Genomic DNA, 72089 nt, shown 5'->3' on the forward strand with positions numbered 1-72089 from the left:
ACTGCATCTCCTTCTCCATTGTCCCCAACTCAGGAAGCTGCTACCGATAAGGCAAACACACCATCTGTGTCTCCTGTACATGAAACTGTATCTCCTGTAGACCCAGGCACAAGTGCTGAAATTGATATTCACAACAACAACTCATGCAGAGTTACATAAAATTCAGGAAGAATTGCTCAAGCAAGAAACGGTTAAGAAAATTGAAAAGAAAACTTTCTTCCAACCTACCTTTGACAGAGTTGCTTACATTGAGAAGATCCAAGAGAAGTAACAGTCTCAGATTGATGATATTTTGAAAAATCAAGCTTCTCAGCAATCCCAACTCGATGAAATCCAAGCCTTAGTGGAATTGCTTGTCTCTCTTCTCTTACCCGCTGATGCCAAAAAGGGGGAGAAAGTAATTAAGTCCAAATGCAAAAATGATCAGACACTGAAGGGGAAGGATGATGAAAAAGATGACCAGGGAAACTCTGGAATGGGTGGAGGTCATGGTCAAGGTAGAAGTTTCTCATCAAGAAGAGCTGAAATTACAAGTCACAGGACAAGTTCTGATGCTGGAAAAAGAATTACTTCTGCTACTGGTAAAAGGATAAGTTCTGATGAACTTTTGGATCTTGATGAATAAATATCAAGACAGCTATTTCTGAAAGAAAATCCAGGACTGGACTTTGAGAGTCTGATGGAAGAAGAAGCTAGACTTAAGTCAGAAAAAGTCAAATCTAAATCTGAAGCTTCTGTTGGTAAAAAGAAACTTCCAAAGACCAAATACATTGTGATAAAAGAAAGAACAAATCCTGAAGCAACCAAGGCTAAATCACAATTGAAGATAGATCCAAGGTCCAAGGGCAAAGAGAAAGTTGGTGAACCTATCAAGGTTTATGTGCCTCTTGTGGATGAAGAAATTACTGTTGAAGATGCTGATCTTGCTCTGACTTTTAGAAAAATTTCTAAGACAACCTCTGACATGGCTCAAGTTGTTCAGAGTAAAGATATAGTTAGTTCTGATATCTCAAAGAAGCAAGTAACCTCTGACATAGCTCAAGTTAACTTGATATCAGAAGATAAATCAAAGGAAACCTCTGACATTGCTCATGTTAAACCTTCAAAGTTACTCCTACCAGGATTCACCAAAGCCAAACAGACTCAACCTTTGAAGATTGCTGTAAGTGGTTTTGAAGCAAGAGTGGTTACTGGAAAGGAAGCAAGAGATAAATCTGGATTGGGTAGTGCTGATGAAAGAAGAATACAGAACACAACCAATGATCCAACTTCCTTAAGTGAACCAGGTATTGGAGCAACTCCTGAAAGATTTAATCAACTAGAATCTGTACAGATGGTTTACCATACCTACTTGAGAGAACACATCTTGTTGTACTTCATGATAGATGGTAGGGTTTATCATATAAGGGAAAATGCCATTCCACTGAAGTATTTTGAAGAATTGGAACATGTATTATTCTTACTTCAAGTGAATGACAAAATAACAGAAAGTGCTGCAAACTATTTGAAGAGTCAAATTTAGAAACAGAAAAGGCTTTATTCTGTTAAGTCTGATAACATATATCTTCCAAAGTACAGAGATCACAAGGGTGATATTGTTGAGATGAAGCCTAACTCTGCTAAGATTATAACTACCTTTCTAGGTTACAAGGCTGTGGAATTCAATCTTGAGTCTGGCAAGGCATATTTGATCAGACTGGATCAGGACATAAGGAAAGCTAAAATTAATGATCTCGGGGCTGCAATCTTTCAAATTGGTGAAGATTCTGCAGAACTTAAAGATGCTAAAAGGAGGATGATTGATGAACTCAGATATGCTGAGAGATGTTTGTTAAAGAATTATCTCTAAACAACTCCTGACATCAGAGAGATCAGAAAGTGAAGCCAAGTCAAGATCTACAACTGCTCAAATTCTGATATGTATACAGACTGAAGTTGTTATCAGAAGTTAAAGTTGGTAAAGCTTTAAGGACTGTAAGTTGTAGTTATCTAGTCAAATTCTCATACATTTGTACTTAATGTTTTTGACATCATCAAATATCTGTTAAACTTGTATATTATGCTAATTTACAAGTTGGGGGAGATTGTTAGATATATTTGATAATATCATGTCTAATATGATTTATGTTTAGTTTTCAGATCTTACTTAAACATGATAAATCAGTACTTAACTGAAATCAGCAGTTATACTGAAGTCAGAACTTAAGTCATCAGTACTTAAGGTTCAGGAGATATTTATCAGAAGATAATATCAGGACTTAAAGGAAATATTCAGATAAGGAAGGTAGCTGATTAAAGGAAAAGAAGATCAAGACAAATGTAAGAAGAGATATGCATGAAGAAGGAATTCTATGAAGAATAGAATACTTGGAAGAAAAGATATCTGATTGATATATTTTAGGAAGCAGAATTATATTCCATATCAATTAGCGATTATCTTGTAACTGTGTAGTATATAAACACAGACATAGGGTTTACACTAAAAGTGTTATCATTATTGAGAAGATTATTCATTGTAACCCTAGCAGCTCTCGTGATATTTGTTCATCACTGAGAGAGGACAGTTTCATACTGTAATAGAGTTTATTGTTTTGAATAAAGTTTGTTTTCTGTTACTTGAGTTATTAGAGTTCGATTTGATTGTGTTATACACTGTATTCACCCCCCTCTACAGTGTGTGTGGTTTAACACTTTTTTAATAACATTTGCAGAACACACATATGCTTGCAATCTTGCCATTAGCTATTTGGAATCAATTTGTGATTTCCATGACATCTACTGTTCAAGAGACTTCCAGCAAATCTTTTAAAAAACCGGAGAATCATTTTGCAAATTATAGAGCATTGATATGGATCTGTGCTGATAAAAAAAAAATTTTAATTGTATAATGTTTAAACAACGAGGCGTCGCAATAATATTAAAATACTTTTGAATAAAAATTTTCCTTTAGCAGAATAATGACTTTTGTTTTAATGCACTAATTTATATGTTTTGTATATGTATTCAGGTAAAATATTATGGTTTTCTATTCAACAGTTTTAAAATAACTTATATTAGTATTTATATCTTTTAATTTTCAAAATTTTAAACTGCGAGGTGTCGCCGTAAGGCGACGCCGAGTAATATTGCACTATTTTTTTTTATTTAAGTTATATATATAGTAATACAGTTAAAAAGTAATTGTCAAAAATTGATTTCAAATTCACATGTGTAAGCAATATATGTAGAAATGTAACAGTGTAGTTTTCAATTCAACTGTTTTAAAATAACTTATATTGAGTACTTTCATTTTTTAATTTTCTAAATTTTAAACTACGAGGTGTCGTCGTAAGGCGATGCCGAGTAATATAGAACTAATTTTTTTATATTTAAGTTATATATATAGAAATACAGTTAGAGAGTAATTGACACAAATTAATTTCAAATTCATACGTTTAAGCAATATATATAGAAATGTAACATTACAGTTTTCAATTCAACGGTTTTAAAATAACTCATATTAAATATTTACATTTTTTTAATTTTCCAAATTTTAAACTACGAGGGGTCGCCGTAAGGCGACGCCGAGTAATATTGAACTAATCTTTTATATTTGAAATTTATATACAGAAATACAGTTAGAGGAGTAATTGACAAAAATTGATTTCGAGTTCACATGTTTAAGCAATATATGTAGAAAAACATATATGTGAAAATTAACTTTAATAGATTTTTTTAATCTCAATATACAAATATAATCCACTGTCAACTTTCATTATTGAAGTAGACACCATTGTATAATGCTATACAAAATTGAAATATCTGATTAGTAATGTTTAGACAGTAATAAAAATCAACCAAGTTTTTCTATATGCCAAATCTATTCACATACTGTGTACCAATCTAATGCAAAGTTTAAGCAGGAATAAGATTGATAAAAATATTCTCATACTTTAAAGAATCCTCATGATGTACTATTTATGTTATATAATATTTACTGGATTTTTTTAAAAAATATTTAATTAAAAAAAATATTTACTCAGTTTTGTTGTACAAATTATTAAAATATTGACTACTAAAAACGTAAAAGAGAAATGTTAAAATATGAGTTAAAAGACTTTTAATTGGTTAAAATGTGAGAGAAAGAAAACTAAATTAAAATACTGAGATTTAACGTTAAACTATAATATTAATTTTATATTTCAAAATAAACGGAACCTAAATAACTGTACTAAATAAATTAAATAAAACTAGAAGATAACCGTTTATGTTATAAAAATTACAAATTTCGTGAAAAAAAATTCAAAATTGAGGAAATTTGGAGCGCGCGTAGCGCGGACAAAAAATCCCTAGTTTATTACAAATAGAAGGAACATTTTGGGATTAGTATCTCAACCCCTAAATTTGATTTTGTTAAAATAATTAAGATTTATATATTTAAAATAGATAATTTTTATTGTGCACTCTTTATTTTTGACAATCTTTACATCCACGGTTGAATTACTTTATTAATATTTAAAAAAAATTAATTATAACCATAATCCATAACCGAATCTTTAAATCCCTAACCCTTGAATTCTATATCTTACCATATTAACTACTCATTTGTACCCTAATGTTATGGGTAAAAAACTAAGGTTATTATTTGTTGTATTTATTATTAAGGTTCAGGAGCTCAAGGCCTATAATGGCTGCTCTCGTATTTCGTAGTTTAATTCTACCTTTACGAGATGCCTACGTATCTCTGAGAATTTGAAAATCAAACCAAAAAACGTAGTTCTGATCTGTGGGGTGATGCCCCTTATATAGATGTGGGAGTCCTTGAATTGAACTTGGTATAAGAGACTTGGTGGCCAAGTCTCTGAATTAGGATGGACTTAGGAGTCCTATGAAGTAGGAATCTGATTCCTTATCCTATGAGGTTCCTTTTATCTTAATAGCTGTTTTTCTCCCTTATTAATTAATTACGAAATTAATTAATAATCAGGGTTTTGGGTCTTCTTTGTTCCATCAGGCCTGATCTGGTCTATCAGGTCTGATCAATGAGTTAACCTTTTGGTCTGAATATCATACATCTTCTTATTGGGCCTAACAGCCTAGATCTTGTATAATCAATGTAATATTTAATTACACAATCAGGATTTATCTATCCCTATCACCTAAGAACAACGTTATTATTAGCCTATTAATTTTTTTCCAAAAACATTATAAATAACTAAGTATGTGGCGTGGAGTTTTTGTAATTTTTCATAATTTTTCAAATTAATTAAACAAATATTTAAATTTAAGAAATTATAAAATACAAAAATAATTAAAATTTTCTCATTACATATATATTTTTTTTCGATACCAAAAATATTTGTTCATGTGAGATTCATACTTATATATTAATATATAATTTTTTATTATACACAATACTATTCGAATTTTTTTTTTTTTTTTTGTATTTTCAATTTTTTTCTCATTTCAGCAAATTTAAAGAAGAAGAGTGGGAAAATATCATACCAATTTTTGGGAAGGATAAATTCTACTGATCTCGGTTGAATTTAGGAGTGCGCTCGCAAGAATTGACTCAGTCGGTTAAAAATGGGATAAATATCCTCTTGGTTACAGGTTCGAATGCTACGAGAGGAGAATTTATGAATATGTCTCCTGAGCCAGAGCATCTCGCTTAAATGCGATTTACCTTGGTTCACGTGTTTTGCAGGCTACTGCGTGAATCCTTTAGATTTCCCGATACACACCTGAAGGATAGCGGTTGCGGGATCCTTCCGATAAAAAAAAAATTAGGAGTGCGAAATAAATTCTTTGATCGTAAAATTCCCTCCAATTTTTTGGTAAGGTTAAATTCAGCCATACAAATATACCGGTCGAGTTTAGTAATTTAGCACTACTAAATTCGACCGTACAAAAAAATAATCAAATTTATTACTAAATTTAACCACATTATTTTTCACTGGATATAAATTCGACCACTGACAGTTATATTTAGCGGTATTTAACCTGATTAAATTTATTCGATATTATATTAGACTTATTTTTTCGTAAAGTACATGTATAATGTATTCCTGTAGCATTTGTTTTCCTGAAATAAGAAAAAACTATGTGCGCAAATATCAAATGATGATCCATTTGTAATTAATACTTATACACGCATCTGTAACTACAAGAATAAAAGCACTCACTACTCACCAGCTACAATTTGACCAATTTTTCAGGACTAAAAATACGTGTATATATACATATATATATATTTAATTTCAGAAAATTTAAATAATTTATATTCAAATATTTATTTAATTATTTATTTTAATAATTGGTTTAGTATTTTTTGGATTTAGTTTAAGCATATAATCGAAATCGGTGTTCGGTGTTCAGTTACGGTTATTAATTTTTCGATTTCAGTTTTAATTTTAATTCGGATTTAGACGGATCGATTTTCATCAATTTTTCACGATTTCAATTCCGGTCTCATATTTTTTTCAATTTTTTGCTCGGCTCTAATAATATTATCGAAATTCCGATAACAAAAAAGGAAAAAAAAACAGAACACAACGAAAAACTACTAAAACCCTAAAAAAAAATATAACTCTCCAAACAGGGTCCTGTACTTCTTGAAAATCTAGTGTCTAAAGGCAGCCGTTGACCCTTTATGGATATCACACCCAACCATTCTTCCCCATGGGAATTTTCTTGGTATGTATCTATATCTGTGTCTATAGTTTTGATTTTATAATATTAATTGACCCTTTTTGCTTCTTATGAACTTGTGTTTATAGTTTAACTATTTGTGCATTATTCATACTGCCGTATTGCATCCTGTGTTATATAGAAAGGTTTTATTAGTTAATTAGTTCACTAAATTAAGCATTGAATTTAGAATTAGTAGCTTTTGATTAAGATCACAGAACTTAGTTACTGTCACAGAAGTTACATTTGTCGATTTTATCGAGTTTGTGGTTAAGACAGTAAAGTGGTAGTTTTGTTCCATTTGTGTAGTGCTAGTAGTGATACCCTTTTTCGTATATTGTGTATTTGTCATATTTCTTGATTTTATCTTGTTATTTAAAACTTCCCCAGTCCCCACAAACAAGCTTGCAAGTTTATTGGAGCTATTAATTGTAGTTGTAACCACTCGTGATGATCAGATGAGAGGATTTCTGATTTTGGATTTTCGAGTCTAAAGAGGTTGCGGCTGTGGCTTTCTGAAATTTAAATTTTTTATCATTCTAGAGGTAGTTAGTTCTCTATGATTTCTATGGCCAGCGTTGGGCCTGGGCCTAGACACTCGTTAAGAAGATTTTATATTTGGGATGCCTTTCACAATGTAATGCAACTTGAAAACTTTCTGATTACTGTTTGAAAATTGTTTCAGTCACTAATGAATTTTATCAACAGCGACTTGGAGGTAGATTATGGATCTGAGGAAAAAGCTAAAATAGTTTATACATCTTTGGCTGTTGATATGGAGGTAAACTTTGTGGTTCTTTCATTTTTCGTAGGAAACATAAATTGATGAGACTTTAATAGAAATATAAATCAACTGCAGTTGCAGCCAGATAAAGTCAAAAGGCACATGTCAATCAGCAATGGGAAGCTTGCAGTGTGAGCCCAATATCTCAGCAAGATTATTTTACCATTTTATTATTGTAATCTGCAATTGTGATAGATGCCCTATATGATCAGAGGAATTTTTTCCCTTAACTTTCTCACTTTATCTTAGTATTATAGAGTTCTGGATTCGTGAATACTTCTCTAAAAATATTGATATACCAAGAAATTTGCCACTCTGATAACAGGGAATACAAATTGTTAATTTATTGCTGAAGTTGATTCTTGGTTATCAAGTTCCACAAGTTGCTGAATCATTCTAGAATTTATGAACAAAAATTAGTGTTCTATGGTTTTTTATCTCGCAAAAATGTGAATTCTGAAACAGTTAGCTGAGTATTTATATGGTTTACAATTACATTTTGTAGTCTTATTATGACATTTGTTTACTTACAAATCAACTTCTCAATGATCTACACTCGTATGTTAAATCTTACTGCAATTACCATAATTTACCATTTCTCAGTTTCCATAATCTGCTCATTGTTGGCAGACATTTTGAAGCGGTTGAGGCAAGATTCCTCCGAGCATCATATAGTGCATTTGTTGACGTGCTTACGCTTGTCACTAAAACAATCGAAGAGTTTGGTGAAGGATTAGAGTTGTAAAACAAGCTATATTCAATCATGAGTTTGGTTAAGGGTTGTTGTATCGAATCTAGCTATAAATTATCTCTATTTATGGTTCTTGGTTTTCTAGGTGATAGCTGTATGTCCAACTGGTAGTACAATGGCTTCATGAAATTTACAGTTAGTTGGAGGTTTATGTATCATTGCTCTTCTGTTTAGATGTTCAAATGTTTTATATCATGTTGATTCGTGTACCGTTAAGCTTTTCAAAACATAAGATGGAAAATCATGTGCTTCATGACTACTACTATATTATGTGCAAGATTTTTTCAGTTTAATGGCACATGCAGCAGTTATTAATTGGTTCCAACCATAATCTACTAGCTAGACTCTGTCGTTGGAAACATAACAATCAAAAGGATATTTATTTACCACTTCTGTGTGAAGGAGAAGTCTATAGCATATCAAATGTTAAAATCGTCCCTGGGCCTGCACTGTATAGAAGTGTTAACAGAGATCTTGCAATTAATTTCTACTACAAAACCAAGATCCAGAAGATGACACAGCCTCACACAGTTCCTCGGTACAAATTTGAGCTAAAAGAATTTGGAGAAATACCGAATTTTGTGGCTGATGTGAGATGCTTCATAGGTAATAAACCAATATATTATTTTTAACAAAAAATCATGCTACTGTATTTACCCTAAATGCTGTTATATTTACCCAAAATCCAACTTTTCTTGCATGTAGACATTGCTGGGATGGTGCTAAACTACGGTCAGCTAGAGACTCGAACTAACGGAGCACACAAGCTGGATGTTATCCTCACTAATGCCCAGTTACATTCAATTAACATCATAAATTTCTATTTCTAAAAACATTTCTGTTTATTCCAAACACAGGATAAACCGCCATAATTATAAAAAAATCTATCTGCTTTCGTAACAACAGGAGTGAAAAAATGGCTGTGGCGCTATGGGAGGACAAGGCGACTCATTTTCTTGAGTTGTTGGCCAAAGAAAGCAATGTCGCAGGTTTCGTTGTAATTACTGGCCTACTTGCCAAAAAATATTCAGGTGTAAAAATCTACTTCTTCTTACATCCACGTCTTAAATACTCGTCCATTATATCAATATGCTAAACATACACATATCTTCTCCAACTTCAGACAGAGTCTTGCTATCAACAAGTGATGCTACTAAGACGTTCTACAACATAGATCTCGCACCACTGAACAACCTCCGGGCAGCTATTGCAGAGGCTAATGGGAACACTTCAGATGATCTTCCAAAACCAATTGCCACACGCTTCGCCACTGTAGACGAGAGCAGCCTCCACAGCTCAACCATCAAGGAAATTCTGGAAACCTCTCTGCCGACTGAAACATCTGTAAGAACACTCTTCTCTGCACCACTGTGCTCTATTATACTTGCATCATTTCATAGTTCTGAATGGTGTGAATAGGTGCTCTAAAATTAAAATCTTCGTACTAACCATAGACTTCACTATGTACTTTGTATTAAACTTAAGTGGATGATGTGTTGACATGTATTACAAACTGGGTTTCCTCTAACTTATGAAAAACAAGCCTGGTGCATTTCCTGACACTTATTTCGGCTAAATAACCCAAATGCCTCTGACCAGGGGGACCATATGATATGCCTATTATTATTATTATTATTATTATTATTATGCTACAACCATCCATATTTAAATTAATACCATATGCTTACATCCATTCAACCAATATAATGTGACCTCCCTAACCAAATTATAAGTATACAAAACAAGCAAATCTCATGACTGAATGTATATTTTTAGAGGCATGAAAACCATCACACCAGGCCATTATTTATGTGGCATCTTTTCCTCTACTCTACCTTGCCCTGTGACTTTAAATTTGTTAGAAATCCTAATAAAAGTATTGCCTTTTTGATTTTCTTTTCCTTTCTTGCTAAATACCCACTTAAAATGCTTAGCGCATTAATTACAAGGATTACTGTCCTAAACTTTTATACGCCGAACTTGTGAGGCAACTATAACTGCTATCTTGGATGGAGAGGGATGGTACTACAACTGCTGCCCAAGATGCGCACGCAAGGTCCACCCTGTGAATGGAGACTACTATTGCCAAAACTGTACAAAGGAAGCCACCGACTTCAAACCACTGTACCCTAACCTAAGAAGCAAGGATACAGGTGCGGGGATGCGGGTGCGTAGTGCGGGGATACATGGATTCGGTAAATAAAATAATATGGGGATTCGGGTGCGGGGGGATACGGCACATATATTTATAATAAATATATATTTGATGTTATGAATGATGAAATCTATTAACAAAACTTATAGTTTTATGCAAATTGTATCAAATACATGATATAAGCATCTATAACACAAAAATTTATACTAAAATTACTTATATATTAAGTATAAATATGTATTTTAGTTGAATTTTTTTGAGAATTTTGAACATCGGAGGTCACCAAGAATCCGAGTATCCGATACGGGGGTGCGTGAAGATACGGGGATTCGTTGGGTGGCCGAAGAATCCCTGCTTCCTAGACCCTAACAAATTTACTAACTAACTACCAAACGCCGGTATCCCTCCCACTAATAACCAGGGGCAAAAAAGGTTAACAATCCATAATGCTTTCAGTTTCAGGCTTATTGTCCGTGTGAAAGGACACAGGATCCACAAGTTTTACTCTATTTAACAAAGAAGCTGAAGATCTCATTGGTGCGCCTGTGGACAAAATAATTGCTGAACTTTCACAGGTAATCCGACCATTAACTTCCATCACAATACCTAATGAAAATTACATCATGTTAACCATACTTACTTTTTTTTTACCTGTAGGCCTCATCTCTCACTGATGCACCGCCAATTATCAAAAACATTGTGGGAAAGAGATGTGCTTTTGATGTCAAAATCAACGCATACAATACCCAGCGCGGCTACGAGGAATACACTGTCTACCGTCTATCTAAATGCACTGCATCTGCCCATGGATCTGCCCAGAATGAAATGGATGCCAAAGCCCCAAAGAAACAGAAAACAGCCTGATTTAGTATTTCAGTTATTCCACCTCATCCACAAAGCTATGAACTATCTCAAGTTTTTTACCTTTTTTACAAGTATTTGAACAGGGTTTTGTTTCACCCTAAACTGGATAACTATCTATTTATGCATGCTTAAAACTTTAAAAAGTTTACACTTTGCTTGGAAACTTAATGCTTTTGCACGCACCTATTACTGCACATGGTGTTTTCCTAAATATTTGGCTGTTTCCTGATGTCCCACGAAATTGTTCAGTGTACTGGAACACTTATATTTCCCTTATACCAACAAATATTCCAAAACCTTTACAATCTGCAATTCAATTTTTTTAAGCCAGCATCCTGGAGTGATTTCACATGGTCCTAACATGCCACATTCCTGCTTCTTGCAGAATTCACACAAAAAATAAATTCAACTGATCGGATATAAATTGATCTCTATATACAGTAGCACTTCATGTAGAGGTCTGTTTGGAAAGACTAATGTTGGGATTATATTTATGATACGCTATTATAAGGCGCAATCACCCCATTAGTACAACTGGAGATAGAAATGGAACCTGAGTGCTCTTTGCAAATTGCAACCTCTAACTCAAGTGTGCTTCATCTTTTAGGCTTTGAATTCCGTTGTTGTACACTCAAAACATATGCATACAAGTTATTATGTGCATAATCAGAGAATTCAAAGTCATTGTCGAATGTTACAGTTTTGACAGAAAAGAAGCATCCTGAACAAACTGTGTAATACATTGGCCGCAATATGGAAGATTTTCCCCTGCTCCTACATGTGTTCCTTGACAGTTCCAATGCCGTAACAAATACTTGGTATGTAACTGTTCCAATCTGCTGCTTTGGAATGTCAGTAATGATTGATGCAAGTAAAATAGCAGATTTCAAGATGGCATGATTCACACACAAGGATCAAAATAATACCAGATTTTTAACATTGGACAAGTACCAAGCACAAGATTATGTGTGATATTTTACAAGATTAATTGCAACTGACCGGAAAGAATCATCTCCAACAAATGGTCTACTACATCTGGCGGCAATATGAAAGACTGCCCATATATTCATGGACGAGTCCAATGCCATAACTGAATATTTGGTGAATAAGTATTCCAATCTGCTGCTGGACTAATCCAATCCGGAAACTCCGAAGGTTAAATATCAATAAGCTGCCCAAATCCAAAAAACATCCTTCGAAATGTACTTGTGAGCTGGTCACTTCAAACTTCTAAAATGTAAAAGAAGTAGTTTGGAGCACTATTTACAAATGTAAGAGCATATACAAGCTTCTAAAAATTTATGTGCAGGTTGACCGTGTCCACTATTTGCATCTGATTTGTTCAATAAGCCATGTACTCACAAAACTAATAAATGTCCTTCAAAATTGTCTTTAAAAATACACTTCGAAAGTAGTTGTTGCAAAGGGTTTAATTTGAAAAAAATAATAAAATGCTCACAAGGCTTTTTACTGGATAAAGGAACCAATTCTACCTGGGTGTTTTCTGAGGGCCAAGGCAATAGGCCTAATGCCCATGATTGATCAGGTAAGTGATTCTTGTAAGAAAAAACATGTTTCCTTTTCTCATTGGACATATTAAATTTGTTCAAAATGCAAAAATTGTGTCAATTAGTAAATAAACAGAATGCATTACGAAGGTGTGACATTTCAAAACTTTTAAGTCCTGGTGAGTTAATATATACCATCAATGGGATGATCCCGATTTCTGATTCAGAGTTATTTAATGTTGGTTTCAAAATTGACAACTAGCACTTGCTTATTAGTTATACACATGGAACATTTACAATCTATAGTACTAAAAGCATTTTTAAGCTGCATGCATGCCTCAGCAAGATGCTAATACACCATATTCGTGCAGACATGAGATCTTCTCAAGAATGCACAACACTTCAACATGATGCTAATACACAAGATTTTAAGTGAACAACATTCGGGTTCTGCTGATAAATATAAATTACGATATAGATCTAGGCCCTTGCCTCGCACGGGTTTCTGCGCTATTTGTAAGAGATTAACTCAACAATGGCACGAGGTTAAGAGAATAACGGCTCAACAGAGAGACGTGACTTTGTTAGAAGAGATCAACAGCTCATTGAAGACATGTATACGAGTGATGCATCAACTGGTATCATGCATAATTTTTTTTAAATGGCTGAAGAAATATTACATTTTCAAGATTTGTTCATCTATTTCACAAATCACACGATTATCAACATTCTTGTAAGATATGCTATGAATCCAAGAAACGAATTTGTTGCGAGAACTTTCCATTATCAACTAATTTCGATAATTTGCTAATAATAAACATATGTTGCTAACATGTCACCACCAACTTTATATGAATAACATGGAGATACAAAGTGAGTGACACAAACTAAAATTGGTAACTGCTAATGATCCTTCCAGCTGAACTGAAACAATAATGAAAATATGTATGCATTAAAACGTTTTGAAAGCAAGCAGCAAGTATGGCAACTTCTGTTTCCACGTCCTACTCTTATTGCCTTTGTTATTATAATACCACAGCTAGTATTCGTCTAAGTAAGTGTATAATGTATCATCTTTCTTTGACTCGCGTCTACTAAGCAACGCCTTCAGGAGACGTTTACCCTTGGTGGAAATTTGATTGTTCTCTTTTGGGCTTCTTCTGTCTGAAGGGAGACGCATTGAAACTGATTTTAGAGTCTCAGAAGGATACTGGTGCACAGGAAAACGAAATTAGATTAAACTAAGAAAAATAATAGAAAGAAAGATCAAGGTTGCGTGCGGAATAAGAAAATAAGCGAGAAAAGATATAGAAGATCTGGTGTATACCCCTCGTCTGGAATTTGGTGTTGTAGATCTACTCAAATTTGGTGTGGTGGATCTACTCAAATTTGGCGAGGTTGATCTACTAAGATCTTGTGTGGTTGATCTTGAAAATGAAGTTGGAGTTGGAGTTGTGGCTCTTGAATTTGAAGTAGTTGGCCTGCTAGAGAGGGATCCAGTACGTAAAAGTGGAAATCGATGTGGTGAAACTGTTCGCTTCTCTGGCAGCACTGAGATTTTCATTGAAGAAAAGGATCAGGAAACATAAAATATTTGAGAAGATTATCAAGTCTAAAAATGCACACGAACCAAGATCATTTTTGGACATATTTTCGTTAGACGAAAAGTTCCCAGGTTGCCGTGGTTTCTGAGAAGGTGATTGAGATCTCCCTTTTCTGTGTCAAAAAATATGGTGAAATTCTAGTAAGTTTAATTGGCTTTTGAGCTGAAATATATAATGCAAGCGCTTATGGTAAAAAAATATTCTTGTACTGTTATTCACCTGATCACAGAAGGTTGTTTTTCTAAAGTTGTTCCTCGTCCATTGGATATAAAGTTCCCGGGTCGCTGAGATACTCGCTGAGAAGGTGACTGAGATCGCACTTTTCTGTGCATGAAAATGGTGAAATCCCTATTAATTTAGTATACCTAAGTTATGAACTGAGATAAAAATACAAGAGCTTGCAGTATATAAATGTTTGTGTACTGTTGTAGTTACCTGACAAAAGATGGTTGGCTTTCTACTATTGTTGCTCGAACGGCTGTAGAAAATGAGAAATCAGTTCGGCACAAATGTTAATTGTGATTGCCTCGAGTACAGCTTAAAGACTTCATTATAAGGAGAAAAATATTAGAGAAAATTGAACTGATAAGGAGGTACAATGAGATGCATTCTACCATTCTTAATTCCATGCCAGTTCTCTTGACTATCTAGAATACTCTCTTCGTATTTGGTTTTAGACTGGTCCGCACCATGCATGATCTCTCTATCTGAACAAAGTATAGTTTGCTACATATATTAGAATCTCTATGTAGGAACGAACACCGAGAAATGTTAAGAGTAATCAAGAATATTGGATTCTCTATATTTAGCACAAAGCAGGGAATAATCTTGTGATTGCACTCACACTCACAGAAACAAAATATGTAGAAGACGGAAACTAAAATGAGAAGAAAAATACACAAGAAGATTTGCCTGGTAATATATAACGCTTGTGGAATTTCGGGGTATTTATCACCAATGACTGCTGGGAGAGCCCCTCGTGATCAATATGCGTCTGGCAAGTCCTTACTCTCTATATAAAAAACAACAGGACATAAAGGTTCAGCTATTCATATAACAAAATTTTAGACCTTGCACCTTCAAAAGCACGATCACGAGCTACATGAATTCACTATACACTGGATGTAATAAGTAATAACAATACAGTAAGAAGTAGGAATAATTCACCATGCAAGTTTGACATGGAAGACTTAAAGCTCAATGAGGCCTTCACAACATTTTGTTTCCTGGCTCAGGTCTTTTATCAATAAGTTCTCACACTATTATAAAAATATTTCTCTTATGAAATTGGTTTTAAATGTCACAAGCAAGAACTATAAACATGCCTGGGTAGAATGCTACATTGCATAGCATAGGATCCCATTCAGCCTGTGTTCCACATCCTCCAGGAACCCCTCTGGAACAGAAGCGTAGACCAGTACTATATTTAGATTACAGTAGTGACGCTGTTGAGATCAAACTCGTGTGACCAACAAACATGAATGGACCTTTACAGTAATTATCAGATGAAATCAGCTCTCCTTGAATGCTGTTTTATTGTCATATTTGGTGTTTTTAATTATGTACTCTATTAGAAGTATATGTTAAGTGATGAACCAAAGAAAACCGCAACTGGCTTCTAAGATGTGGCTTAGGTATTTTCCGAACAAATTTTCATCCACATACAGCATAGCATGGAGTTATCTAAATACAGTATAACGAATAAGTGTACCATAGTCACATACGACACCCTAAATTACAACTTATCAAAAGTTAAGATATTGTTATTTATTTAATTTTGCCTAGTGAAAAATCGAATTATTAGCAACAAAAGATTTTTTATGCAAAATTTACTACACAAATTTCACATAATAAAAAAAAAGACAACAACAAAAAAAATCGACGAGAAATTCGATATATGAGCAGCGACCCCATTCCAACTCCAAATGGTAAACAATATAAAGATCAATTCAGCCTGCATCCAGTTTGGATCAAAAGTCTAAATTTCGAAATCATTGAAACTTGTGAGAAGATCTGTGACTAACCATGACTATTTATGAAAGTGTTTGGGCCAAAAGTCTAAATTTTGAAATCATTGAAACTTGTGAGAAGAACTGTAACTAATAATGACTATTCATGAAAGATAAAAATCATCTAGCACCATCTAAATTTAAGCTACAATATCCCTCATATTGCCACGCATAAAGTACCTGTTCTATGGAAGATACGCATATCTCTGTTCCAGAAACTTCGCTAACTTTCTCATCCAGAAAGTCATTAACTTTGTAGCTTGCAGAGCCTAGGTGGTCCACAGTATTGACAAGGGCTTTAATGGCGTAATTTTTTAAAGTACTAACCACTCTGCATGGAAAAGATGCATAAGAAAAAACCAAAGCAGATCGAGAAAACCTTGTTGATTTGCAAAGACCAACTTCTGTAATTGTTACTTACATCTGCCTCGAGTCATCATTGGCGTAAGATAACTCAAAATATTCAGCAGCTGAGTACAGCTGCTTCCTCAAATTCTTCAAGTCCTGAAGATCAACAATGTATTATTCGGTTAGTATTAAGCTCATTTGAGGAATTTTGTATAAGAAACTTGACTGCTAAAAAGCACTTAATTCTTTTTCGTGATGGAAAATATGTTGGCCTTATTAAATGTGCACAGACAGGGTAATCTGATGTGACATACAAGTATGGAAAAACCTACCTTGAGACTATAGGAAAAGAGCAACTCCTGGTGCATAGGAAAGTCGTCAAAAGTATCAGGTTCACGAGAGTGGAGGGGAGCAGTAGATGAAGTCATTGTTTCCATTCTTGGGATACTTGTACTTATTATCTTATCTTGAAACCACCATTTTCAACAATATAAGTACTAACGAGTAATACGCCCAATAATTATAAAGGTAGACTTGTAATACTAGTTCTAATTTTATGCAAGACCTGGTAATTTACTTAGTCTTTATATCAATATCACAACTCCTATTCAGCAATTACAGTTATGAACTCGGTCTCCTATAGGAAACAAGTAGTAGAATGGAAATTCTTCTGGTACAGGTTAGAATTACATGGAAAATCATTTCTTCTTGTCATCATCAAGCAGATACTTAATGAACACAACACTATTTACCATTCCATTAGTTCTCCGAAACATAATCTATACACAAAAACGCACAATATTTAATCACAAGAATCATTACTACTAAAAAAATCTACAAAACTAATACAATCAGAAACTTAATAATACCACCATCATCACTTCATCACAATCTCTTAAATACCATGTCCTAAACCTTTCCTACTACACCCTCATTGTTCCAAATCCTAAATTCTTGAAACCATCCTAAATTCTTGAAACCATCATAAAGTTACAAACTTTCATCAAGAAAACTCTAACCACCATCTAGGTAATCCAAGATTTCACAAAAAAAACAAACTTCACAGCAAAAAAATCAAATTTCATCAAGATTCAAAATTACAACAATACCCTTCACTCAAACATCTTGAACTAAACAAAAACAACCCATAAAACAAAAACAACCCAAAATGCAAAATAAATTTAAACTGACCTTAAGAGCTGAAAATAACAAAACCCCAACTAACCCTTCGTCAAAAATTGACAATTCAAGAAACACAAGTGGGGTAAAACAGTGATTAGGTGAAATGGGGTTTGTTCAAATGTTTGTATATGTAAGTATATATTTGACTTAACAAAGGAGGGTCAGTATGTAGTGTGAATCAGGAGCAGACTCAATTAAAGTTTACAACTTTAGGAAGGAGAGAGTTGAAAAAAGTGTTGTTTTTGTCGTGAGTTTTGTCCATTTGGGGCTATTACAAATGAGTACTTATGTTTCTCTCTCTTTCACTCTCAGTTTCTCATCATTGCGAGAGTGTGGGGCCTGCTATATCTCTTGTAATTGGTCAATGTCACATTTAAAAATGGACCATACATTCTTGTGACTTGTAGAATAATGAGGTTTATTGTTCAACCAGATTTCATTAGGTGTGGAAATACGAATCTTGGTACCGGTTCGAAAAATTTCCGATTTATCAATAAATCTCTCATTAATTCATTAATTAATTCTTGTAGGGCATGTGATCGATCTAATTTTTAAATTCTGATTAAGTTCTGTATAGTTTTTTCATTTGTTGTATTGCAAATAAATTATTATATGTGATAAAATTATAAATAAATATTTATAATATTTAAGCTCAGTTGATTAAAGAGGAGATAATTATCTTCTTGGTCAAAGGTTCGAATCTCACGGGAGTATAATTTATGATTATGCCTCCTGAGTCAGAGTCTGTCGCTTAAATGCGGTTTACCTTGGTTCACCTGGTTTGCAGGTTATTGTGTGAGCTTGTAGGGTTTACCCAGTGCGCACCTGAAGAGTAACGGTTGTGGATTATCTACGATTAAAAAAACTATAAATTATATAATACGATAATACATATTAACTTATAAATTACTAATAAAATAAGGATATTAAAATTAAAACTAATTGAAATATTAAAATGTATCAAATTTTTCGTCAGATTAATCCTTCCGATTAATTTATGATTCTCTTATTAATTCTAAATTTGTACCTCAACCGATCTTTTCCGATTATCGATTTTTATAACTATACAATCAATTTTACTTAATCAGTTTTAAAAAATTAATATAATTTAAAATGAAGGAATCAAGTCACAAGTGAACACAGTTCTAGATACATCAATTTTCATAACTCCCAAATATCATTTAAAATGTTTCTCCATTCTTTTAGTCATTGAATATAGTTAAACTACAATTAGTAGAGGTAAATAAGTAAATAAAATTGAACCGTTTTTAAAATTTTAAATCAATTTTTGATTTTTTTTTCAATTTAAAGTAAAAAATTACTTGGGTAAAAAATTAAAATATCTATAAAAAATGGGTAACTTGCACAAAATGATGATTGACGAGACTATCCACCTAAAAAGCCCACCGAATATGTATATCTAAAATGCATATTTTATTTTTTAAAATTTGTAAAGATTACGCATCCTGAAAATGCGTATTCGTTACCTACAATTGACTAAATGTGCATCTCGATCATGCATATTCGTGTTACCGTAAATAGTGAATACGCATGTTAAAGATATGTATTTTTTAATAAAATTTAAAAAATAGAATACGCATGCTCCACATGCGTAATTAATGGGTATTTTAGACTGATCGTTTTATATTTGGACACTTGAAACTGAAAAATAATATATTCAGGACATTCTTTCAAATTACTTTAAGCTTTTAAATGGATGAAACTTGATTACAATTTTAATATATGTCTACTTTAAAAATATAGATATTAAGAAAAAAGTATGTTGATAAATTAATTGTATTAGATCTTAAAAACAATAGATAAGAGATTTGTAAAGTAAAATTAATTTTAAAAATATAAATTTACATTGAAATCTGAAGCAAGTTAAAAATAGACAGCTACATTCATAATATAACTGCATTCATAATATAAAATTTTCCATTTATATAATCTAGCGTTGGCCGGACGGTGCTCGGAAAAAGAGAAATAAAACAGAAGTTGAGCTTCGAGATGGAAATTGGCATAACAGAGTATTTGTCTATTTCTTCCTGTCTCATTCTCATATAGCCAAGTTTTTCTTGAGATTGTTATGCCAATATATAAATGTTCCAATCTTCAAAAGTGAGCATTTTAATTTATTCCAATATAGAAGACCTACTTTAATAATCAATGGACTAATATCCTTGTCCTTCAGAGATTCAAAGAACACTGCTGTAGAACCTTCAAAATCCAAAATATGTGACTTCTGTACCCAATTTCCTTGCATATAGCGAGGGAATGGAATGAATTCGATGAATATTTTGTTATGCAAATCAAATCTTAATATCTCGAATCTGGCATTTAAAATCAGGACTCCATCTGCAACCAGACCAGATACTAATCTAGTATAGGATTAAAGGGGAGCCATATAATGAATACAATTGCACCTTCTTCAAATAATCCTTGAAGCCTTAGGCTTTGTTTGGATTGGGGGTTGAGGAGGGAGGGGTTGGGTTGTGCTATGTTGGGCTGGGCTAGGTTAGGTTGAGTTAGGATATGTTGAACCCTTATCTCATTTTGATGCAGGTGCAGAGTGAGTAGGGGTTGAACCCTTGACATGTTTGGTTTGGGGTAGTAAGGTTGGTTTTTATCATGTATAAATTATATATTGAAAAACTAGTGAATGATTTTAAATTTATTTACAAATTTTAAATAAATTTTAAAATATTTTTAAAAAATGAAAAAAAAACGAAAAAAGAAAAAAATGAAAAAACTTTAATAGAGAGAGAGGATGAATAAAAAAAGCAAGTTGCCTAACACCCCAAATTGGGGTGTTGGAAAAGTTTAATTTGTGTATTGCAAATTAACCCCTTTCAACCCTTGATGAACCCTCACAAAAACTCAACCCCTACTTTGACAAACTTTCCCAAACATGATTCTCGTAAGCCCGTTCCAGCCCAACCCAACCCACTCCCTCTCAACCCCCCATTCAAATACAAACTTAAGGTCAGTGCAAAGCGATCAAATACAAACGCTAAATCAACGTTTAAGTCATCACGAATGATAATAAGTAGGTAGTCTTTTAGACATTCCAGTTAACGGATTCGAGGGATGTATATATCATTACTGCTAGCATTCGGCACACAAACAATACCATTAAGTGAGCATATGAATTTCATGACAAAGTAAAATTAAAAGTATAAATCAGTTAGTAAACATCCAAAAAGAAATTAAGTTTTACTGATAGCAATCCTCAACCCACTTAACAAAAAATTAACTGAAATTGAAGTACTACTTCACACCTTAGCAGCTGCAATCAATTCACTTCAACATGCTCAAATCCTTTGATTGATAGGAAGCTTTCAGTGTGGCTGAGTAATCCGTCTATACATTGAGATTCCGGAAGTTCAAAATATTTAGCCTCGTTCTTCTTATAATCGTAAGAAAATATCTCATCTTCTGAGGGTGTAGTTCCAATAAATCGTTTGGTACCCGAATGAAAAAACACATAATCAATCATCAAAGTAGCATCAAAAGTAAGTGTTTTTTTCCAGAATACAGTACCCGAAACTAACTCCATTGTCCATAGATTAAATTTCGTATCAACTGATTCACCAAACTGATCAAGGATCATCACTGCTAAAGAACCTTCAAAATTCAAAAGTTGTAACTTGTGCATTCCTTGCAATTGCATAGATTTAGGGTTTGGAATCGATCCAAATATTTCACTATGTAAATCAAAAGTTACTATCTTTTTCGGCCTCCAAAATACACCACACCATCTATCACGAGACCGGATGTTAATGTATAATACACAGTTTTTGGCAAGGTAATATTAACCTTATCAAATTTCCTCCACGAGTTTGCATTCGAAGAATAAAGATACACTTTATGTAAATGCATATAGGATAGACGATAATTTCCTTTGTACGTAATCTTTAAAACCTTGAAATCACCCGAAACACAACCAAATCCAAATAATACTCTTCGGTTATAATCAAATCCTGATGGAAACCGTGAATACGAAGGCTTTTCATTGATATTAATAATAGGTGGTTTTTTAGACATCCTAGTTAGTGGATTCCATAAATATATAACATCACGATTTATCCCATAATGTACACAAACAATACCATTACACGAGTTTACGTAATTCATTCGATAAAAAGATGAAGGCAGCTGAACATCAACGGAATCCTTAAAAAAATTGGAGTAGACGATAAAGGCAGCAGCGTAGCGAGGCCATTCATAAGTAATAATCAAAATCGAGGGATTTTTAAGAGAATTAGTGTGATGAGATTCGATAAATTTGTTGTCAAAAATTATGGAATGCCATAGCTTGCAAACCGATTTGAATCTTAAAAGTGATTTTCTCTTTTTCCATGAAAGTATTGTAAATATAAGTTTTTCCGGCAAATAATGGCTGAAGTTTGACTTTTTTCTTGATTTCGCCATTGCATAACTTATGCAGGAACCAGAACCCTAGTTACGAAATAATTGTACAGGCCGGCGGGGTACGTCGTGTATATATACAGCACGGAGAAATCTTTAATTATAAAACAAATTATTTTTAAACATATAGAGTTGTTTCTTTTTTTGAAACAAAAAAATTATTTTAGTCATGTATTCTTTTAAGGGGGCCGGTTTACAACAAATGTTTGTTGTAGACCGGTTTACAACAAATTGTTTTTCCACCGTTGGATGGTGGATCTAACGGCTGATAATTGAAATAACATTAAGGGGACCGCGGAAATTTACAACTGTCTGGGGAAATTACGAAAATACCCCTAGCCCACAGACCGCAAATAATTTTCGCGGTTGGTGTCATTTTTTGTTTGCCTAATACCTAGCAAACACAAACCCTAAACAACCACAAACACACGCAACAGCCGCATATAAACACAGCAGAAGCAAAAAACACAACAACCCAGATCACTAAAACCTTGAATCATTCTCCTTTTTCGTAATTAAGTTATATAATCGATTCCTTTTTGTTATTTATTTACAGTTTTATTGATATAAATTTATGTTTTTTCTTGGTGTAGATCTGATTTTGTGTATGTAATTCAAATTTTTAGGGTTAATTAATGTATAAATCCTTGTAATGAATTAACATATGAATTGTAGTATGATTAAATTCGATTTTTTAGAATTTGTAGGGTTCATAATTTGAAATTGATTTAATTCAAAAAATATTAGTGTTGTAGTATGAAGATTTAATTCATTTTTTAGGATTAATTTAATTAAATTTTTAGGATAAATTAGTGTTAATTTCGAATTTTTTTATTGTTAAAATAGAATTTAATGATAATATTAGTGTTAAATTCAAATTAAATTAGTGTTATTGTTAATTTTGAATTAATCTAGTGTAAAATCTAATTTAATGATAATATTAGTGTTAAATTTAAATTAAATTAGTGTTAATTTCGAATTAATTTAGGGAAAATTGAATTTAATGATAATATTAGTGTTAAATTCGAATTAAATTAGTGTTAATTTTGAATTAATTTAGTGTATAAATCGAATTTAATGAAAAAATTAGTGTAAAATTCGAATTAAATTAAGAATTTATAATTATGAATTTAGGGGTTAAATTTCGGTGCTTAATTTTTGGGATGCAATTAACATATGATTTTGGGATGAATTTTACAATAATTCGAACAAATGGGTGTATAATTACGAATTGCGAATATATGGGTTAATGTATTGTGTACTTGGTGATTATATATGTGGTAATTGTTTTTATTGTGTACGTGGTGGTGTTTTTATTGTGCCGATTGATTAATTATGTTGACAATATTTCCAGGTATGGATAATTTTGGTGATTTCGAGAATATGTTGCCGGGTCCGAACGCGCATAATGTTATTTGGGATAATCGGTATCACGTTAGTGAGGATGTTTGGGATGGTGTAGGGAGAGAGGAGTTGCAGAGCTATTCTGGAAACAAGTCATTACATGATTGGAAGTTAAGGAGACCATGGCGGGAATTGTTACACATGCTTGGGTTTGGGATTTTTGCAGACCCTGCTGCTGTCTTGGCTACTGACACTCGGTTGATATCTGCTTTGGTAGAGCGTTGGAGACCAGAGACCAACACTTTCTTCACGAGGCAGAGGGAGATGACTATTACACTGGAGCATGTAGGGTTTATTCTAGGGTTGCAGTTCAGGGGGATGCACTGACTTGTGGGGTGATAAAGAACAAGGCTGCGTATTTTGTTAATAACTGGTTTGAGCCTTTGAACGAGGAGGATGTGAAGATACTTGGGAAAGGACTTGTGAAGAAAATCAGAAAAACATCGAGGATCGGTGGAGATACATTGCAGAGGGTATGAAATAAAGCATTACGTAGTTTTACTGGTTTTGTCACTACTATTGTTGGTCCTTCTGTTCTCGAGGCGGACTACATATTCATCTCTTGTTGTGTCAGAGATGTGCAATGGGTTTTGTTCATATTCGGTACTAGATGATTTGAAGGCCTTATCATAGATTCAATGAATGACGAGCCGGATTATCGTGAGGATATACAAGTGGTGGTATGTTCCTTTACTTGACTACTATTACTATCTTCTATATAGTCCTTACCAATTGTATATTATATGCATTCTCGGATCATAATTTCATTGCAGTCATGGTTGTTGCCGAGACAATTGCATATGATACAGCCGGTCAAGGGGCGTGACCCTACTTCAGCCGAGGTCCTAGCTCTACCGTCCAAACCAAAGCAACGAAACTCCAATGATTGCGGTATTTATGTGATGAAATACATGGACTACTCTACACAAGGATATGACTTTGCCGAGGTACCGAATTGGTAGCAAGAGGAGGTGGATACCTTTAGGTATCAGATAGCCAGGGAGCTTCATCTACGGAAGGCAAGGGGGATTCCCGGGATTCGTATGCGTAGACGTCACGAAGCTTCGTAGTACTTATGTGGTTGGATTTCATTTCGTATGTAGTTGGATTTCATTTGATTTTAGGTTGTCGATTACGTACTTGGATTTTATTTGATTTTAGGTTGTCAGATTACGTACTTGGATTTCATTTGATTTTAGGTTGTCGGATTACGTACTTGGATTTCATTTGATTTTAGGTTGTCGGATTACGCACTTGGATTTCATTTGATTTTAGGTTTTCGGATTACGTAGTTGGATTTTATTTTATTTTATATTGTCCAGTTTTATTTGGTTTGTTTAATTTTGGTGGATTTTGGTGGATTTTATGGATTTTGGATTGTTTTCAATTTTGGAGGGTTGTTGTGAATAAATTTTGGTGAATTATGCTTGATTTTGGAGGATTGTAGGTGGGTGGGATTTTGTTGGCAATTTGTGCAGGTTGGTTGTCAGTATACAGATTGCAGAAAAAAAAACTTCCCCGCCCAACCGCGGAAATTTTCCGCGGTCCCTCTTCATCCCAACCGCGGAAAATTTCCGCGGTCCGTCCCCTATGTTTTTTCAACAAAAACAGAGCATCCTTGCAAAGCTTTTGTTGAAATTTCTTAATTTTTGGAAGTTGGTCCTAAACTAATTTTCAAAAATCCAAACCACTCTCACAAGTCTTAAAATAGGGTAATGAGTGATTTTCAAAAAACAAATTTAATTTTTTTTAATTTTTACATTAAAGTGAAAATTCCTTAAAAAGTCAACAAAAGTCAACACTTTGTCCAAATGTTAAAAAAAACTTTTCAATACATTTCATAACAATTTTTAATGTATAGTTGGACTTATAAATTTTAATTTTCAATCTTAAATTTATAGGTAGACTTTCAATCTTAAATTTCATACTTGAATTCATAGAAAATACATAATTGCCACTCAAATTTAATGAAAATTATAAATACCTAGGTTCGAATGAAAATTATACGATCAATACAATCCACTAAATTTTATGAAATATATTGATCCTAACCAAAAATACCTAGTATATTAAAAAGACCACTGGATAACCGGTGTTGAGCAACTCCTTGCGTAGTATCCACGAAGCATGCAATATGGTAGAGAACAAGTACACAACCATCACGGATATGCCCTTCCATAAGTTTCCACGAGTAAGGGCTGGAGTCGTTCTAAATGGTAACGTGAATGGTACTCGAGCCATCGTAGAGACGAAATCTTGCAAAATATGTATCGCGTTCCCTCTCCGTCCCTCCCGTTAGGTGTGACACCCAACCCTTCACATATTCAATGCGCATTTGGTCCATATTACAGCCCTCACGAGGCCTCAAGTTTACAATATCGGCAATCCGATCACATTTAACAAGCTTACCGCCATTCCATCCGGATTTTTTCTATTTTCCATCGGGCGTGTTGTTGCCCAAATTCAAGATCGGAAGGAAGTACGGATCCGGATGAGAGTTCACCAATCTCCACGGTCCACTATCCCCATCCAATTGCATGCCTCGATCCAATTTTCGGCCCTATAAGCCTCCTCATCGGGTGGGTACAAGTCCGTTTCCTCTTCCTCCATATGGGGCGGCTCGTCATTGTCCACAATGGGCATCAACTCGACACATGCATCTTCCATCTCACTAAAGGTTGGTGAGACCATATCTTCCTCGTCATTATCCTCATATCACGAGTCGCTTGGTAGGGAGTCCGAGAATGTGTTGCTAACGTGAGAAACCGAATCACAACTATGATCAGAGTTGTTGTCACAACTATACTCGCTAGTCATGTTACCTATCACAATAAAACATAATTATATGACAATAATTGGCAATTAAATGAAAATAAAACATAACAAAAAAAAGCAATGTTAAATACTAAAAATTTAAATTCATTAAAAGATTACAAAATCCTACATTACCAATTTATATTGCAATTCTTGAGCATTTCTAAGATCTTCTAGTCTACTAGCACACTTTCTTTTATCATGGCCTTCCATTTGTCAATAGGTGCACTTTCTTGGTGGCTTCTCCTTTTTACCAATCGATTCTATGGGACTTTTAAAACGAACGTCCTTTTTCCTCCCTTTAGTTTGGGACATAATAGGGTCAAGAATTGGTTCTTCATGAGCACTTGCATTTGGAGTATGAGAATTGCTTTCGTAAAATTTAATTCCATCAACGCTCATTCTTTCGAGAATTGGTATTTCTCGATTCATCACTCCAACAACATAATCATACCGTTCCTTGGATGCAATGCTACTTTGACAAAAACTCATGGTTAACATTGTCATGCTATTAAATCGATCGGTTGAGGTCATCTCATGACTTTGTCCAAGATCTAAATCGTAAGGCAACACACCATCAACTCTATTGGCATGCATTATTCACCTCGAGTTTATGAAATACGGGGAAATTTCCGAAACCCGTTTCTTAGTGAAGACCGCCAATAGGTGTCTACAAGGTAGCCCCGAATGTTCAAACATTCTACATGTACACATTCCCAAAAAGCTTGATTTCTCGAATGCCATAAAATAAACATTTCTTCTCGTAGGCTCAGACATAGGCCTATAAGAACTATAGTACGTATAGACATCCCCCATTCTCTCCCCTTCTTCACTAGCTCGTCGGTCTTTTTCAACAAAGTATTTTGAAGACTCAACCAATTCATCTTGAAATCTTCTAAACATTTCCTCAGTGTAAATACAAGAAGCATGATACTCCAATATGGTATGTATTTTCATGGGACGTTTTAGATTAATGGTGACATAATTTTCTTCCTTCTCCCTCATGAATTTCCTTGCCAATGCTTTTTGGGCATTTTCAATGAATTCCTTCAAACCTGTTGCCGAACTCGCATACTTATCAAAGAAAGAATTCATCCCCTCATTCCTCGATGTACTATTTTGAAACGCCAAAAATGTGTTTCTAGTATATGCAAGAATCCACTTGCGCTTCAACTCATATAACCCATTTAACCAGTTATGCTCTTGCAAGTGATACTTTTCCACAAACGATGCCCATCTAGCCTCAAAAAAACATTCGGTGAGAGATTTATAAATACAATGGTTGAAGTCCGTCTTGAATTCCGGAAAGGACGAATAATAAGGAGCTAATTTCTCGGGGAATTTTTGACTAATGTGCCAAGAACATAATAAATGGGTAGTATTCGGGAGTACAACTGCAATACGCTTGCCATGGCTTGACCTTGATCCGTGATTATAGTCAATGGAGGCTTATTCCCCACACCTTCAAGCCAAGTATGAAGAATCCACTCAAAAGTCGACGCGTGTTCATCTCGCATCAATGCAAACCCGAAAATAACCGATTGATAATGATGATTGAATCTGGTAAATGGGACAAATGGCATTGCATATCTATTTTTCCAATAAGTGGTATCAAAAGCCACAACATCGCCAAAATTTTGGTAGGCCATTATACATCTCTGATCATTCCATACTAGACACTTCAAACGATTCTCTTCATCAACTTCGGTCCTAATAAAATATTTAGAACCACTTTCTTCATTCAACCTATGTGATAAGTGGCATTTTATACCACTTAGAACGTCTTAAAATGGCTTAAATTGGTGTCTTGAAATCAAGTATTTTGTGTATTTGATGCGTTTTTCTAGTGTTTATGCATTTCAGGGTATTAGTTACATTTCGGAGGAGGAATCATCAAGAATAAGCCTTGGCATGTGTTCACCATTGCGAGAGGAAAAGAACGGGCAGATTACGGCGAAGAAACGGAGCAAACCTGGATTTTTTCCAGTAGGGTCCTGCGCGCCCGCGCAGCAATGCTGAGCGGCCGCGCAGCAGCCTTGCGCGCCCGCGCAGAAATGCTGAGCGGCCGCACAGGGTCGGGGAAAAAGCTGAATTATTTTAGACTTCTACTTCTGTTTGGCTTCCAACTTCTATGTAATCTGAGTTTTATGGGACTATTATATAAGTAGATTTGAGACGTTTTCATAGAAAAAATAAGAAGGAGATTATGTTTTAGATTGTGTTTTGCGCAAGAAGCGAAGGAGATAAGGAAGAAGACCGATTTAGCACACCGCAACGAAGAGGAAACATATATTCTTGTAATTCTTGTTTCGTTGTAACGTTGGATGCTAGTTTTCTTGCTTTGACTTATTTACTCTTGTGACGTACTCTGTTTTAATATAATTATTTTAGTTATTATTTTCTTGTGTTGTTTATCATGATTTCATATGAACCCATGATGGCGATAAGTTTTATTATGGGCTAATCGTGATCATGGGGTTGCAACGGATTTATTATGGAATTCTTTAGTTAATTGTTTAATACTTTAGTGTGTGATGATTGCATGATATCTAGTATTGGTTGTGCGTATTCGTCTTATGTGCGTCGCGAACATATAAGATAGGGTGTTAATCTCTTGTGAAGCGACAGTGGATCTTGAGATTTAGAACTTGCCATGCTAGCATAGGTTCATGTACGTTGTGCATGATTAGTGGGTAACTCTAACAGTTTTATTTGCCCTATGTAATCAAAAGGAATAACTTGTGCTTAAATCGTTGTGTTGTCAATTTCTGTAGACATATAGGAACTCAACATAATTGATGACTATTCAACTTCTATCTTAATTGTGGATGCTTGGTAGAATGGTATTAGTACAATGAAAGTTGGCTTTTATCAGTTTCGTGTTATTCGATTAATGTCATCACTGTCACATACTAAAGGTAATAACAATGGCTATAGAAGGAATTAATAATGAGGTTGTGATCTCATGAGTGTTTTATTATTGATAAATTGAAGTGTTAGTTAAGTGGTTAATTAAGTAGTTAATTATAATTAATATTTAATCAACAATTTTAAGTGTTACCTTAACATTGAGAAGTAATCATACATTGGTGAGTGAGTTTAATTAGACAATAACTTAGTCTGAGTCTCTGAGGGAACGAACTAGAAAGTATTCTATATTACTTGCGAACGCGTATACTTGCGTGAATATTAGTGCATATTTTCGCCCTAACAAGTTTTTTGGCGCCGCTGCCGGGGACTCGGCGTATTTGTTTAGTTTATGTACTTACCATCATTGGTCATTAGGACTCAGTGATTAGGACGTAGTAGTTAATTACTCTTTTCGGTTGTGTTTCAGGTACTTTAGCAAGCGTTTATGCAAACTCGTTCTCGTGTTCGCAAGAGGACCTTAGATACAGCTGAGGAGAAAGACGAAGTTCTTGATACTCCAGAGAAGTTAGATTTTGAGGATTCGGATTCAGGAACTGAGCAAAAAGAACCAGTAAACATGGGAGATCGTATTGTTCAAGCTGATCCAGCTCTTATGGATTTTTCTCGGCCTAAAATTGATGACATTCAGTCAAGCATCCTTCATCCGGCTATTCAAGCTAACACCTTTGAAATCAAGCTGGGCACTATTCAGATGGTGCAGAATTCTGTTTCTTTTGGAGGAGCGGCAACTGAAGACCCCAACATGCACATAAGGAATTTTGTCGAGATCTGCAGCACTTTTAAGTATAATGGCGTGACTGATGAGGCTATCAAGTTGAGGCTTTTCCCATTCTCACTGAGGGATAAAGCTAAAGACTAGTTACATTCTGAACCAGCTGGGTCAATCACTACGTGGCAAGATCTTGCGCAAAAGTTTCTGGTGAAGTTTTATCCAATGGCAAAGACTGCTGCTATGAGGAGTGCTCTTACTCAGTTTGCGCAGCAACCTAAAGAATCTATGTGCGAGGCTTGGGAACGCTACAAGGAAATGTTGAGAAAATGTCCACATCATGGAATGCCGGATTGGATGGTAATCACTGGTTTTTATAATGGTTTGGGGGCCCAATCTCGGCCCATGCTCGATGCAGCAGCTGGAGGCGCCTTATGGGCTAAAAGCTATACTGAGGCGTATAATCTTATCGAGACGATGGCTGCAAATGAGCATCAAAACCCAACTCAGAGGATGACGTCAGGCAAGGTAGCAGGTATTCTGGAAGTTGATACAGCCACCGCTATTGCAGCCCAGCTCCAAGCGCTATCAATGAAGGTTGATTCTTTGGCTACGTATGGAGTTAATCAAATAGCTATGGTTTGTGAGCTTTGTGCAGGTTCTCATGCTACGGATCAGTGTTCTCTTGTCAACGAATCTGTTCAGTATGTGAATAATTATCAGCGACAACAGCAGCCTGTGCCAGCGACCTATCATCCTAACAACAGAAATTATCCAAATTTCAGCTGGGGGAATAATCAGAATGCTATTCAGCCAACATATCAGCAAGGAGTAAGTAAACAGTTTAACCCACCTGGATTCCAGCAACCACAGCAGTATGCTACAAGGCAATCATATCCTCAACAGGGAAGTGCAGCTGCACCTACTAGTGCTGATTTTGAGGAACTTAAGCTGTTGTGCAAGAGTCAGGCGGTTTTTATCAAGACCTTGGAAAATCAAATCGGTCAATTAGCCAATGCAGTGCTCAATCATCAACCTGGCACTCTTCCCAGTGACACGGAAGTACCAGGCAGGAAGGAAGCTAAAGAGCAAGTCAAGGCTATTACCTTAAGGTCTGTAAAAGTAGCTGATGCTGAAAAGGCAAAAGAAGTCGAAGCTGAAGTTAGAGATGAAGAATCTAAGCAAAAGGAGAAAGTGGAGGAACCAAAGAAGACTACTGTTGAACACACTCTGCCTGAGGCTAATACAGGGGAGAAACAGCTCTATCCTCCACCACCTTTTCCTAAGAGATTGCAGCAACAAAAGCTGGATAGACAGTTCGGGAAGTTTCTGGAGGTGTTCAAGAAACTTCACATCAATATACCTTTCGCTGAGGCGCTGGAACAAATGCCTAGTTATGCGAAGTTTATGAAGACTATTCTTTCAAGGAAGGTGAAACTGGATGACCTTGAAACCGTTGCTCTCACGGAAGAATGCAGCGCTGTTCTGCAGCAAAAGTTACCACCAAAACTGAAAGATCCAGGAAGCTTTACCATTCCTTGCACCATTGGCAATCTAACTTTTGACAAGTGCCTTTGTGATTTGGGAGCAAGCATTAATCTGATGCCGTTATCGATCTTTAAAAAGCTGGATCTGCCTGATCCAAAACCCACATACATGTCGCTACAATTGGCGGACCGTTCCATTACTTACCCAAGGGGCATAGTTGAGGATGTGCTCGTCAAGGTGGATAAGCTCTTCTTTCCTGCAGATTTTGTTATTCTGGATTTTGAGGAAGATAAGAAGATTCCCATAATCTTGGGGAGGCCTTTCTTGGCTACTGGCCGTACCTTGATAGATGTGCAAAAAGGGGAACTTACTATGCGGGTCCAAGATCAGGATGTGACCTTCAACGTATTCAAGGCAATGAAATTCCCTACAGAAGATGAGGAGTGCTTAAAAGTGGATGAGATTGATTCTGCGGTTACTTCGGAACTCGATCACATGCTAATGTCTGATGCATTGGAAAAGGCCTTAGTGGGGGATTTTGACAGCGATGATGAAGATAGCAACGAGCAATTACAATATCTGAACGCTTCTCCATGGAAGCGAAAGCTCGACATACCATTTGAATCTCTTAGTACTTCTGACCTTAAGAATGCTGAAGGGAAGCTCAAACCATCAATAGAGGAAGCACCTACCTTGGAGCTCAAACCATTACCTGAACACTTGAGGTATGCTTTTTTAGGTGATTCATCTACGTTACCTGTTATTATTTTAGCTGACCTTTCAGGTAGTGAGGAAGACAAGCTCTTAAGGATTTTGAGAGAATTCAAATCGGCTATAGGATGGACCATAGCAGACATCAAGGGGATAAGTCCTTCATATTGTATGCATAAAATTCTGCTAGAGGAAGGTAGTAAGCCAACTGTGGAACAGCAACGAAGACTGAATCCCATCATGAAGGAGGTGGTGAAGAAAGAAATTCTGAAATGGCTAGATGCAGGCATCATTTATCCTATTTCTGACAGCTCGTGGGTGAGCCCCGTGCAATGTGTACCTAAGAAAGGAGGTATCACTGTGGTCGCAAATGAAAAGAATGAGCTCATCCCTACTCGAACAGTTACAGGATGGAGAGTATGCATGGATTATAGAAAATTGAACAAAGCCACAAGGAAGGATCACTTCCCTCTCCCATTCATTGATCAAATGCTTGACAGATTGGCGGGACATGAGTATTTTTGTCTTCTGGATAGTTATTCCGGGTATAATCAAATTTGTATTGCACCAGAGGATCAGGAAAAGACTACCTTCACTTGTCCATTTGGCACATTTGCTTTTCGTAGAGTTTCGTTTGGGTTATGTGGCGCCCCGGCCACCTTTCAGAGATGTATGATGGCTATATTCTCTGACATGATTGGAAATAACGTCGAAGTGTTCATGGATGACTTCTCCGTCTTTGGACACTCATATGATGAATGTTTGAATAATCTGCGCGCCGTACTCAAAAGATGCGTGGAAACTAATTTGGTGCTTAATTGGGAGAAATGTCATTTTATGGTGCGTGAAGGCATTATCCTTGGGCATAAGGTCTCTAGCAAAGGTCTGGAGGTGGACAAGGCCAAGATGGGAGTCATTGAAAATCTTCCCCCACCTAATTCGGTGAAAGGAATCCGTAGTTTTCTCGGTCATGCGGGTTTTTATCGGCGATTCATCAAGGACTTTTCAAAGATATCTAAGTCATTGTGCAATTTGCTTGAGAAAGATGTGCCTTTCAAATTTGATGATGAATGTTTGGCAGCATTCGAGACTCTCAAGGAGAGTTTGATCACGGCACCAGTTATTACAGCACCAGATTGGACAGAACCGTTTGAGATGATGTGTGATGCGAGTGATTATGCGGTAGGTGCAGTTCTGGGACAGCGCAAGAAAAATCTCTTCCATGTGGTCTACTATGCGAGTAAGACTTTAAATGGGGCCCAATTGAACTACACCACTACTGAGAAGGAGCTTTTGGCTATAGTCTTTGGCTTTGAGAAATTTCGATCTTATCTACTTGGTACGAAAGTAACAGTATTCACTGATCATGCAGCTATTCGCTATCTGGTTTCTAAGAAGGATTCGAAGCCGAGACTCATTCGTTGGGTGCTTTTACTTCAGGAATTTGAGTTAGAGATCAAAGATAGAAAAGGTACCGAGAATCAAGTAGCTGACCATCTCTCTAGGTTGGAGAATCCCGAGTCTACTTCACAAGATAGGACGTTAATCAATGAATCTTTTCTGGATGAGCAGTTGTTTGCAATTCAGGAGGAAGAACCATGGTTTGCAGATATTGTAAACTATCTTGTCAGCAATATAATGCCGCTTAATTTGACATCCGCTCAAAAGAAGAAGTTTCTGTATGAGGTGAAGTGGTATATGTGGGATGAACCATATTTGTTTAGACAGGGAGCTGACCAGATCATCAGGAGATATATCCCGTTCTGTGAGACGGAGGGGATATTACGAGACTGCCATTCCACGGTTTATGGTGGACACTATGGAGGTGAGAAGACGGCAGCTCGTATTCTGCAAGCAGGTTTTTTCTGGCCTACTTTGTTCAAGGATGCTCATCAGTTTGTTTTAAGGTGTGATCGTTGCCAAAGAGTGGGAAATTTGTCAAGGAAGGATGAGATGCCATTAAATGTGATGCTTGAAGTCGAGGTCTTTGATGTGTGGGGAATCGATTTCATGGGGCCTTTTATCCCATCTTGCAATAATCAGTACATCTTGCTGGCAGTCGATTATGTCTCAAAATGGGTCGAAGTTAAAGCTTTACTGACAAATGATGCAAAGGTAGTACTAAATTTTCTTCATAAGCAAGTTTTCACAAGGTTTGGAACGCATCGGGTAATCATAAGTGATGAAGGATCGCATTTTTGCAACCGTAAGTTCACTTCTATGATGCAGCGTTATAATGTGAATCATCGAGTAGCTACTGCCTATCATCCGCAAACAAATGGTCAAGCGGAAGTGTCTAACAGAGAGATAAAGCGCATTCTAGAGAAGGTTGTTTGTCCGTCAAGGAAGGATTGGTCTTTAAAGCTCGATGAAGCTGTTTGGGCTTACAGAACAGCATACAAAACTCCACTTGGGATGTCACCGTTTCAGTTGGTGTACGGTAAGGGATGTCATCTACCGGTGGAGCTTGAGCATAAGGCCTACTGGGCATTGAAGAAATTGAACCTGGATTTAGATGCAGCTGGTAAGAAAAGAATGCTTCAGCTTAATGAACTTGATGAATTTCGACTGCAAGCGTACGAGAATAACAAAATGTATAAGGAAAAGGTGAAGAGGTGGCACGATAGGAAGCTACATCCTAAGTTATTTGTGCCAGGGCAACAAGTTATGTTATTCAACTCTCGGCTCCGACTTTTTCCTGGGAAGTTGAAATCAAGGTGGTCTGGACCTTTTATTGTCAAAACTGTGTTTCCACATGCAGCGGTGGAAATTTTTGAGAATGATTCGGACCAAGCATTCAAGGTTAACGGTCAACGGTTGAAGCACTACTATGGGGACATGGCAAATCGAGAGGTGGTTAGTGCCATTTTGTTGACTACTTGAGAAAGGTACGGAACGTCAAGCTAATGACGAAAAAGAAGCGCTGCGTGGGAGGCAACCCATGAATTGTTGTTACAGGAACCCTTAGAAGTTAATAACCTATCCAAAAACACAAAAAAATCAGAAAAAAGGGGCTGAATTTTTTTTTTTCCAGAGACCCTCTGCGCGCCCGCGCAGAAATGCTGAGCGGCCGCGCAGGGGTCGAGTTCCAGAAAATTTTTTACAGTCCAGAAAAAAAAAAAAAAACAAAAACACAAAAACCCATCACAGCCCATAAACCCACGAATTCTTTTCCCATTACCCCATGATTTTATCCCTCAACCCCACTCCTAATCTAATTTAACCTACTCCACACCCTATATATACATACACCTATCCCACATATCTCCCACAAACTTCCTACACTTAAACCCTCTCATAAACATCAAAAATCAGTTCTTACACACTGTTATTCACAAATCAATGGCACCCAAGAGAGCACGCACTATTGACAGCAGCAGCACAGTTTCTACTGCTGATTCATCAAGGGGTACTGCTGCAAGGCCTCGGTTAACTGACAGAGCTGCGGAGGAGGAGTACACTAGGCTGTTGGGGAAGCCGATTCTGAAGGAGAGGGGGTTTTTACCATCAGGGAGGGATGGTGAGTTGTTGCCCATGATTGCAGAGAAGGGGTGGATAGCTTTTTGTGAGTCACCCGAAGCAGTACCGATGAGTGTTGTTCGCGAGTTCTACGCGAACGCGAAGGCTGAAAAGAATGGGTTTTCTGTAGTCCGTGGGCTGACGGTTGATTATCATCCTGCGGCGATTCGCCGTGTGATTGGACAGCGAGAGAGGAAGCCCGAGGAGGAGAACTGGAATGAAAAGACTGCTGAGGATTTTGACTTGGATTTGATTTGTGCGACTCTCTGTCGACCGGGCACAGTTTGGAACCGCAGTCCAGCCAATAATGAGTATCGTCACTTTTCGGCGATCGCCATGAACAGGTATGCCCGTGCATGGAATGCATTTATATGTGCTAATATTTTGCCTTTTTCACATGCACACGAGGTCACAGTTGAGAGAGCACAGTTGTTGTGGGGAATTCTGAATGAGGAATACTATGTGGACCTTGGTGAGTTTATCTACCAAGGAATTCTGAAGTTTTTGAGGGGAGCAAAGCATATGAACATCCCTTATGCATCCACGGTTACGAAGCTATGCCGAGCAGTAGGAGTGAACTGGCCGGCTCATGAGCAGTTGCAGTTTCCAGCAGCTCCGATAGATTCTGGCACTCTGAATGGGATGCAGGAGTGGACCGGTGGTGAGCCTGAGGAGTATGGGCTGGGTTATCGTCTTCCAGGAGGACGTCCTGCATGAGGTGCTACTATGGCTAGGCCAGGGCGTGGTGAGGCTGGTTCTTCGAGAGCTCAGGAGGGTGCTGGGATGGGTGATGCCCAGTATAGGAGGCTTTCACGGTGGATGGATGCCATGTATGAGACGCAGAGCAGGTTTGCTCAGGAGCTCACTCTTGCATTAGGGACTGCTTTTCGAGGCCTTGGAGCTGATATCCAGTGGCCAGTTTTTGGTGAGGACTCTGCATACCCGCCGCCTGATACTCCACCCACTGAGGGTTATGATGATGATGACTCCGAGTAGGTATACCCTGTGTTCCTTTCTACTACCTTCACTGGGGACAGTGAAGATTTTAAGTTTGGGGGTGGTAGTTAAGGAATATTTTGTGTGTGTCATATAGCTGCATATTCATGATAGTTAGTTCATATAGTTGCATAATTTTTTGCCATATAGTTTTTTTTATATATAGCTTTATTTGTTTGTCATATCATATAGCTCATGCATATACCATGATCCCTTTTGCAATGATTTATCGACTGAATTGTGATATTGATGCGAGTGTAGTGATAGCATTAAAGTGATATTAAGTTGTGTAGGTTGATATGCATGCTAGAGGCACTTGTATTTTCACTAAGTCTTAGAGAATGCTTAAGGGCTAGATTGTTGTTATGATCTGATTATTTTCGAGGATAATCTATTTATTATGCTTAGAATTTGATAATAGGTTCTTAGTGGTAAAGGCATGAAAAAGAAAAAAAAATGGAGTAAAAATGGAATTTGTTGCTAGTTGTGGCTAGGCGTCAAATGGCTAGTAGCCGGCTCGCATGTTATGCGAGTAGTCTAGGGTTGAGCAAGATGGAGCGAAACGCACTTGCTCAGAAAAGAAAAGAAATTTTTTTTTTTTGCATAATTGATCAAGAGTGGGCTCTTTGGTATTCGGGTTATTAAGTTCTTAGGGGACTTTGTGCCTAGTGACCTAAGGCTTTTAGAGTCTGGGATCCGCTAACCTAACGCTCGTTACATGGATACCATTGTATAAGTCTTTTGTGGACCTCACTCATTGCACGGTCAAATAAGCATTTGAGTTGTAAATAAAAAGCACGATTCCGTAGTAAGCTCCAGAGTTCTTGTAGTGTTGTATATCACTTTGTGCCTAGAATTTTTATTCTTTGTATAATCGTAGGATTGCCTTGAGGATAGTCTAGTCATAGTAATTGGTCTAGTTCCGAAGCATATCTGTTAAGCATTTGCACACACCACGTTTCTGGCTGTATGTCCGTTTGCATGAGTTTATTGATCTTTAGTGTCTAACTGCATTCGTTGAGACATGACAATTTGGTTGGTTAATTGTAGTAAGGGGGATCGTTGCATTTTCATATAGATTGCATTCATGCATATTTTTATTTGTTTTGAGTCTGTGACGCTTGAGGACAAGCATCGATTTAAGTTTGGGGGTGTGATAAGTGGCATTTTATACCACTTAGAACGTCTTAAAATGGCTTAAATTGGTGTCTTGAAATCAAGTATTTTGTGTATTTGATGCGTTTTTCTAGTGTTTATGCATTTCAGGGTATTAGTTGCATTTCGGAGGAGGAATCATCAAGAATAAGCCTTGGCATGTGTTCACCATTGTGAGAGGAAAAGAACGGGCAGATTACGGCGAAGAAACGGAGCAAACCTGGATTTTTTCCAGTAGGGTCCTGCGCGCCCGCGCAGCAATGCTGAGCGGCCGCGCAGCAGCCTTGCGCGCCCGCGCAGAAATGCTGAGCGGCCGCGCAGGGTCGGGGAAAAAGCTGAATTATTTTAGACTTCTACTTTTGTTTGGCTTCCAACTTCTATGTAATCTGAGTTTTATGGGACTATTATATAAGTAGATTTGAGACGTTTTCATAGAAAAAATAAGAAGGAGATTATGTTTTAGATTGTGTTTTGCGCAAGAAGCGAAGGAGATAAGGAAGAAGACCGATTTAGCACATCGCAACGAAGAGGAAGCATATATTCTTGTGATTCTTGTTTCGTTGTAACGTTGGATGCTAGTTTTCTTGCTTTGACTTATTTACTCTTGTGACGTACTCTGTTTAAATATAATTAGTTTAGTTATTATTTTCTTGTGTTGTTTATCATGATTTCATATGAACCCATGATGGCGATAAGTTCTATTATGGGCTAATCGTGATCATGGGGTTGCAACGGATTTATTATGGAATTCTTTAGTTAATTGTTTAATACTTTAGTGTGTGATGATTGAATGATATCTAGTATTGGTTGTGCGTATTCGTCTTATGTGCATCGCGAACATATAAGATAGGGTGTTAATCTCTTGTGAAGCGATAGTGGATCTTGAGATTTAGAACTTGCCATGCTAGCATAGGTTCATGTACGTTGTGCATGATTAGTGGGTAACTCTAACAGTTTTATTTGCCCTATGTAATCAAAAGGAATAACTTGTGCTTAAATCATTGTGTTGTCAATTTCTGTAGACATATAGGAACTCAACATAATTGATGACTATTCAACTTCTATCTTAATTGTGGATGCTTGGTAGAATGGTATTAGTACAATGAAAGTTGGCTTTTATCAGTTTCGTGTTATTCGATTAATGTCATCACTGTCACATACTAAAGGTAATAACAATGGCTATAGAAGGAATTAATAATGAGGTTGTGATCTCATGAGTGTTTTATTATTGATAAATTGAAGTGTTAGTTAAGTGGTTAATTAAGTAGTTAATTATAGTTAATATTTATTCAACAATTTTAAGTGTTACCTTAACATTGAGAAGTAATCATACATTGGTGAGTGAGTTTAATTAGACAATAACTTAGTCTGAGTCTCTGAGGGAACGAACTAGAAAGTATTCTATATTACTTGCGAACGCGTATACTTGCGTGAATATTAGTGCATGTTTTCGCCCTAACACTATGCAACAAGTCCAACCCCGCTTGGGCGTCACTAATCTCAAACCTTTTCTTCCTCTCGTCTCTTAAAATATTTCTAACATGTTGAATATTGAAACCAACTTTATCATTACCTCCATGAATGTTACCAGTCACATTCATCACTTGACAATTACGAACCCCCGAATCATAAAGTGTTTTAATCAAACTACAGGTAGCGGTGTGGACATGTCTTTGGCGTTGTACCAAATTCATCTTACTAGGGGAAACAAGACCGTGGTTGTGTACCAATTCAAGGCTAGTTACCTCCCAAAGACGTTTTTTCTTTTAATAATTGACATACATCCTCACCTTGCACTCAGTTTTAGGAAGAACCTCCATACGCCGTTTATTTTTACTACTCTCAGCGACGACACTTTTTCCATAAAGCCTACAAACATATAAACGACCATATATCTCATTGTCTTTATAACGATGGCTCGCTTGAATTTTAATAACAAATCCATTTCGTAAAGCATAAGCCCTAAAAAAATGACCGGCCTCATCCACACTTTGAAAATTTGATTCAAATATGGAACTCCCCCCATCAACATTTTCATACATATTTGCATCCTCTACATTATCATCTTCATCCTCACCCTTAACATTATCATTATCATTTTCAACCTCATTTTCATCATTTTCATCCTCAACATCAACCGAATCGTCATCTAAATTAATAAATTCCTTATTTTTATCTACAAAATCATCATCTTCAACAAATACAGGTGTTTTAGGCTTTTCACTAGTATTTAAATCATCAAGATGTAAACTATGATCAATAGCCTTTTTTTTTTCATTTTGACATTTATGACTAAACATATGAGCAAATAAATTATCCGCCATAAAAATTTGAAATTGAAGACAAAAAATATACCTTGAATTGACAAAAGTACTTGAATTTCTTGATGAAAATGCCCAATATTCGCCTAAATTGATCACTCCCCAAGTAGAATTTTTGTTGGGGATTTTTGTTGGTTTATGTGGTGAATGAAAGGCTGTTGGGTTGCTGGGGATAAGGGAGCAACCCTCCCAACCGCGGAAAATTTCAGCGGCCCGTCCCATCCAACCGCGGAAATTTTTCGCGGTCTGCCCCTAATCCCAGCCGCCCAATCCCCATCCAACGGTGGAGAAACAGTTTCTTTTGAACTGGTCTACAACAAACGGTTGTTGTAGACCGTTCCCCTTCTTTTAAACCAAGACAACAACGGTTTTCTTTCTCATAACATGATTCTACCCCCTTTATGGAATTATACATCCACTGATAGACATCATCTTCATATACACACCATGATGAACCAAGAATCAGATGATGATTTATTCACCATGGATATGGGCTTTTATTCGCAAGTATTAAAAATTACCAGAGACTTGAAACACATACATAAGGCTATAAGGTTTTGGACTGTGATATCGGCGGTGTTGATTTGGATAGCGATCGTGGTTCATGGTGTCATGAGAAATATTAATGATTTGGTTTTGGACGAAGAAGCGACCACAATGAATGGATTTGTTCGACAAGTTATTCCCCCCTTAATTGCAACATTAGCCATTCGAAATTGAATTTGTATGGACGTAGTTTAGGGAAAGTAATTGAGGTTCACGAAATAATTTTGTTGGCTATAATTATGAGAGATGATACAGAATCGGCTCAGCAGGATATACATCATTTTTCTTGTCGGATTGAAATTTTAAGGACAGATGGTTTCCTCACAGAAAAGTATACTTGTAGTTGTAGGTACGTCCCCCGTGAATATAACCATGGGCTCATTTTTGTCTAGTATATTTTTCTTATTTTTGTAGGTTTGTGTCATGCACGGGGTCTTCACGAAGCAGTCTATCTACTCTTCGGAGTAGGGGCATGATCATCGTACATCTTATCCCCAGACACTGCTGTAAGCGCTATATACTCTATATGTTTGTTTTGGTTTATATTTTTGAAAAATATAAGTTTTTCATTAATTATTAAAAATGATTGTTTTTCAATTTTTCATTTTGCAAGAATATGATTTTTATTTCTTTTGCGAGAAACATGAATTTACAACCAAGTGCAATCAAAAGTTACTTCATTTATTTTTTAGAAAAATCTATATAAAAAAGTTACATTCAGTTACATTTGACTGTAAATCATTTTTTTACAAATTATTTTCAGAAGATAGTAAATTATAAAAAAATTAAAAGAATAATTTACAAATACAATATTGTCTAAATTCAAGTTAAAATTGTGCAAGGTGAACGACACCAAGATCAGTTGCCGACCTCGTTGAATTGGAAAACATAATCGTTGAAACACATATAGTGATCCTATAAAATTATAAAAAAATTAAATAAAAAGGATTGTCAATAATTTCACAAAAATAATATCATAAAAACTATAAAAAAAAGTCTGCCAATAATGAATAATGAATATTTTGTTCCTTCTTAGTTTTCTTGCATTAATAACACATTAACTGCAATTTCATTGTCCTTGGATACTCATCAAATCCATCGATCAAAAGAAAGCTCTCCATTAAAAATACTAACAGTTGACCCTGGAAAAGAAACAGAAGCAAGTATTGGTAAAAAGCTAGAACTCTATAACTTGACAAAATCGTAACATATATAATGGTAGTTAGCTTAGCAACTGCAGTTGATTTCCTTCTGCTTACTCAAATCCTTTGATTGGTAGAAGGCTCTCCGTGTGCTTGAGAACTCTTGCTATATATTATGGTCGCTTTGTTGGTATAGTCATACCTTTAGTAAGTGCAGTTAATTCACTTCAACATGTTCAAATCCTTCAAGCGACAACATGTTCAAATCCTTCGAGTGATAGGAAGCTTTCCGTGTGGTTGAGTAGTTGTAGTCATCCTGATCTTTGAGATGCCGGAAGTTCAAAAATTTAGTCTCTTTCTTCTTGTAATCATGAGAGAATATCTTTCCGGATGGTCTACTCAGTCCAATAAATTTTGTAGCTCGAGAATAAAAAGACACCCAAATTATCTTCAAACCAGTATCAAAAGTAAGTATTTATTTCCATAATACGTAACCCGAAACTAATTCCATTGTCCACATACTAAGTTTCATATCATCTGATTCACCAGACTCATACATCACTGTAACGGAACCTTTAAATTCCAAAACTTCTAACTTATCTCTTCCTTGCAACCGTGTAGAGTTAGGGTATGGAATCGATCCAAATATTTCATTATTGTCAGTTTTAATTATTTATTTGATGTTGTTTACGATTTGACTATTTCAAATTGTAGTTAGTATTTCCCTATTTGTTAGGAGCCAGTCAACCACATTTTTAGGTGTGCAGCGTGGGTAGTTATTTCTTTGTTTTGCAACACTCTGTCAGGTTTTATAAGTTCTTGTTATATTTCATGATCAACAAGATTCATAATTCTTCCCAGTTATCAAGTAATTACTTATCTAGTTACTAACAAAATTTGTATCAGAGCCTTATGCAAAGGACTGATAAAGTGAGAAACTGCAGTTTCTTGAGTGAAAGAAAGGTGAACAAAAGATGACAAGTGAAGGGAGTGGTTTTGCGCAGCCGTCCATACCGAAGTTTGATGGTCACTATGATCACTGGGCTATGCTCATGGAGAATTTTCTCAGGTCGAAAGAGTATTGGGATTTGGTGGAAATGGGAATTTCAAAGAGGACAGAAGACAAGGAGTCCGGCGAGAAGCAAAAGAAGGTGATTGACAAAGAATTAGAGGAGGAAAGGAAGGCAATTGATGGTCTAAAACTGAAAGATTTAAAGGTAAAAAATTATCTTTTTCAAGCAATTGACATGCCTATTATGGAGACGATTCTTGATAAAGATAGTTCTAAGAGTATATGGGATTCAATGAAACAAAAGTATCAAGGTACAACCAAAGTGAAACGGGCTCAATTGCAGGAATTAAGAAGGGAATTTGAGCTACTACAAATGTTAGAGGGCGAAAAGGTTGATGAGTATTTTGCTCAAACACTCACAATTGCTAATAAGATGAAGATACATGGTGAGAAAATAGGACAAGTCATGATTGTCGAAAAGATTTTAAGAACGATGACTCAAAGATTTAATTATGTTGTATGCTCGATAGAAGAATCAAATGATTTGGATAAGATGACCATTGATGAACTATAAAGTAGTTTTTTGGTTCATGAACAGAAGATGGCCCCATATGCTAGAGATGAACATACCTTTAAAATTTCACATGAGAGTCACTATAGAGGTCGGGGAAGAGGATCAGTCAGAAGTCGTGGGAGAGGCAGGAGCAATCAGTTTTTCAACAAGGCTATTGTGGAATGCTTCAAATGTCATAAACTAGGCCATTTTCAGTATGAATGTCCTAGTTTAGAAAAGGGGGTAAATTATGTTGAGGTTAACGAATATGAAGAGATGTTATTAATGTCATTTATGGACTCTGACAATTCAAATGTCATAAACTAGGCCATTTGGGTTCCGAATGTTCAAGAGCTTAAAGATGAGATTTTGGATGAAAGCCATAGTTCAAGGTATTCCATTCACCCGGAAAGTACCAAGATGTATAGGGATTTGAAGGAATATTACTGGTGGCCCAACATGAAGAGGGACGTAGCAGAATGGGTAAACAAATGTTTGACTTGCCAAAGGGTAAAGGCAGAGCACCAGAGACCCAGTGGACTTTTACGACCCCTGGAGATTCCCGAATGGAAATGGGAACATATAGCGATGGATTTTGTTGTAGACTTGCCAAGGACGAAAGCCAATCATGACGCCATATGGGTAATTATAGACCGACTGACAAAGTCAGCTCATTTCATTCCTATCAATGAGAGATACACAGTCGATAGACTGGTGGACATTTACCTTAAGGAAATAGTGACGCGACATGGAGTCCCAGCGTCCATTGTCTCAGACCGAGACCCCAGGTTCAACTCCAGATTTTGGAGGAGCTTTCAAGAATGTGCGGGGACCAAGTTAAATATGAGTACCGCGTACCATCCCCAGATGGATGGGCAGAGTGAAAGGACCATCCAGACACTAGATGATATGTTGATAGTCTGTGCAATAGACCTTAAAGGAAGTTGGGATGACCACTTGCCGTTGATCGAGTTTTCTTATAACAATAGCTTTCATGCTAGCATCAGAATGCCGCCTTATGAGGCCCTGTACAGAAGAAGGTGTCGATCTCCCTTATACTGGGATGAAGTAGGAGAGTGGAAGATGCTCGGACCCGAAGTGGTCCAAAGGACCAAAGACATAGTGGATCTTATTAGAGGACGGCTTGTAGCAGCCCAAGACAGACAGAAGAAATATGCAGACCTAGCCCGAAAGGACAAGGAATATGAAGTCGGGGACTTAGTACTGCTAAAGGTATCCCCTTGGAAGGGATTAATGAGGTTCAGAAAGAAAGGAAAACTAAGCCCAAGATACATTGGACCTTTTGAGATATTAAGACAGATTGGAAAGTTAGCTTACGAGCTAGCCTTACCCCCTAACTTGCAACAAGTTCATAATGTGTTCCATGTGTCAATGCTAAGGAAGTATCATCGGGATGCCAGACACATAGTGGAGTACGAGCAGGTGGATATGCAACCAGATCTGACTTACATGGAGAAGCCAGTAAGGATTATCGATAAGAAGGAGTAGGTGCTTCGGAACAAAGTAATCAAGCTAGTCAGAGTGCTATGGCAGAATCATAATGTGGAAGAATCAACTTGGGAACTAGAGAGTGCGATGCTAGAAAAGTACCCCCATTTGTTTTCTATTTGATTCCGGGACGGAATCCTTTTAAGGAGGGGAGACTGTAATAACCCCCAAAATTTTCAACTTTTTGTAACCCTTATGAATAGTGTATTAGCTGAATGAGAAAACTTTTCATGCCACACTATGTAGGGGTTCTGTTATGGATATTCTAAGATTTTATTAGTACTCTATATGGTATATAAGTGTATGTAAAGATCGTCAGAATCCAATTCCGAACACTTTGATTTTTCCCGGAAATCCACTAGATACGGAAAGAATTGAGTATAAGGTAACAGGATAAAAAGGATTTAAATTAAAGGATTATAAGAGAGGATCATAAAAGGAATATAATATATTGAGAAAGGTTAAGGGAACCTAAGTAATAAGATCCCGGGTATGATCCCTCAAACGATAAACGAAAACGAAAGTTAAGCGAACCGTATAACAGATCAGCGGTCATTAGGCAAACAATTAGGAAGTTAATCAAAGGGATTAGAGAGGATGATGTCACCCAACCAATGAGAAGAGGACAAGGAGGGAAAGATGACATCATAGCATGACATAAGCATGACATGGGAAGGAAGGAAATGTGGTGGAATATTAACCACACAAAATCAAGGGTAAATGGGTAATTGACCTAAAATAAAACAAATCTAATTTCATCCACCAAGCCAAACAAATCATTTCTCATCAAAACAAAATTTTATTCTTCATCACCAAGGCTTGCTCTCGGCTTTTGCCATTTTCAAGAGAAAGGAATTTCAAAACTCAAGATCAAGGCTTCCTAAATTGGTAAGATAATTCCCTAGTCATCCTTATGCATAGTTATGGCTATCTTATGAGTTTAAGCCTTCAATTCTTTCTCAATCTTCTTCAAGAAATCAATGAAGAAGACAATGAATAGTGATTTCAAAGTTTTTAACTTGATTTTTTCTTGTTTTCCTTTAAGATCCAAGCATCCCTAAGACTTCTCAAGGCTTCTTAAGGCTTCCTAGCTACTCCCACCACTTCAAGGAAGGTATATCATCTCCAAACCCTAGATTCCTTTGTATAATAAGATGATTTTGATTGTTATGGTGATATAGTAGCTTAATGCTTGGGGTTTAGAGTTTGGGTTGGAGTGGTAGTGAAATGGAATGGTGAATCTTGTTGTTTTGGTTAAAAGAACTTAAGTATAGTTAAATTCAAGCTTAAGCATAAGTATAAATGTTAATATTGAACTTATTGGGGATGTTATGATGTAATAAGGATGGACTTTGGTTGTATGAATGGATTGGGGTTGAATTGTGATGGTTTTGGAATGGTTTAAATTTGGGAAATCGCGTAAACATAGCCGTCGTAATGTTTGATTTACTTTAGACTGCTTTTGTTCATAACATTTGGACCCGAGAACTCCCTGCTAGATTATGACCATTGCCATGTTTAGATAGTTCATGTTACGAGCTTCGTTTTGATATGTAGTTCGTTTGATTCCGATGCACGGTTTGGAGAAACGACCGTTTTAAGTAACGGCGTTTCGCGAATGAAACATTTCCCCTCGCCTTACTTTGAAACATAGGTTAAAGACCAAAAAGGGTTAATTAATGTATGAAACAATTATGGCAAGAGTGTTAGGCAGTTGGTAAGACACTCGCGAAGGAATCGCCTTAAAACTCGTAATGGTTAAATTATTAAAAATGGTGGAGCCAAGGGTACTCGAGCGACTTAAGAGAATCAGTAAGCGCAAAACAAGCGTTAAAGTCTAAGTTAGTTAAAGTATAGATTTACAAGTGACTTTTGTTTAATTCCAACTTACTTGTTTTTTATAGGTTACCAGACTCGTCCCGAGCCTTTTATCACCCCCAGTCGCTCAGGCAAGTTTTCTACCTGTTATACTGTTGTTGTGATGTATATGTGTATATGTATGATCTTGCGATAAATGCATATTTGTTATTAGCAAGTTCTTGCGGTATATTGTAGCATGTGATATGGTATATATGCATGCCTGTTTCATATTCTTGGATTATATATCTGTTGGTTAAAATGCTTACAGTTGCATAATACCTATGCTAGAGATAAGCGGTATTGAGTTTACCCTTAGTATAGGGGATCAAAAGGTGAACATATTTCTAAACCGGGAGTCGATGTTCCCGAGTATAATATATATATTTTTATATATATATGGTTATAGTTTTCAAAACTATTAATCGAATAAGGTTTATTTGATAACTTTAACTTTATTTTATTATTGAATATTATTTCGAATATTCATCCGAGGACTTATGACTCCTTTATTTTATTTTTGAATATTTTTTCGAATATTCATTCGAGGGCTTATGACTCAGTTATATTATTAATGATTATTAATTGAATATTCATTTGAGGATGTATGACTCCGTTATTTTATTTAATGAATATTATTTATAATATTCATTCGAGGTATTATGACTCCGCTTGTTATTTAATAATATTCTTTATTTTATTAAAGAATAATGTTTCGATAATCAAACTTATTTTCGATTATTCAAATAAAGATAGTACTTTCGTATAAGTATATCTTTGGTTATTTAATACTCATTTCAAGTATAAGTCTTACAACTTCTACTTCAATTATTTGTATAAAGATTATTCTTTATGGGAATATTATTTAAATAATAATATTCAGACATTTTTTAAATATATTGGGACTGATTTACTTCATTAAATCAGCATTACTCCAAACACTCTTTAAAGTGTTTTCGAGTCTTCAAAATGATTTTTAAAAGTTAGAGCGGATCCCAAAACTCATTTTTATATTTAAGATCTTCCTTTTAAAAAGGGGATTTAAATACTCGCTCAAAACCTGAGGGATCCGGCTCTATGGTGTATTTTATATTCGCAACAAGGTTGCAGTTTTGGTAAATGAATTGATTACTTACCCAACGTTCGGGAAGTAAGTCCATCTATCGAGTCGGCATAAGCAACATGGGCTCAGTGGGCGTCCATGATAGTGTAAGTGGCTCAGTGGGAGTCCATCAAATGCATAAGTGGCTGAGTGGCAGTCCAGCATAAGGTCCTATTGCGACCAGGGTGATGACCAGTGGGGAATTCGTCCATCTACTAGTAGAAAAGGTTACTTATTGGTATCTTTGCCTGATCAGCAAGATATCGGGTTTATGCCACAATTATTTTTCCCTTCTAAAAATTCATTGGATGTTACAAACTCTGTTCATACTTTACATGACAGAGGTTTTCAGGGACTGTATAAGGAAGATGTATATGTGGATATATATATCGGAACTTAATGAAGTATATCATAACTTCATTTCCTTCAATACTACTTCAAAGATTTAATCTATTCAAATCTGTCTTGTAGTCTCATCTATGTGATGAACTGTTGAAAGCTCGTTATACTTTGAACAGTGGCAGTTCAAGTAACTTTATAATTGATATAAGTATAGTGAAGTATTTGGTAACTTCATCCCTTGTTTTTACTTATATCTAGTAAGTAATTATCTTACACATGATAAAAGATTCTAGTAAGTATCCATTTAGATATTTGTATTATTGTTATCACTATATATTATCTTGCGAGCTGTAAGGCTCACTCCTGCTTTATTTCTTCATCACACAACAACAGTTAGGAAAGATGGCCAGACTCCAGCAGACCCAGCGCAAGCGCGTGGGAAGCGTCCCACGTCTTCCCGTTGATGTTGTAGCTGCTATAGCTGCAGAGGTAGATCTATTGGTAGATCAGGCATTCTACTTTTGAGAATCAAATTATGTATAATTATAACTTGTGGCAGATAATGGCAATTAACTGTAAATTTATCAAGTAATCATTTTGGGTTGTAATAACTTTTAATTGTGGATTCAAGGACTTGTACTTATTTCAATTTCATCTCTGAGACTATAACGGGTTGTGGTGTGTGTTAGTGTGGGGTCACAGCATAAGGTTATTTATTATTAATTAAGTGAAGTGATATTGTGGAAAGAAAGACCGTGACGACCCGGATCCCTGACCCCGGATCTGGGGGTGTTACAGAAATGGTATCGGAGCTAAGCGTTATAAACTTCAGAGATGATGCGACGATATAATAACAAACTCACAAAGATAATAAGAACTCTTGCCAAGTTCATGGTCGGACTACTTAAAGTAGTGCTGACAGTTAAAACCCTTACGGGAACCCTTATAAGTATCATGATAGTAACTTAGCTCGTTTAATGTGTAGGCGCCTGAGATAGAGGACCCTGAGATGTTCGAGCGTGAGCATGATGAGGCACTGCTAGATTTTGAGGATCAGGAGGAGCCTGAGATGGAGGAGGATGAGGAGGACCCCTCAGAGGAGTCAGAGACGGAGGTCATTGCTATTTCAGATGAGGAGGACCCCTCAGAGGAGTCAGAGACAGAGGTCATTGCTATTCCAGATGAGGAGGACCCGGATGAGGTCCCAGTAGCTGAGGAGCGTGTCGGACCTATGGTAGTGTATGCTGGTACCCCTTTACCCACACTTCCGGTGGTCAGAGCTCCTACCCCTCCACCACTATCTTGGATCCCTTATGATGACAGCTCAGAGACCCATACTTCCGAGCCTAGGCAGACTGAGGAGGCACCCCCAGCGGCTCCGGATTCACCACCTCTTGACCCTGCCCACAGGCAGTCTTCGTTAGCCCACGACTATGTTCAGGATGTACTGAGGACCCGAGTGGCTGTTGCTGAGGCCCGACTGGATGAGGCCAGGAGGGAGTTGGATGCAGAGAGGGCGGGCAGGCGTACCCGAGCTTATGAGACTAGGGCTTCTATACCCCGATCCTTGAGGAGGGAGCTTACGGGGATAGAGCTCACGTCCCGAGGGAGGCTCAGATCGCTCCAGGGGGAAAGGCACGGTAGGATCTCCAGGCGGCAGGCCGACTATATCTACCGTCGTGCGATGGAAAGGGTATGGGAGCTGACCCGCTCCGGTGTGTGATTCAGGATTGACGATGGAATAGTCTAGTTGTCTAGTTAGCCGAGGCCTTAGTAAGAGCCAATTTTCCGGGATAGTTGACTTGTATATAGCATCCCTTTTTCTGACTAGACAGATAGACTCTTGTGTATCACTTTTGGGACAGATGGCTGTAGCACTGTTGTACTTTTGACCAGATCAAACTATGTATTTCTCGCATTATATATATATTTGTTTCCTTTCGGTTCAGTTCCTTAGTGACGAGATCACTGTTTTTATCATTATTATTACTGCACTTCGTATTAGAACTGTTATAAAATAATAAAATTACGAGATACATTCTCCCCATCATAGAATTGTGCAAGACACAATGTTGTGTATGATTGTGACCTAACGTTGATTTTCCCAATAATTTTTTTTTATCAGTATCATGCCGCCAAGAAAGATTGGAACTAGGGCGAACCCTGGATCTGAGGACCAGGGAAGCCATAATCAGGACAATAGAAACCAGGAACACAGTGAAGAGGAAGATGAGGATTATGTGGAACAGGATGACTCCCTGTATGAAGAGGAAGAGGAAACCTATGATGTTGAGGGATTTGAGATAGAGGCTGATGAAGGAGAAACTGAGGTTGAGCAACCAGTACCAAACCCAGGCATGGATCCCATGGGCCAGTTCATGTAACTCCTAAGGCAAAACTTGGAACGTCAACCCAACCCACCCCCTCAAGGAAATAACAATGCTGTGGCAAACTCTTTCAGGGCTTTTAAGTCCCTTAAGCCCCCTGAGTTCCACGGATCAGCCGACCCAGTTGAGGCAAGGGCATGGTTAAAGGAAATGGAGAAATCCTTTGAGATTCTGAGTATCGATGAGGCACAGAAGACTGTATTTGCTACCTACCTTCTGAAAGGAGAGGCTAACTACTGGTGGGAGGCCAAGAAAAACATGGAGACGGATGCTATTATAACCTGGGAGAGATTCAGTCAGTTGTTTCTGGGAAAGTATTTCCCGAGGTTTATGGAAATCCAGATGGAGCTCAAGTTCTTGGAGCTAAAGTAGAATAACTTATCAGTAGTAGAGTACGAAGCGAAATTTACTGAGTTATCAAGGTTTATGCCGGAGTTTGTGAGCACCGAGGAAAAGAAAGCTAGGAGGTTTCAGCAGGGACTGAAACCGTGGATTCAGAATAGGGTGGCAATCCTTGAGCTTATGGATTATGCCACTCTGGTGCAAAAGGCAATGATTGTAGAAGCCGGAAGTGAACAGATGCAGAAGGAAAGAGAGAAGAAGGGAATAAAGAGGAAAAGTATGAGCATGGGTGGAGGTTCCGCAGGAAGAAGCTTCCCAACTAGATTTAATCGAGGGGCAGTGTCCCTACCAGGAAAGAACACTGGGTTTAAGTGGCCAATGAGCGTGAGTGTGAGCCAGAGCGGCCAGAAGTCAAGAATGTCCTATTCCAACCAGTCTCGACCCCCATTGCCAGCCTGTAACACATGTGGAAGGATGCACACTGGGGAGTGTAAAGGAAAGCCAGTAACCTGCTTTAAGTGCGGTCGGGAAGGTCACTATTCAACTAAGTGCCCATCATCAACCCCTGCCGTCATTCCAACCACCACTTGTCATCAGTGTGGACACCCGGGTCATTGGAGGAGGGAATGCCCAATGAACAAACCAGCAGCTTCGGGAGCAAGCAGGGCTGCCTCCAATAAGCCACCTACTGCAAGGACTTTCAACATGACAGTCCAGGATGCTATGAAAGATTCAGATGTGATAGCAGGTACCCTTTCTCTAAATTCAGTCAGTGCAAACGTTTTATTTGATTCGGGAGCAACTAAATCTTTTATATCAAGGGACTTTGCGCGTAAATTAAGACTTAAAGCTGAACCCTTGATAGAACCCTTACAAGTAGAAATAGCCAATCATGAAATTATTCCTCTTAACCAGATTCACCCAGCCTGTGAGATAGGCATAGGGGAACAATCTTTTAGTGTTGATCTGATCCCTGTTAAATTAGGGGAGTTTGATGTAATTTTGGGAATGGACTGGCTATCTAGCAATGATGCTCAGATAGACTGTAAAGGGAAGAAAGTTAAGTTAAATATCCCAGGGAAGAAAGAAGTTATATTTAGAGGAAAGAGGCAGACGCAGAAATTTTTGACTATGGCCCAGGCCAGAAGGATGCTACGAAAAGGAAATGAGGCCTACCTAGCCTATGTGGTAGACACGCAGAAGGAGGTGCCCAACTTACAAGATATTCTAGTAGTCAACGAATTTGAAGACGTATTCCCACAAGACCTTCCGGGATTACCACCCGATAGAGTGATTGAATTTGCTATTGAGTTGGCCCCAGGGACGACGCCAGTTTCAAAAGCACCTTACCGGTTAGCCCCGTTAGAAATGAAGGAATTAGCTATCTAATTGCAGGAACTCTTGGATAAGGGTATGATAAGACCCAGTGTGTCTCCGTGGGGAGCACCGGTTTTATTTGTTAAGAAGAAAGATGGGAGCATGAGGCTGTGCATCGACTATCGAGAGTTGAACAAGCTAACCATAAAGAACAGGTATCCATTACCTAGAATAGACGATCTGTTCGACCAGCTAAAGGATGCTGTTTATTTTTCCAAGATCGACCTGAGAACTGGATATCACCAACTAAAGATTAAACCCGAAGATATTTCCAAGACAACGTTCCGTACCAGATATAGGGATTATGAGTTCTTGGTAATGTCCTTTGGATTAACCAACGCCCCAGCGGCTTTCATGGATTTAATGAATAGAGTATTTAAGAAGTACTTGGACAAGTGTGTGATAGTTTTTATCGATGATATTTTGATCTACTCAAGGACTGAGGCAGAACATGCAGAGCATTTGAGGATAGCTCTAGGAATACTCAGAGAGGAACAATTATATGCCAAATTCTCGAAGTGTGAATTCTGGCGGAATGAAGTACAGTTTTTAGGACATGTGATCAATAAAGAAGGAGTGTTGGTCGACCCCTCCAAGATAGAGGCGGTCTCAAATTGGGAAAGGTCAACCACACCCACAGAGGTAAGGAGTTTCATAGGATTGGCCGGCTACTATCGTAGATTTGTACAGGACTTTGTGAAGATCGCAGCCCCTTTGACACGACTTACTCGTAAGACAGAGAAGTTTGAATGGACGGAGATATGCGAGAACAGTTTTCAAGAATTAAAGAAAAGGTTGGTAACGGCCCCGGTGTTGGCATTGCCGGACGGAAAAGGAGATTTTGTGATATATAGTGACGCGTCGCACAAAGGATTAGGATGTGTGCTTATGCAGCACGGTAAAGTGATTGCGTATGAGTCAAGACAACTGAAGGAATACGAGATTAGATATCCTACTCATGACCTTGAGCTCGCGGCAATAGTATTTGCCTTAAAAATTTGGAGGCACTACTTGTATGGAGAGAAGTGCGAGATTTTCACAGACCATAAGAGCCTCAAGTACATATTTACGCAGAAAGAGCTCAACATGCGCCAGAGGAGATGGTTAGAACTAATCAAGGACTATGATTGTGAGATTCTCTATCATCCGGGGAAAGCCAATGTGGTGGCTGATGCCCTTAGTAGAAAGGAAAGACTCAGAATGATAACGACTTCGGAGGAGTTAATCAGGGATTTTGAAAGAATGGAAATAGAAGTAAAGATAACCGGAACCGGAACTGAAAAGCTTTTTGAGATCTCAATGCAGCCAGAGTTATTGGAAAAGATCCGATTGTGCCAAGAGAAAATAATGAATGAAGGCAGAAAGTCAATGACTGGAGAGGAGATCCATACTGAGAAAGATGATAATGGGATAATGAGGTAATCCTACCGGATTTGGGTTCCGAATGTTCAAGAGCTTAAAGATGAGAATTTGGATGAAAGCCATAGTTCAAGGTATTCCATTCACCTGGGAAGTACCAAGATGTATAGGGATTTGAAGGAATATTACTGGTGGCCCAACATGAAGAGGGACGTAGCAGAATGGGTAAACAAATGTTTGACTTGCCAAAGGGTAAAGGCAGAGCACCAGAGACCCAGTGGACTTTTACGACCCCTGGAGATTCCCGAATGGAAATGGGAACAGATAGCGATGGATTTTGTTGTAGGCTTGCCAAGGACGAAAGCCAATCATGACGCCATATGGGTAATTATAGACCGACTGACAAAGTCAGCTCATTTCATTCCTATCAATGAGAGATACACAGTCGATAGACTGGTGGACATTTACCTTAAGGAAATAGTGACGCGACATGGAGTCCCAGCGTCCATTGTCTCAGACCAAGACCCCAGGTTCAACTCCAGATTTTGGAGGAGCTTTCAAGAATGTACGGGGACCAAGTTAAATATGAGTATCGCGTACCATCCCCAGACGGATGGGCAGAGTGAAAGGACCATCCAGACAATAGAGGATATGTTGAGAGTCTGTGCAATAGACCTTAAAGGAAGTTGGGATGACCACTTGCCGTTGATCGAGTTTTCTTATAACAATAGCTTTCATGCTAGCATCGGAATGCCGCCTTATGAGGCCCTGTATGGAAGAAGGTGTCGATCTCCCTTATACTGGGATGAAGTAGGAGAGCGGAAGATGCTCGGACCCGAAGTGGTCCAAAGGACCAAAGACATAGTGGATCTTATCAGAGGACGGCTTGTAGCAGCCCAAGACAGACAGAAGAAATATGCAGACCTAGCCCGAAAGGACAAGGAATATGAAGTCGGGGACTTAGTACTGCTAAAGGTATCCCCTTGGAAGGGATTAATGAGGTTCAGAAAGAAAGGAAAACTAAGCCCAAGATACATTGGACCTTTTGAGATATTAAGACGGATTGGAAAGTTAGCTTACGAGCTAGCCTTACCCCCTAACTTGCAACAAGTTCATAATGTGTTCCATGTGTCAATGCTAAGGAATTATCATCGGGATGCCAGACACATAGTGGAGTACGAGCAGGTGGATATGCAACCAGATCTGACTTACATGGAGAAGCCAGTAAGGATTATCGATAAGAAGGAGCAGGTGCTTCGGAACAAAGTAATCAAGCTAGTCAGAGTGCTATGGCAGAATCATAATGTGGAAGAATCAACTTGGGAACTAGAGAGTGCGATGCTAGAAAAGTACCCCCATTTGTTTTCTATTTGATTCCGGGACGGAATCCTTTTAAGGAGGGGAGACTGTAATAACCCCCAAAATTTTCAACTTTTTGTAACCCTTATGAATAGTGTTTTAGCTGAATGAGAAAACTTTTCATGCCACACTATGTAGGGGTTCTGTTATGGATATTCTAAGATTTTATTAGTACTCTATATGGTATATAAGTGTATGTAAAGATCGTCAGAATCCAATTCCGAACACTTTGATTTTTCCCGGAAATCCACTAGATACGGAAAGAATTGAGTATAAGGTAACATGATAAAAAGGATTTAAATTAAAGGATTATAAGAGAGGATCATAAAAGGAATATAATATATTGAGAAAGGTTAAGGGAACCTAAGTAATAAGATCCCGGGTATGATCCCTCAAACGATAAATGAAAATGAAAGTTAAGCGAACCGTATAACAGATCAGCGGTCATTAGGCAAACAATTAGGAAGTTAATCAAAGGGATTAGAGAGGATGATGTCACCCAACCAATGAGAAGAGGACAAGGAGGGAAAGATGACATCATAGCATGACATAAGCATGACATGGGAAGGAAGGAAATGTGGCGGAATATTAACCACACAAAATCAATGGTAAATGGGTAATTGACCTAAAATAAAACAAATCTAATTTCATCCACCAAGCCAAACAAATCATTTCTCATCAAAACAAAATTTTATTCTTCATCACCAAGGCTTGCTCTCGGCTTTTGCCATTTTCAAGAGAAAGGAATTTCAAAACTCAAGATCAAGGCTTCCTAAATTGGCAAGATAATTCCCTAGTCATCCTTATGCATAGTTATGGCTATCTTATGAGTTTAAGCCTTCAATTCTTTCTCAATCTTCTTCAAGAAATCAATGAAGAAGACAATGAATAGTGATTTCAAAGTTTTTAACTTGATTTTTTCTTGTTTTCCTTTAAGATCCAAGCATCCCTAAGACTTCTCAAGGCTTCTTAAGGCTTCCTAGCTACTCCCACCACTTCAAGGAAGGTATATCATCTCCAAACCCTAGATTCCTTTGTATAATAAGATGATTTTGATTGTTATGGTGATATAGTAGCTTAATGCTTGGGGTTTAGAGTTTGGGTTGGAGTGGTAGTGAAATGGAATGGTGAATCTTGTTGTTTTGGTTAAAAGAACTTAAGTATAGTTAAATTCAAGCTTAAGCATAAGTATAAATGTTAATATTGAACTTATTGGGGATGTTATGATGTAATAAGGATGGACTTTGGTTGTATGAATGGATTGGGGTTGAATTGTGATGGTTTTGGAATGGTTTAAATTTGGGAAATCGCGTAAACATAGCCGTCGTAATGTCCGATTTACTTTAGACTGCTTTTGTTCATAACATTTGGACCCGAGAACTCCCTGCTATATTATGACCATTGCCATGTTTAGATAGTTCATGTTACGAGCTTCGTTTTGATATGTAGTTCGTTTGATTCCGATGCACGGTTTAGGAGAAACGACCATTTTAAGTAACGGCATTTCGCGAACAAAACATTTCCCCTCGCCTTACTTTGAAACATAGGTTAAAGACCAAAAAGGGTTAATTAATGTATGAAACAATTATGGCAAGAGTGTTAGGCAGTTGGTAAGACACTCGCGAAGGAATCGCCTTAAAACTCGTAATGGTTAAATTATTAAAAATGGTGCAGCCGAGGGAAATCGAGTGACTTAAGAGAATCAGTAAGCCCAAAACAAGCGTTAGAGTCTAAGTTAGTTAAAGTATAGATTTACAAGTGACTTTGGTTTAATTCCAACTTACTTGTTGTTTATAGGTTACCAGACTCGTCCCGAGCCTTTTATCACCCCCAGTCGCTCAGGCAAGTTTTCTACCCGTTATACTGTTGTTGTGATGTATATGTGTATATGCATGATCTTGCGATAAATGCATATTTGTTATTAGCAAGTTCTTGCGATATATTGTAGCATGTGATATGGTATATATGCATGCCTGTTTCATATTCTTGGATTATATATCTGTTGGTTAAAATGCTTACAGTTGCATAATACCTATGCTAGAGATAAGCGGTATTGAGTTTACCCTTAGTATAGGGGATCAAAAGGTGAACATATTTCTAAACCGGGAGTCGATGTTCCCAAGTATAATATATATATTTTTATATATATATGGTTATAGTTTTCAAAACTATTAATCGAATAAGGTTTATTCGATAACTTTAACTTTATTTTATTATTGAATATTATTTCGAATATTCATCCGAGGACTTATGACTCCTTTATTTTATTATTGAATATTTTTTCGAATATTCATTCGAGGGCTTATGACTCAGTTATATTAATAATGATTATTAATTGAATATTCATTTGAGGATGTATGACTCCGTTATTTTATTTAATGAATATTATTTATAATATTCATTCGAGGTATTATGACTCCGCTTGTTATTTAATAATATTCTTTATTTTATTAAAGAATAATGTTTCGATAATCAAACTTATTTTCGATTATTCAAATAAAGATAGTACTTTCGTATAAGTATATCTTTGGTTATTTAATACTCATTTCAAGTATAAGTCTTACAACTTCTACTTCAATTATTTGTATAAAGATTATTCTTTATGGGAATATTATTTAAATAATAATATTCAGACATTTTTTAAATATATTGGGACTGATTTACTTCATTAATTCAGCATTACTCCAAACACTCTTTAAAGTGTTTTCGAGTCTTCAAAATGATTTTTAAAAGTTAGAGCGGATCCCAAAACTCATTTTTATATTTAAGATCTTCCTTTTAAAAAGGGGATTTAAATATTCGCTCAAAACCTGAGGGATCCGGCTCTATGGTGTATTTTATATTCGCAACAAGGTTGCAGTTTTGGTAAATGAATTGATTACTTACCCAACGTTCGGGAAGTAAGTCCATCTATCGAGTCGGCATAAGCAACATGGGCTCAGTGGGCGTCCATGATAGTGTAAGTGGCTCAGTGGGAGTCCATCAAATGCATAAGTGGCTGAGTGGCAGTCCAGCATAAGGTCCTATTGCGACCAGGGTGATGACCAGTGGGGAATTCGTCCATCTACTAGTAGAAAAGGTTACTTATTGGTATCTTTGCCTGATCAGCAAGATATCGGGTTTATGCCACAATTCTTTTTCCCTTCCAAAAATTCATTGGATGTTACAAACTGTTTATACTTTACATGACAGAGGTTTTCAGGGACTGTATAAGGAAGATGTATATGTGGATATATATATCGGAACTTAATGAAGTATATCATAACTTCATTTCCTTCAATACTACTTCAAAGATTTAATCTATTCAAATCTGTCTTGTAGTCTCATCTATGTGATGAACTGTTGAAAGCTCGTTATACTTTGAACAGTGGTAGTTCAAGTAACTTTATAATTGATATAAGTATAGTGAAGTATTTGGTAACTTCATCCCTTGTTTTTACTTATATCTAGTAAGTAATTATCTTACACATGATAAAAGATTCTAGTAAGTATCCATTTAGATACTTGTATTATTGTTATCACTATATATTATCTTGCGAGCTGTAAGGCTCACTCTTGCTTTATTTCTTCATCACACAACAATAGTTAGGAAAGATGGCCAGACTCCAGCAGACCCAGCGCAAGCGCGTGGGAAGCGTCCCGCGTCTTCCCGTTGATGTTGTAGCTGCTATAGCTGCAGAGGTAGATCTATTGGTAGATCAGGCATTCTACTTTTGAGAATCAAATTATGCATAATTATAACTTGTGGCAGATAATGGCAATTAACTGTAAATTTATCAAGTAGTCATTTTGGGTTGTAATAACTTTTAATTGTGGATTCAAGGACTTGTACTTATTTCAATTTCATCTATGAAACTATAACGGGTTGTGGTGTGTGTTAGTGTGGGGTCACAGCATAAGGTTATTTATTATTAATTAACTGAAATGATATTGTGGAAAGAAAGACCGTGACGACCCGGATCCCTGACCCCGGATCTGGGGGTGTTACACCAGAGCTCAAAAATAATTTATTGAGTATTGGACAATTACAAGAGAAGGGTTTAGCTATCCTTATTCAACATGGAGAATGCAAGTTGTATCACCCAGACAAAAGATTAATAATGATGACAAAAATGACAGAAAACCGCATATTCAGACTATCAGCAAGTGTAGTGCTAGATACATCCAGGTGCTTGCAAGTAACCACAGAAGATAGCTCACAACTATGGCACAAAAGATATGGGCATTTGGGCTACAATGGTCTAAACACACTAGAGGCAAGGAAGATGGTAAAAGGTCTTCCGTCACTCAAAGGAACAACTGAAATTTGTACCGAGTGTTTGGTGGGAAAGCAACATAGAGATGTAATTCCAAAGAAAAGCAAATGGCGAGCTTCAAAACGATTACAACTTATACATGCTGACATTTGAGGTCCTATCACCCCTTTATCCAATAGCGGCAAGAGGTATTTTATGAGTTTTATCGATGATTATAGTAGAAAAATTTGGATTTACTTTCTTATTGAGAAATATGAGGCTTTTACTATTTTCAAAGGACTTAAGAATTTGGTTGAGAAAAAGAGAGACGTGTTTATTCAATGTTTACGTACTGATAGAGGTGGAGAGTTTACTTCAAATGAATTTAATCACTTTTGTGGACTTAATGGCATAAAGAGGCAACTGACAACAACGTACACTCCACAACAAAATGGAGTAGCAGAGCGAAAAAAAGAACTATAATGAATATGGTCCATTGTATGCTTTGTGATAAACAAGTGCCATAGATTTTCTGGGCTGAAGCTGCAATGTGGACTGTGTATGTGCTTAACAGAAGTCCAACATTAGTTGTAAAAGATAAGACTCCGGAAGAAGTGTGGACTGGATTTAAACCCGATGTAGCTGATTTTCGAGTGTTTGGGTGTTTTGCCCATGTACATATACCTGATCAGAAAAGAATTAAACTTGATGATAAGAGCATTAAGTGCATGTTACTAGGGATCAACAAAGAATCAAAGGCCTACCAATTATATGATCCAGTTGATAAAAGAATTGTTGTTAGTAGAGATGTAGTTTTTGAAGAAGATAAGGGCTGTAATTGGGGGAGGACAAATGATGAAGAAAAGCTTGACCTGATAGATTAGGGTGAAATGAATGAAGTGCAAGAGCAAAATGAGCAACCTGAGCTACCTGGAAATCATGATGTTGAGTCTGAAAGTGATGTATTGAACAATGATAATCAAGGTGCAATCCCAGATTAAAATATCTTAACAGAGTCTACACCAGTTCAGGAGCGACGAAATCGAAGACCACCAAACTGGATGCAGGATTTTGTCTCTGGTGAAGGATTATCTGAAGAGGAGGATTGGGAAAATCATGTAAATTTGATGTTCTTTACAGCTCAAGATGACCCCAGCATATTTGAAGAAGCAGTGAAAGATGTCAAATAGAGAAAATCAATAAATCAAGAAATTGAGGCCATCGAGAAAAATAACACTTGGAAACTCACTGAATTACCCCCGGTGTAAAGAAGATTGGTGTGAAATGGGTTTTTAAGACTAAGCAGAATGAGAAAGGCGAGATTGATAAGTACAAAGCGCGGCTGGTGGCTAAGGGTTAACACAACGACAAGGAATAGACTAAATAGAGGTTTTTGCACCTGTAGCAAGGTGGGACACAATCAGAATGGTACTAGCCCTTGCCGCATAAAGGGGATGGGAGGTATTTCAGCTTGATGTAAAAAGCACATTTTTACACGGAGAATTAGAAGAAGATGTATTTGTTGATCAGCCATTGGGTTATGTGCGTAAGGACGAGGAACACAAGGTTTACAAATTGAAGAAAACTTTGTATGGTGTGAGACAGTCATCACGAGCTTGGTACAGTAAAATTGAAGCATATTTTTATCAAAAATGGGTTTGAAAGATGCAGTTATGAGCACAACTTATTTGTCAAGACAAATACATGAGGTAATGTTTTGATTTTTAGTGTGTATATTGATGACTTAATTTTTATTGGCAATGACAAATATATGTTCGAAGATTTTAAAAGCTCCATGAAGAATGAATTTGAAATGACAGATTTAGGAAAAATGAAATATTTCCTTGGTGTTGAAGTTGTGCAAAGTTCTGAAGGTATATTTATAAGTCAAAGGAAATATGCTTCTGAATTGCTCGAGAAGTATGGTTTATTGAATAGTAACTCAGTGATGAATCCTATTGTTCCTGACACTAAATTAACACTGAAGGGAGAAGGTACTAAAGTTAGTACTACTAAATATAAGCAACTAATTGGAAGCCTTATGTATATTACTGCAACGAGGCCAGATTTAATGTTCGTGGTTAGTTTGTTGAGTGGATACATGTCCGATCCTAAAGAGTCACATATGCAAGTAGCAAAATGAGTTATACGCTACTTGAAGGGAACTATGGAGTTAGGAGTGTTCTATAAGAAAGGAGGTGGAGAAGAATTAGTAGCTTATATGGACAGTGATTATGCTGGAGATATAGATGATCGAAGGAGTACATCAGGTTATGTATTTATGATGAGTTGTGGGGCAGTATTATGGTCTACAAAGAAGCAGTCGGTTGTAACATTGTCAATAATTGAAGCGGAATTTGTGGCAACAACCTCTTGTGCATGCCAATGTGTGTGGATGAGAAGAGTGCTAGAGATAATTGGACATCAGCAGAGTAAATGCACAACCATAATATGCGATAATTGTTCTACAGTTAAACTGTCCAAGAACCCGGTCATGCATGGGAGAAGCAAACATATTGATGTGAGGTTTCATTTCCTGAGAGACTTAATAAAGGATGAAGTGGTGCAACTGGTTTATTGTGGTACCAGGGATCAGATCGCAGATATCATGACAAAGCCACTAAAACTTGAAGTATTCCTAAAGTTACGCAGCAAGCTTGGAGTCTTTCTGATGCCAAATGTAAACTGAAAGCATTTACAATCAGTTTAGGGGAGGATTTGTTAGTTTCAATTATTTATTTGATATTGTTTAGGATTTGACTATTTTAAATTGTAGTTAGTATTTTCCTATTTGTTAGGAGCCAGTCAACCACGTTTTTAGGTGTGCAGCGTGGTTAGTTATTTCTTTGTTTTGCAACTCTCTGTCAGGTTTTATAAGTCCTTGTTATGTTTCATATTTCAACAAGATTCATAATTCTTCCCAGTTATCAAGTAATTACTTATCTAGTTACTAACAATTATGTAGATCAAACGTTACTATCTTCTTTCCGCTTCCAAAATACACTACTCCGTCAACAACCAGACCCGATTCTAATATAAAATTCATCAATTTTGGTGGAAATGTAGTATTCACCTTATCAATTTCCCTCCACGAGTTTGAATTCGAAGAATACAAATGCACTTCATGTAAATGCATATTGAGAACATCTTCTCCTCTATAAGTAATCTTTAAAACCTTAAAATCACGTGAAACACAACCAAATCCAACCAAATCCAACCACTACTCTTCATATAACCAAATAGTGACGGTGATGGTGAATACGACGGCTTTTTATTGATATTAATAGGGGTAGTCTTTTAGACATCCTAGTTAATGGATTCCATAGATATATATCATCACCTCTAGAATTATGCATACAAACAATACCATTAAACGAGTTTACAGGTTTCATTCCACAGAAAGATGACGGTAAGCGGAGATCCATGAAATCCTTAAAAAAATGGGAGTAGATTATATTAGTGGCAGCATCGCGAGGATTTATGTCCAGGTTAGTAATCATCAGAATCGGTGGATTTTTAAGAGAATTACTGTGATGAGCTTCGATGGATTCGTTGTCAGAAACTATGGAATGCCATAACTTACAAACAGATTTGAATCTTAACAGTGATTTCCCCTTTGTCCATGATAGTATTTTAATTATGAGTTCTCCAGGAAAATAACTGGTGGAATTTGACTTTTTTCTTGATCTCGCCATTGCACTCTCACTCGGTATGCATGAACCAGAACCCTACTTGCAAAAAATTGATCGGGCCAATGCGTGTGTACGGTGTATATATAGTGAGAGTCATCTCAAGCAATTATATCCTTATCAGGATAGATTTAGATTTTCGAATTCGTAGATCGGATACACGAGTCCAGATTTTTATTTGGGAAAAAATAGATTTTTATACTCGAAAAAAACGGTATTCTAAAAGTAGGTGATTTAACGAGATTAATCGTGGATTAATTGTTATTTAATAGAAAAAGGAATTGATTAAGCAAAAAAGATATATTTATATTCACGTCGGAAAAAAGACATATTTATATTCTAAATTATTCAGTTAATGTTGAGTTCAAGACTTTAGGGACTTAACACCCCAGGGTTCTACATTCGATTTTAAGTGTACGTTTGGATTTAAGCAAGGTTGTAAAAATTGAAAATGGGTTCGACTCGATTTAATTCCGAAAAAATGAGTACTCAAAACTCGCAGAGTACTCGAATAAGTAATCGGGTATCATTTTTTTCTTATTTTTTCTCTCATTTATAGTTATATACTTATAAAATTTAATAATACTAATAAATTAATAGAATACTCGATTTTAATAAAATTCAAATATATTACTTTTTGATATTTTTTTAGAGAATAATCAAACATAAATTTTAGTAATAAATCACATATCATTTTTTAAAAATGTCAATATTTTAGGAAAAAAGCTAAAACATCTATAATTTCATGTTTAGTCTCTTTTCGGGATAGTTTTAAGATAAAATAATAAAAATTGAGAAAGTCAAACTCGAATTTGGCATCGAGTACTCAGAGTCAAACCGAGTTTTGACCGAATCTTAGTAAAATTATTTTTGAACCCGATAACTTGGAACTCGATTCAGACAATGGGTTAAAACGACCAACTCGACAATCTTTAGAACAGACATCATGGCGATGGTTTGTTGTGTTCGCCCTCTCAACATAAGCTAACCCGAACATCATGCGACCCTACTTATCAGATTAATAAATATTTAAAATTTGATTTTTTTTAAATATCAATCATAATTTTATTATTTTTCTTGACAAAAAAATTATTTTAATCTTGGTTTAGTCTTGGATAATATATATACTGTTCCTGTTACCGGTAAAATAAAATAGTACAACAATTTGATATAATACTTATAATTTTTGAATAAGCAAGTATTTTTAATTTATATAGTGTTTGACATTAAACAAATTATACATTAATTATATAAATATATATGTAATATACCTAATTCAATGTACAACAGGATTTAGCGTATTTAAATCTTAAAAATAATAGTAAAACAATGTTAAATACGATACCACACGCCATGTTATATTTTTTATATATTAAAATAAGCGTACAGGATTTATTATCTAAAATTTTGGTCATATATCGGCAAAGCAATCTCAGTTGTTGATATGATATAATTAAAAGTAGACGATTAAAAATTTTTAAATTAGAAAATAAAATATAAATTATAAAATATCATATATTGCACGAGTTATAAGTTAGTACGTAAAGAATCACTCGATGACTTGATGACATAGTTGAAAGAAATACATGAATTTTTGGATGAAAATAGGAAGTCAACGATTAAGTTTGAGGTAGATTTAAGTTTTAAGGAAGAATTATTTAAAAATTATATTTTATATTATAATAATATATGATATTATTGGATCCATATATCTATATAAAAATCTTTTAAAATGTATTATCTTATTATTTAATCGAAAATGATAATTTTTTTAACTTGACAAGTCGGGACCAAATAAAAATATTATTTTAAAGTGATTGTTAATCCTAGTTTAGAACTCGTACAAAGCACGGATTTTGTTTAATATTATATAAATATAAATTGAATTGAAAAAATATTGTGGAATTTTTTATTCAAAGTTTTTATATGATATGATCTGATAACATTTACACATATACACACATATATTTAATATTTTTATTTGGAAATATTTAAATTTGGGAAAAAAAAGAATAATATTAAAAATTAAAATATATGGTATTGGTGATTCTTTATTTCTATATATTTTTACGAAAGAATAATTTTTTTTTTAATTTGAACGACAAGTTTTTAGCCTCAAATTTCATTATACCGATCAAATTTAAATAAATATACTTAGTTTGATTTTAAACTTATTTTAATATCGATCAACAGTAGAATTTTGATTTTGGTAGGATGACAAGTGTATATTATTTTGTCTTATTTCAATACTGTTACACCGACGAACAAATTATCTAGTTTTGAAAAAAGCAATCATGTGTATTATATAAACCTAAGTACGGTATCGGCTCATCGAATATCAAATTTTTAATATTACAATGTGCATTATATGAATGTTTATTTATTTGAAATAGTTAAAAGAGGAATCAAATTAAAGTTTAAACAAATTAAAAAAGTTATCAAGTTCCATTTGATTTTATTCGAGCTCTACCTTGAGTTCTATAAATAAAATTTTGACAATTTTACAACACACGGGAAGCTCACGAATTATGGTTAAATTCAGTGATGATTTAAAAAATTTGTCCAACAAAAATTATCCAAAATTTGAAAAAATTACATTCTTATTTTATTCAGTTTAGGATAACTACTTATTCTTAATTTGAATTATTGTAAAGTTAGGATATTCTTTTAAATTTAGAATATGTACTTACCGTTGTTTATAAAATATTCTTTTATTTTAGATCTAACATGCTATAATTAATTTGTTTAAAGATCTGACGGTCATTAATAAATTGATAGTGCATGTATCATAATAACCAAAAATTTGGATAAGATCCCTATGCATATTATATTAATTTATTGAGGTTTTACTGTAGAAGCAAACATCGGTGATAAGCTAGTACTTCTTCACTATACTAAAATAAAGTACAAGGTAAGCCAAATGTCACTCTCTCTTTGAAAGAATACACTTGTCATTCTCTAAATTTATTTAATATAACTTTATAGTTTAGTTGACATATCAGTGTTCTAAAAATAGGTAATCGGACCTAATCGGTCGAGATACCGATTAGCGATTAATCGATAAATCGGAGATTAATCGGAACGATTAATCGAAGCCCTAATCGGATACATTTTGAATATTATTTAAATATTATTAAGATGTTATATAGTTATTTTGCAAAATGAAAAACGCTTGGGCTTGCATCAATATAGCCCTGAAAAATTATCAAGTCCGGTTCCTACGGGGGATGGATCTGTAAGAATTCACCTATCTTTAGCTCAAGTTTTGCTTCTTCTTCTTTCCTTATCTGCTCTCTCATCTCTTCCAACCTCTTCTTTCTGGTTGCTTCTGTCTCTTTTTTACTTTGCTCTTTTTGATTCTTCTTTCTCTTTACTCCGATTCGGTCGAAGATAGATCTCCTAGATTCTTGAGAGTCTCCGGACTCTTCTTGATCATCCTCTTACTCATATTCTATCTGAGCCCGACTTGCTCATCTCTGTATAGCCTGATTGCTTCAGCCAGTTCATTGCTTGTTAAGTTGGCCATATGCTCCTCTGTCACTGGAACATTGGTATACTTTTACTGATTCAGTTCAATGACATTTCTGGCGTCCCTGGGTGTAACTATCCTTTCCATGACCAGGGTATGTTGTGTCAATGGTTGCTCCTGGAGGGTCTCTCGGTCGCCCCCAGGTTCTTGAGCCTGAGAGTGGTCCTGATCCTGGACCTGGGTACTGGCGGAGGGCCTACCAACCGTACTCTTTCCTACTCTTGCCATTATCACAAGTGTACAAACAACTGACCAAGATTTGAGGCTAAAAATGTGGATCTAAGGTTACTTTTTTTAAGATAGCAAAAAAATTCCAGAATAACACCAAACAAACTTTCTGGGTTTTGTTAACAATATTACTGAACAAGAATAACAGGCTCTAGAGCACAAAGATAGTATGCAAACTAAAGTAGATCTGGGTTTTAAAACTATCAAAACTATCAAAACCAAAATAATAAAAATTAACAAATGAGAATGGGCTCACTCAAACGTGGCCTAACATAATGAGCTCACATAAACGTGGCTTAAATGAACAACATTTATATTCAAGAGAGGGTATGGTTGCTTGTGTTCTTACAGGTTTAAGATGTGGACTCTCTTAAGAGTTTGCTGACGAACGTGAATCCAGGGGCACCGAGACCCAAGGATGGAGTCCCCTCCTTCTAGCGCCAAATGATAACTTCGGTGAGCAGGGCGGCTTCTTTCGACGCCGTGCCTGGACCTTCTGGGTGAGAATGAGGTGTTGCGGTTGTTGGGTATCTGCAAAACAACACTGGAGGGGGGTTTGAGTCCCGCGGCGCCTCCGGTGTGAGAATAAGAGTCTGGTTGGGGAAGATGAAGATAGAGATGACAAGGGTGGCTGTGTGTGTATATGCATGTGTATATGAGAATGTGCATGCTCAAAATATGTCTAACCCCTAAACTCTTCATCTTTGGGGGTATATATAGCCCAAAGGTAGGGTTTAGGGGTTGGTACCTCTAGATCAGGGTCGTTGGTTGTTCGAGGCGGAGGACGCCTGACTTGGATAGATTACATACACGCGTCTAGGCAAGGACCACCTTCAGGGCGTCCCAACGGTGCTCTGACACATGCCGTGTTTATCTGATATGTTAGTTGTTGATAGCTGTCATTATCACGTGCCCATGTACCCCTCATTGGCAGGTTGTGGGGTGTGCATGCGCTTGTAGGGCCCCCCTCCGGTCTATTCTAGCTAGGTGATCCTGGTATTGGGATGGATCCAGGTTGGTGGATGATCCAGGTCCTGGGTTGGAAGCTTAGCCTGGGTCCCTCCACTTGACTGCTCTGGGTGAGGGGGGTCTTGGTCCATCAGCCGAGCCTGCCTCACCCTAGATCTGGGTTGGTGCTGTAGATGCCAATACAGATTAAGGTAGAAGAACTTTGCTGTCTTAGAAAAATTTCTGCTCCTTGATTGCCCCCAATCCGGATCTGGTATAGTGGATTCGAATCCGGATTAAGGTAGAAAAATGTTTGACTTGGGTGGAATTTTTTGTTGTGGGTGTGAATTCGGATTGTACAGGATCCGGGAAAGGGTTGTAGACCCGGGTAGGGGGTTGTGGATTCTGAAAAAATGGGGAATTTATAACGTTTTTACTTAGTTTCCCCCCATAATTTTGAATTCTCGGCAGTTACATTCCTAGAAAACCGCCCCATAATGATTATGGGGTTTAATGTGTTTTTAATTGTGGGCATATATACAATATATGTATATATATAATTTGTGTTTTTCTTTTGTAACTGCCTTCTGAGCTAATCGCGGCTTGCCACGTGTCAGGGGCGGTTCCCCTCTCTCTTGCCTATAAAAAGCCCACCCTCCTTCTCTTTCTCTTTTATTCATCATCAAGGAGAAACCAAAAGTCCCTTGCTCTTCTCTCCATTTTCTCTCATTTTTTCCGTGAAGTGCTGTGCTTTTGGTGGTTTCTTGTCGCTTTGCCTCGTTGTTGTCACCATTCATCTTCAATCGACCTGTAAGATCTTTTTTTTTGATTTTGATTTTCTTTGTTCTTCGAGTTATGCATGCTCTATTTTGCTCATTTATCCGTGGTTTTTAATGTTAAATAGAGGTTACTTGTTATTTTTTTTGAATGCTTGTGTGTAGCGGTTTATGAATTCCCCAATGTTTAGATCTGTTGGTGTTTGGGTATAATGGGTCTGATTTTGGTTGATTTTCATTTGATTTTATGGGCTTTTTTGGGGGTGTTCTTGAGATTCTTGGTAAATTATGTGTATGTGTATATGAAAAGTTCTATGTTTTGCTTTTTGATTCTCAAACTGATTGTTTGTGGGTGAGGGTTTTATTTTGATCCGGGTAGGGTGTGCTAGACCCGGATCTAGAGTAGTTTACTTGGGTAAAATTACATGCCTTAGGATGTTAAATTTGTGTTTTGGTTGCTCTAGATCCGGATCTAGGTATTGGTTGCGGATCTGGGTACATGACTGTTGTCTGTTATCTGGGTTGGTGTTGAATCTGGAACTACGAATGTGCTTAAGGGATTGTTTTTGCACTCTTAGTTTATATGATCCGGATCGTTGATGTTTTTCTGGGTTGGACTAATATTAGCGGTCTGGATCATTAGGTTATGGCAAAATTAACATAACATCCTTGATCTGGACCGCTTTAGCAAAGAACTTAAAAATTATAGGAATCCAGACTAACTGACCTTGATTTTAATAGGTATATGGTCCGGATCAAGAGGCTTCCTGGAAGAGCTTTCAACTGTTACCCGGGTTTTTCTAGTGAGGAGAGTGACCCAGATTCAACCGAGAGGACGCAGATCCGGGTAGAGATGGATAAGAAGGCCTCTTCTTCGACTGAGATAATTACAAAGTTCTAATTCAAGAAGCTTCCAGAGAATTCGCTTCCCTTCACACCCGAGGGCTATTGGACTGACGTGAAGTACCATTTTATGGTGAAGCCCACAGATATTGAGAATGATTTTTATTATGGGAAGGTTAGATATGATAGGCAACATAATGGTCACCCCGGGGTTTACAACCAGGAGGCTCTCGAGAGGGTTTTTGCCGAGTTCCCCATCAGCCGGGATCACTATCAGTTAAAGGACACTTATGCCGAGGCAGATCCAGCTGAGATGGATGAGGCTGTCCGGGCTGCATTCCAGCTGACTCTTGATATCAAGTGGAGATGGCCGGAACCACATGAGAGGATCTATCACCGCCCGGAAGATGGTTTTGTTCCGGTCTGGATGAAGCACCTCAGATCCGGGTGGAGCCCCCGCTACCACATGTTCATCAAGCACCTCTGCAAGCACGTGTATGAGATATCCACCATGCAGATCACTCCCAACGGGATCAAATCCATGACCTAGTTTATAGCCTATTGTAATAAATCCGGATTCCTTCCCACTTTGAAGCTTTTTTTACCAAATTTTCTATCTGATCTGTCCAAATCGAGCCAAAAACCTTTCTATGAGATTAGGTTCTGGGCCTCAGATTGTGGGTATGGCCCGGATAGAGCCAAGCCTATAATGCACCAGACTTCCTTGAAGTTCTAGAAGAGGGAAATCATTCTGTTGAAGGGTTATGACCTGGCCTACCTGCCCAATTTTACAATGGAGGGTATCCAGACCAAATTTGCTTCTGCTGTTCTGGAGGGACAAGCCTTGTCCCAGATGAGATCTTTCTGTGATTCTCTCGGATTCTAGCCGACCCGGGACACTTTCATGAACCACAAGCTGCTCTTCAAACTCGGTTGTAAGTGTCCTAAATGTACAGATCCAGATTATGTCTTGTTCTTGAATCTGTTTCCCGCTTGATCCGGATCATCTCAACTTGTAGAATTTGCTTTTTATTTTATTGCATGCTAGATCCGGGTACATGTTTATTTTTTGCTTCGTTTAACCTGTAGTTTCTAAATAGAGTTAGTTGCCTCCTGATCCGGATCACTTATTCAGTTTGCTGATCCGGATGAGGATAATATCTGTTTTTTGCTTATAGTTTCTTTACGGAATTTGCTGGTACTTGGTCCGGATCTCTTATTTTGTTTGTTAATCCGGATCCGGATTCAATTCTCGTTTGACTTTTAGTTTATTAGTAGAATTTGTTATTTACTGATCCGGATCATTCATAGTGCACTTTGATCCAGACTATCCTTGCTTTTTATTCATGGTATATGAATTGTGTTTTCCTCATCTTTTTCCAGGTTTGCCCCATTTCAATCACGACTTCATCCCGATAATGTCTTCCTTTGCATACGCTGTTGCTTTCAACACTTTGGGTCTGGCTTTCAAGACTACTAAAAAGGCTCCTGGACCTGGATCCGGGTCCGCTGATATCGAGGGTGAGGCCGAATCTTCTGTTCCCTAGAATGTCCTGGATCCGGGTCATGAAGCCGGGGACTCTGAGCCTGTAATTCAAGAGATTCCGGATGACGATGATCCTCCTAGGAAGAAGATGAAGAGTTTCCCAGCCAAACCTCCCCGGGGAAAAACTGCCATCTCCAGCCGGGTCGTTTGTGATTCGGAGGGAAAAGACCCGGATGGGGACCCTGTAAAGATTGGGACCAAGTCCCTGGTTGACCTGGTCGGGTTCATGTCGAGTATCCCCGCTGAGGATGATTGGGATGAGGTTGAGGGTTCCAGTATGTCTGCAGCTTTTAAGAGGGTAACCGGGCAATGGGGGCAGGTAAACTTCAAGTAGTTTCTAGTTTTACGTCCGGATTGCATTCCCTTACTTAATCTCCTTTCTTTTCCTTCTTTCAGGTTGGGAGTGCCATATCCATTTGCTCTGATATTGATTTCACAGAGGTCCGGGAGGCTAACAGCAGGACCAGGGTCGAGAATATGTGAGCTGATAATCTGAAGGATGAGCTGGATGAGGCCCGGGAGGGTTTCAACACTGTTGAGTCCGGGTTGAAGGGGCAACTGAAAGAGGAGAAGGCTCGGGCTGATGGTCTTGCCAAAGAAGTGGAGAAGATTAAGGCTGACCTGGCTGCGAAGGAGAACTTGGATAAGGAGTCTATTATTGCCGAGTTCAAAGCCAGTGACGTCTATGATTTCGAGGTTGCCCAGGCAGGGGTCCCCGAGGTCCGCAGGGCCTGGCTCGTGGCGGAGAGGCACATCAAATCTGATCCCCTAGCTAACTGGGGTAGCTTCATCCAGGAGTTTCTGGCGGCCAAATTAGCTGTTGAGTAGGGTCAAGGTGAACAGGAACCTTATGATGGTCCTAGCCCTAGTTTCCTTTAGATTTGCTCCACCTTTGTCAAGCTTCTCGGGCCTTGCCCATGTAACTTGTTGCTTTATTTCAAAACTCTTCTTTTCTCTAGTACTTTAATTGTGAACAATTTGTAATATTTGGATTTATCCGGATTGGTGCCAATCCGGACTGATGTTTCTAATTTGATTATTGCTTTGATAATTTG

The 72089-nt window shown here is 36.9% G+C and overlaps 4 protein-coding genes and 1 non-coding gene across 11 annotated transcripts; 2 read left to right on the top strand and 3 right to left on the bottom strand.

Moving 5' to 3' along the window:
* Positions 1 to 6524: 6524 nt before the first annotated feature.
* Positions 6525 to 11479, top strand: LOC141721149 (uncharacterized). Of its 5 annotated transcripts, none has more exons than XM_074523909.1 (9): positions 6525 to 6675; positions 7378 to 7450; positions 7529 to 7584; positions 8084 to 8810; positions 8910 to 8997; positions 9111 to 9235; positions 9328 to 9548; positions 10816 to 10934; positions 11017 to 11479. In XM_074523909.1, exons 4-8 carry the CDS (start codon positions 8504 to 8506, stop codon positions 10915 to 10917), a joined length of 843 nt encoding a protein of 280 aa, XP_074380010.1. In that variant the 5' UTR covers positions 6525 to 6675; positions 7378 to 7450; positions 7529 to 7584; positions 8084 to 8503; the 3' UTR covers positions 10918 to 10934; positions 11017 to 11479. The 5 variants fall into 5 exon arrangements, with proteins under 5 accessions (XP_074380010.1, XP_074380013.1, XP_074380011.1 ...); XM_074523910.1 differs by having other exon boundaries at positions 6527 to 6675; positions 7355 to 7450; XM_074523911.1 differs by lacking the exon at positions 6525 to 6675 and adding an exon at positions 6734 to 7306.
* Positions 11480 to 13514: 2035 nt separating this feature from the next.
* On the bottom strand, positions 13515 to 18137 carry LOC141721150 (protein ABIL3-like). 3 transcript variants are annotated; one of them, XM_074523915.1, is made up of 11 exons: positions 17884 to 18137; positions 17025 to 17158; positions 16766 to 16848; positions 16525 to 16675; positions 15248 to 15347; positions 14950 to 15042; positions 14771 to 14813; positions 14555 to 14683; positions 14362 to 14447; positions 14059 to 14282; positions 13515 to 13941 (listed from the first exon to the last, which is right to left on the bottom strand). In XM_074523915.1, the coding sequence occupies exons 2-11, from the start codon at positions 17127 to 17129 to the stop codon at positions 13771 to 13773; spliced, it is 1185 nt and encodes a 394-aa protein (XP_074380016.1). In that variant the 5' UTR covers positions 17130 to 17158; positions 17884 to 18137; the 3' UTR covers positions 13515 to 13770. The 3 variants fall into 3 exon arrangements, with proteins under 3 accessions (XP_074380016.1, XP_074380015.1, XP_074380017.1); XM_074523914.1 differs by lacking the exon at positions 17884 to 18137 and having other exon boundaries at positions 17025 to 17871; XM_074523916.1 differs by lacking the exon at positions 17884 to 18137 and having other exon boundaries at positions 14555 to 14659; positions 17025 to 17868.
* An 8986-nt stretch (positions 18138 to 27123) lies between these two features.
* Positions 27124 to 28172, bottom strand: LOC141719794 (protein FAR1-RELATED SEQUENCE 5-like). The gene is made up of 2 exons (XM_074522172.1): positions 27916 to 28172; positions 27124 to 27760 (listed from the first exon to the last, which is right to left on the bottom strand). Exons 1-2 carry the CDS (start codon positions 28170 to 28172, stop codon positions 27124 to 27126), a joined length of 894 nt encoding a protein of 297 aa, XP_074378273.1.
* A 2231-nt stretch (positions 28173 to 30403) lies between these two features.
* On the bottom strand, positions 30404 to 30510 carry LOC141722125 (small nucleolar RNA R71). The gene has a single exon (XR_012575154.1). It is a non-coding gene; the product is annotated as a small nucleolar RNA R71 (small nucleolar RNA).
* A 12505-nt stretch (positions 30511 to 43015) lies between these two features.
* LOC141719795 (uncharacterized) lies at positions 43016 to 43627 on the top strand. The gene has a single exon (XM_074522173.1). The coding sequence runs from the start codon at positions 43016 to 43018 to the stop codon at positions 43625 to 43627; it is 612 nt and encodes a 203-aa protein (XP_074378274.1).
* The last annotated feature ends 28462 nt before the right edge of the window (positions 43628 to 72089 follow it).

Source organism: Apium graveolens, chromosome 4, assembly GCF_009905375.1.
Source record: "Apium graveolens cultivar Ventura chromosome 4, ASM990537v1, whole genome shotgun sequence".
In the NCBI taxonomy this organism is placed as follows: Eukaryota; Viridiplantae; Streptophyta; class Magnoliopsida; order Apiales; family Apiaceae; genus Apium; species Apium graveolens.

Excerpts from the sequence above, each read along its gene's own strand:
- LOC141721149 (XM_074523909.1), top strand. The coding sequence starts at position 8,504 with ATGCAGCAGTTATTAATTGGTTCCAACCATAATCTACTAGCTAGACTC. Across the intron at positions 8,998-9,110 it reads GTTATCCTCACTAATGCCCA|GAGTGAAAAAATGGCTGTGG; the intron begins GTTACATTCAAT and ends TCGTAACAACAG. Across the intron at positions 9,236-9,327 it reads ACTTGCCAAAAAATATTCAG|ACAGAGTCTTGCTATCAACA; the intron begins GTGTAAAAATCT and ends CTCCAACTTCAG.
- LOC141721150 (XM_074523915.1), bottom strand. The coding sequence starts at position 17,129 with ATGGAAACAATGACTTCATCTACTGCTCCCCTCCACTCTCGTGAACCT. Across the intron at positions 16,676-16,765 it reads AATGATGACTCGAGGCAGAT|AGTGGTTAGTACTTTAAAAA; the intron begins GTAAGTAACAAT and ends TTTTCCATGCAG. Across the intron at positions 13,942-14,058 it reads CACCAAATTCCAGACGAGGG|TATCCTTCTGAGACTCTAAA; the intron begins GTATACACCAGA and ends CCTGTGCACCAG.
- LOC141719794 (XM_074522172.1), bottom strand. The coding sequence starts at position 28,172 with ATGGCCTACCAAAATTTTGGCGATGTTGTGGCTTTTGATACCACTTAT. Across the intron at positions 27,761-27,915 it reads ATGGCAAGCGTATTGCAGTT|ATGGGCATCGTTTGTGGAAA; the intron begins GTACTCCCGAAT and ends TTTTGAGGCTAG.
- LOC141719795 (XM_074522173.1), top strand. The coding sequence starts at position 43,016 with ATGACAAGTGAAGGGAGTGGTTTTGCGCAGCCGTCCATACCGAAGTTT.